Raw genomic sequence first — 71,897 nt, forward strand, 5'->3', positions numbered from 1 at the left:
CTAATCCTATCCAAAGTAAAATGTAGAAAATAAACCGAAATCTTCGGTGCATCCGGCACCCTAACTAAACTATCTAATAAAACAGAAATACAAGGAGTGGCGCTCACTTCTTACCTGGTGTGTCTAACAATTATCTGCTACATTATACAATGTATATCGCAATATACTTGCCTATGTTCTTTCCCCAGAAAAGCAAACAAAAGGTAGACAACACAAATTAATCTCACCCATCCAAAAGGAAAACATGTCCAGTACAAAGCACATAGCACAACACTCATTCAGGCAAAAGCATACACAAACTCATTCCGCTACTAAGAGCACAGATCACTACAAAGAGCACAGAGTTTGCTACCAAAAGCTACAGAGAGAGAGTCCATCAATAAACACAACATTCTTTTAACCAGCTAGGACGGCCTCCAATTAATCATCAAGCCCTGCCTTAAAGATGAATGACGTCCGACTCGGCCAATCACAGCAACCTATAAGCAGAGATAGGGTGATAGAGACAGAGAGAGGATAATGAGCATAACGACCAACACGTGATAAACACACCAACGTGTACAGAATAATAAAAACATAACACACACGCGTGAAACGTAACAGATGCAATAGATGCACTATTCAAATTTGCATTTCTACTCTTAAAAAACTGAATGCACTACCTCATTTCACATAATAATGCAAGATAAAGATTTAATTTTACATTTTGTTACTGTATTGGTGTATACTGTTTTGGTGCAATATTTTTTTAAGCGTCATTTTGTATGGTTTAATTATTTAAATTCCGTCCCATTTATTATCTGTAAACAAGTTATTAGAAAACTAAAATTATTTTTATTTGTATTCAATATTATCTTTTTTTTATAGGATTACAACTATAGTTGTTAATGTGTACTTGTTTACATGTTTCAAGAGGCTATAATAAATAAAATAAATAAATCTTGAGGTCCTTATCAAGTCTTTTTATTACACTGACCAAATCAGGCTGATACAAACTGCCCTTCAAAATAGGCAGATTTTTTGTACTATTTGTAATACTGACATCTTCATAAACACTGTTCAAACTACATATGTTACACTCTTGGTGAGATCCAAATGTCCTGTACACAAACATCAGTATAACTATGTAACTCCAGTAGTAGAATATAACAGAAAACCTCCACGGATATAAGCTAGAAAGAAAAAGAAAAAAAGTTAGAAAACAAATCAATGATATTACATAATATAAATAAATGTCATATTAGTCATGTTTACCTTGAAAACTTTGTTTTATAATAGGTGATTACAGCTTTGAGTAAATCATGCAAGATCCTGCAAGACATTAACACAGTAAATGTTGTTCATATTCAACATACACATATTGTAAGGAATTTATGTAATTCTGTCTTACTTACATCTCCTCTGTGAAGTTGCCCTCGAACTAACTCTGCAGTTGGTGGTGGAGGAACGGCTGGTAAGTTGCCCAGGGCTCTGGGGTCATCAGGCTTCAATGTCCACTTTCTTGACAATCCTGACGCAGAATCTAGTCTTTTCCTAACAATAGGCCTCTGCAGTTCTAGGATGTACATGTAGTCTTTGTTTGTTTTTAATGCATAAACACACCACCTTTTAGATTTTTTGTTGTACAGCCTCCTGTACCTAAGACATGAAGGCAGAGTTATATCAAAAGATCATATTGACCTGTTATAGACCTTTTACCATTGAAGATTACTCACATTTTGTTGCCCTCTGCAGTTCTGGGATGTACATGTAGTCTTTGTTTGTTTTTAATGCATAAACACACCACCTTTTAGATTTTTTGTTGTACAGCCTCCTGTACCTAAGACATGAAGGCAGAGTTAAATCAAAAGATCATATTGACCTGTTATAGACCACAATACATCTATTATAGACCTTTTACCATTGAAGATTACTCACATTTTTTGCCCTCTGCATTCACCAATACTGGACGTTGATTGTGATGATTTTAGTCCAGCGCAGCAAGTAAGGTTCTGGCCTCATAGACAGGTGGCGAAAATGCAAATCTCTTGCTGGCGTACATCAAATTTGTTTTTGAAATGACTCTAGATCAGCAGTTGTCCTGTAGTTACATATAAAACACAAACATAGATTATCTACTGACCTTTAAGAATAAATAAACGACTGTGAAGAAGATAAAGTTCATAATAGACAAACTTATTGCAAAATGATACATAAGTACATAATTACCTGAATCTAAGATACTTATCAATTCCTTTAAGCCATCTTGCATCAAGTACAATCCTGGACAAGGCCTCATGTGCAACAGAGCCAGGTTTCATCCAATCCTTACTGTGGTAAGAATCGACACTGCCATGTTGACATTGTCCAAATGCCCATGTATGCTTGTTAATCACATGATGAAGCACACCAGTCCAAAGACCCTAAAAAAAATACCGTCATTCATACTAACTAATACTAATACTATTATGAAGAGGGGAAAAAAAATAACATATGTCCTACCATGAAATGTTCTCTATTATCTGCTGCTTTACAACAAAATCAGAAATGGTTTACGATGTCTTTTATCCAGATTAAAATTATGTGCTGGCCAGCTATCATCCCAGCCTACATAAAATAAAATAAAAAGGCACTTTAGTAACCCGTTTTGTGAACAACAATGTGACTAAAGAACATACACAGCACTGCAACAATTACAGCATGTAGTCTTTTTGCAAGGTTCTTCGCTCCATGCCACATGTCCAGAGAATGTACAATCCCATTATCCTTGTATCTGCCTTTCACTGGGTCTGCACACATCACATAATAACAGTATGTAATATTAACAAAATTTGCCTTCAGAACAAGTATCAAAACTCTGTCCTGGAGGTCCATGGTCTTGCAGTGTTTAACTCCAAATAGCTCCAAAACACCTGCCTGGAAGTTTCTAGTGTGCCTAGTTAGATATTTATAAGCTGGTTCAGAAGTGTGGTTAATTGAGGTTGCAGCTAAACTCTGCAGGACATTGGCCCTCCAGGACTGTGTTTGGACACCTCAGATTTAAATAAATTTTATAGCGTTATGTATTACAAATGGTAGACATTGCTTACCCATCAAAGCAGATATCTGCCTGTGTGCATCTGTAACTATCTCCTTCAGATTCAGTTCTGTAGAAAGATGGTCAACAGTCTGAATAAAAGCCTCTTTTTCCATAATAACAGAGTTTCTCTGGGTCTCTCTTTTATCTATTGTTACCACATGAACTTTGTCCTTTGAGTCATTTTCCATAGTGGTATAAGTGCAGTACTGTGCACAGTGTCCAGGAAGCAGACATTTAGGCATGCTACATTCAACCACCACACACATTTTTTGTAAGCAGTATGTGGGCAAAAAACAACAACAACAACACACACACACACACACACACACACATATACATATATATTATATATAATTTTTTTTATTATTATTACCTGGAGAGTCCTTTCTTCCATCAGCTGTAATTTGTACACACACATGATTAAGACAATAAAAAGTAAAATAGTGATTGTAATGTATCAACAATGTAAAAAAAATCAACAAAGGTTAAGACTTACCTAGGATCACAGCCTCATCTTTGGACTGATGGCGCTGAATCACCTCAGCTCTCTTAATGGTCCAGAATTCCTTTACAGCATTTATGCAGTATTCAATACTTTTTTATTGAATTTAACAATAAAAACAATGGCAACAATGCCATTTTTGGCAACAATGCCCATGTTCATGAACTGGAAAAGAAGTTTTATCTTGCCCTAGTTGTTGCCAGAAAGCAAGATGTTGCTTGCCAGCATGAAATCCCCTCCTTGCAAGCCATATTTGAATTTTGGTTGTGAATTCCATGTCCAAACATTGTGACCTCTGGAACAGAACTAAAAAAACATTGAGAACTGTGTTTTAACTTAAAATTGTCAAACATCTATCCTAAATTCTTTAAACTACCTGTACTCTGTGAATTATGAGTTACAAGACAATAACCAGCAGTATTACCCATTGTAAGACTGTAGCAGTTCCTCTTGATGTTAGTTTCAATGTGAAGGGTGGAGGGGCATCACATTTTTTATTTAGGGTGTGTTCTTTGAAAGTACATGCATTCAATGGTAACTGAAGAAAATTTGCAAGCAGTTTCAAATTGTCATCATAGACAATGGAAGCATGCTTCCCCACAAGGTCATCTTAGCAAATAATTTGTTCATGCTCGGTGAAGGGCTCATCAACAGACTCGGTACAATCCACTTCGTCATGCACAGTTTCATCAAGCCCAATCACAGGGAACTCATCAATGTTGAAAGGAATACTTTGTGAACCTTTCAATCTGGAAAAAAACAAAAATAAAATAAAATTAACACAATCACAACTTTGAGCATTTCCTATATCAAACTGAAATAAATATATCACATTTTTGTTTTAAATTAATAAATAATAAAAAAAAACATACCGCACACATAAAGGTGGCACATATTCCTCATCTGAACTGGCATCAACATCATAGTCATCCCCATGTTTTGGTGGCATATCCATTTCATTATCCCAATCTATACTTTGTAAAAGATTAATTGACAGGACTGACTGTGAGTATTGGTAAATAACTATCTGCTAAATATATAGTACCATAAACTATGGTTTTACTTACACAGTGTTCATCAGGACATTTGCTTGATTGTCATCCATTTGCAACGACTTCTCGCTAATTAGCATAGATGTAAAGCTGTAATGAAACAATTAAATTACACTTGTTAGATTTTTTGGAATTTAGCGGAGCACTCATGGAGTGGATCATCAGAATTTAAAAAAACAAAAACAAATTCTAGCTTCTAATAGCCTACATAACAATCATGTGTTGGACCAAATTTCAGAGGAAGACAGCTTATTGAAGATAGTCATGTAACATAGCCTTCAGTTCAGTATAGTTTTTAAGTCATGAGTAAAAAGACTATACATTTGGTAATAATAGTAATATAATAAAATAAAAAACAGGACTCCGATTGGAGAACATACAATGGAAAGAATAGATGGACTGTGTATTGACTGTTTGGGACATTCATTTTACAGACAAATGTTGATTACATCAGGGGCACAGGCTGAATGCATCACATCAGAATATACACTAAAGACAAACACACTTAGCCTATACATACTGTGGATAATCAGCAAATAAAATAAAAATAAAATACTAGTGATAATGTACACACCTTGCTTGCAATGCCTCTTCTTCATCATGTTCTTTTTGCAAAAAATCAATTCCAGGGTCAGAGAAAACACTTTCTCTGTATGAGTAATACAAAAGTTGTCAATTACACAGTAGCAAAAATGTCATTTGATGGAAACAGCTGATTACATGCTAGAGCAGTTAACATGTACAAACAATTAACAATGATTGTGCTATGAAATAAAAGGTTTATGAACTGAATCACTGTTATGCATAAATGTGTTTTACATAATATAACTCTTCCGACATCTTACGACAATTAAATTTTCACTTTACCGATCTGATTCAGCTCCAATGCTTGACAACGGAGGAGGCGGATTTTGTTTTCTTGGAGTAGACGTGAATTACTCCCTCTCATAGCTAGCACAAAATAATTCATAATTCACAAAAAGCAACAACAAAGGAAACTCCGTAACTGCGTGAATTAAGAGAACAAGTGTGCTGCCGTTACACGAACTATTGAAATGTCTTACCTGTCCAGCAGAAAAAAGCCGTTTCTGCGTCCATTTTGAACCCCTTCAAGTCACAGAGTTCACGCCACCTTTCTAAAGCCCTGCCGATGTTTATTCTTGTTTTCGCGAGGGCACGGTTGCAGTCTCTTTTTTTCTCTACCCACTCAGAAGTCCGAATTCCTTTTGGTTTTACAACTGTTGAATCTACAGTTGTCACTGGTGATTGTCGATTCCTTTCTAGATCCGCCATAATTTTTATTATTGTGCTATGAGAAAAGGCTAAAATGTCCACCTCCAACATGATCACACGCAATATAGCCTGCTTGCCGGGACTCCTTCTTCATGTGCACGCATGTGACGTAAAGACATGCTCGAATTTCCCGTGGAAACCCACCAGTACCACTGGAATTAAAAGCATTATTACAAGCTAACCGTTTTGAATCAAGAAAAGGTAAGCAGATATTTTTGAACACTGGATGATTATGTTTTTTATTATTATTATTTTGGATATCTTTAACTCAAAAAAGTTACGGACTGCAGCTTTAAGCTTTTGTCGTTTCCCCCTGTGGCTCAGTGGTGAAACCCAAAGCCTTTGCACGGGAGACCCGTGTTCAATCCCAGGTCTCGCAGCAGATAAAATTTAGTCTCGCCGCGGCCAGACTCCACGGAAACTTCTCGCTCGTTCAGTTCCAAACAATGTGACTGTTCCAGTGTATTTCGCAGTAAACAAGCCGGCACCACAGCCCGCTTGCCTGCACACAAATGCCATTTTTACGGCGACCCAGATAAATCCCAAAAGAGTGTATTTTCTGGTATTCCGGCCACGGCCGATGGTGTTATGAGTGTTGTAAGAATGCCCACGTCTCAGTGCCCATTCCTTCACACAGACGCAGCCCGCCACAGTTCAGGGCTAGCACAAATAAAATCGACTCATGTCGATTGTGCAAAGATGTAGTGAATGTGCCCACGACACAGTGCCCAATAACACTACACGATGCATGTCCCTCGTTTTCTGTAAAAACGAAACAGACACACATTCGGTCAGAACAAGCCGAATGTGTTCTCAGTGCAGTGAATGTGCCCGCCGTCCCGCGCCCACATTCCTTCACAGACATGCTCAACCTCATGGGGTTTGTCCCGCTCGCTCTCTCTCCACAACCTGTCATAGAGAATTTGAGCGCGACCAGGTTGCCCGCCGTGATCGGCGCGCCTCCCGCCTCGCACACTATAAACACAGTGTTTATGTCTCAGCACACCGAAGCTCTGCAGCCGCAGGCCAGAGCCCGGATTTCATTCTACCCCTAGCTATTCACGCAGATGCGTGGGCAAAGCTTCCCGGGGTATCAGAATGGGTGTTGAACACTATAGAAAGAGGCTATTCGCTACAGTTAGCTCGACGTCCCTGCCGTTACACGGTGCGAGTCGAAACCACTGTAAACAACATTTACCTCATCTCATCTACTTCGAGCCGAAATAGCGAAACTGCTGAGCAAAGGGGCCATAGAACCTTTATCTCAGGCTCAGAGCGAAGGGGGCTATACAGCAGATATTTTCTGGTACCGAAAAAGACGGGGGTCTCAGACCCATTCTAGATCTGCGACAGCTGAACAGAGTGCTTATGAAGCGCCAGTTCAGAATGCTGACAACCAGGAAAATCCTCACGCAAGTGCGCCAGGGAGACTGGTTTATGTCAATAGATCTGAAAAACGCCTATTTCCAAATACAAATAGCATCACGTCACAGGCGATTATTGAGATTCGCCTTCGAGGGCCAGGCATATCAATACACAGTCCTACCGTTTAGCCTATTCCTAGCACCCCGTACATTTACGAAGTGCATGGACGCGGCCCTCTTACCCCTGAGACTTCAGGGCATGCGAGTTTTGAACTACTTGGACGATTGGCTGATTCTAGCTCGATCACATTCAGAGCTCATAGAACACAGAACCACATTACTCGAGCATCTCGAGAATCTGGGTCTCACAGTCAATTGGGCGAAGAGTTCGCTGTTTCCCAGCCAGATAATCTCTTTTCTGGGAACAGTGCGGGACTCGCTGTCTATGACAGCACGTCTGTCGCCAGAGTGAGAACTGGACCTTCAGCGCGCAGCGAAATCCTTTCGCCGCGGGTCTATAGTCCCGCTCAAAAGGTTTCAGAAAATGCTGGGCCTCATTGCCTCGGCATCTTCAGTACTCCAGCTGGGCCTGCTTCGCATACGCCCACTGCAGTTATGGCTGAAAGTGCGAGTTCCACCCCGGGCATGGACCTCTCGTCTGTTTCGCCTCAGGGTCGACATGAAATGCGTTTCGGCTCTGGAACCTTGGAAAATAGCCGACTGGTATCAGTCAGGCATGAGTCTGGGGACTCCCTCGAGTGTGACGGTGGTGTCCACGGACGCCTCCACCTCGGGATGGGGAGCGCTGCTCGAGGGCAGACTGTTCTTCGGCCAGTGGTCAGAACGGGAAAAGCTCCTACGCATAAACTGTCTAGAAATGCTGGCAGTCGACAACGCGCTATGGTGCTTTTGTCCCCTGATAAAAGGCCGCCACGTCTTAGTCCGGTCGGACATCATGTCAGTGGTGGCATACATAAATCACCAGGGTGGCGTCAGGTCCCGAAACCTTTACAGGCTGACGGAACGCCTCCTGGTCTGGGCTCAGCACAACCTGCTTTCACTGAAAGCAGCGCAAGTGCCTGGTCACCTGAATCTGGGACCAGACCGTCTGTCCAGAAACAATGTCCCAGCAGGGGAATGGTCGCTGCACCTGCAGACGATCCAACTGCTGTGGGAGACATACGGCAGAGCGCAGGTGGACCTGTTCGCGTCCCAAGAAAGCGCTCACTGTCCGAACTTTTTCTCCAAGAGAAGGGATGCGCTGGCCCACGTATGGCCCCGCTGCCCCCTATATGCTTTTCCCCCCGTCTCACTCCAGCCTCAAGTGCTGGAACGAATCAGGGAAAACGGATGCCCAGTGGTACTCGTGGGTCCGCTCTGGACAAACCAGAATTGGTTCCCAGTCCTAATGCGGCGGATCAGCACTGCCCCGTGGCCGATACCGGTGAGGAGAGACCTCCTCTCTCAGGCAAAGGGCTCGATTTGGTATCGTCACCCTGAATTATGGTCCCTACATGCATGGGCCATCAATGGGTACCCGCTAACCTCCCAGAGGGAGTGTTAAATACAATCACGCAGGCTAGAGCCCCGTCTACTAGACGGCTCTATTCCTCAAAGTGGTCAGTGTTCTCTGCCTGGTGTCAAGCTCAGGGCTTTTCACCCGCAGACTGCGGGGTTACGGAAGTGCTCTCCTTCATTCAGGAGCTGCTGGATAAGGGCAGAACCCCATCCACGCTCAAAGTATACGTGGCCGCCATAGCAGCGTTTGCAAAACCGACGTCTGGCCAGTCACTGGCGAAACTGGAGCATTTAAAAGGAGAGTCTTATCTTTCTCCTTCATAGAGGTCTGACTCAACCACAAGTGTCTCTCTGTGGCCATGCCATAGACCGGCCGATAGATTTAGCGGTCTCCTTGGTGGCCCGGAGAGTGAGATCAGTAATCTGCCTGAGCTCATTAATCAGATCCACAGAAATTTCACCCCCCCACAAGCATCTTTAAGCAGGTCAGCCTGATAAGCCTGCATAATGGCCATAGTGTGTAGACATGCAGCCGCCTAACCCGCCGCCGAGAAAGCCTTCCCCACTAACACAGAAGTATTTTTTAGTGGCTTAGAGGGCAGAGCCGGTGCTTTAAGTGAAGATGACGAAGCAGGAGAGAGATAGCTGGAGAGCATCTCCGCTGCCTTCGGCATGGTCAGGTACCCTGAAGCTTTTGCACCAAAAAAGTTTCCATAAGCATTAGACTGGTTAGTATAAATTCTATTTGAAACAGGTCTAACCCAGGTCTTAGAAACCTCAGAGTGAAGATCTGGGAAGAATGGTAAGCACCGGCGAGAAGGCAGAGGACGTGCAGACAGAAGTCTATCATCTAATTTGCTTTCATTTCTAGACTCCTGCCTATCAGTTGGCCACTTTTTTTTTTCTCGATTTTTTTTTTTTTTTACAGCCCGAGATAACACATCTATCAGCCCCTCTTCAGCAGTATGCTGGAGTGACGAGTCAGTTTCTTCTGATGCAAAACTTTTGAAATCGAGCTCCTCAGAACTGGATAATCTAAGTTCGACATCATGTGCCTCGACCCGGGCAGAAGTAACCGCCGCAGCGCGTGCTTCCAGAGCCGGGTGAGAGGCACTAGATCTCGCTGGAGATAGCTGAGATAGGGCGGAGCCAGTGAGATCCATCTGCGTCGCCAGTGAGATCCATCTGCGAGCCCCAAGACAAGCGCCGCCGCTCTGCCTCAACAGAAGCGGGACCCGAGCCTCGGGGAGCTCGCAGCAAACCACTCTCCTCGAAGAGCGATCGCCGCGAGCGCAGAGTTCTCAAGGGAAAACGCTCGCAATGCTCACAATCGACCCCCTCGAGAGCCGACTGGGCATGCTGCAATCCCAAACAAGCAACACACAGCTGATGTGTATCCCCACCCGTGATGTATCGTGTATAGGGGGAAACACACTTTCTATATTGCTCGCTCGTCACTTTGACACTCATATTGGTTTTTTTATATATATATATATATATATATATATATATAGTGAGAAACTCCTGTCTAAACAGACAAACACAATCGCTAGATTTCATACACACACAGAGCTTGCTGAAGTAACAAAAAGCTGGCGTATTGTGGGCTCAGGGGATAGTTATAGCTTCCTGGTCGATGACGTCACTCGCTATGACGCTCCATCTCTCCTTTGACTGATTTCATTCATGCTTCAGACGCGTTACGCTGGAGGGCTTTCCCACTGCGATTACACGCAGCGGTAGTCCCTGAAGGGGAACAGCTTTTTTTTAAATAGAAATATATTTTGTAAAGTTGTAATGTCTTTTAACTAATCATTGGTGCTAGTTTATATAAATTATTCTTGGTGATTTTCAAATCTATTCTTCTTTATGCTGATTTTTATTTGATTATAATTTCATGCTGATTGTAGAAGTGCACTTTCCTGTGTCACTGTGACATTAGATTTGTTTTTTATCCACCCACAGTCTCTACAGTCTAAGAGCAAAGCTAGTTATTCTCAAGTGATTCAGCAGCTGTTCTCGATCATTCCTGGAGGGGAACACTACAGAGACGCTGGTCCGTCTCGCTGCCGAACCTGTGCTGTGGTGGGGAACTCTGGGAACCTTGTAGGATCATTCTATGGTCCTCTTATAGACAATCATGATTTTGTAATGAGGTAAACTCTCTTTTTTTAAAAGGTGTCCTGTTATGCTTTTTTTTTAATCTCAACTTTCTTTGGTGTGTATTGTTGCTGTTTGAACATGAAAAAGGATGCAAAGTTACAAAGCACAAAGTCTCTCCAAAGGGCGCACTGTTTCTGAAATCCCTGAAATTCCTCCATTGTAGTTTTGAGTTTTCTTCTGGGAACTTACACACAGCAAAATTCCTTATTTAAATAATTCCCGCCAAAGGCATACCAAAAAAGGGGGGAAACAAGGCCTGATTGAGTTGCAAGGGGTGTGTTTTCACCTACAGCAATTGACCAATCACAACACACTGGTTCAGCTGACGCACATTGTGGTTTTCAGAAAGGAGAGGCTTCATAGTGACAGGAATTAAACAGAGCATTTCAGACAGACTGGGAAGAGAGCTGCTGCAGCTGCGAAATATGGAAATAAAGCATGAAAACCTCTAGTAGAGAAAAAAAAAACTGAATCAAAATTTTAAAATGGACATAGGCCCACTTACTTTAATATTATAGTTCTATCTCCCTCAGAATGAATAAGGCACCAGTTGAAGGTTATGAGAAAGATGTGGGATCCAAGACCACCCACCGCATCATGTACCCAGAAACTGCCACTCATCTGGACAACACCACCCACCTGGTGTTGTTGCCCTTCAAAACACTGGATATGCAGTGGGTCACTAGTGCTCTTACTGATAGAACTATTAAACGGTGAGATAATGGTCAAACATATATATTTTTTATAGTGGTGGGCTGTTATCAGCGTTAACGTGCTGCGTTAACGTGAGACTCTTATCGGGCGATAAAAAAATATCGCCGTTAATCTATTCTCAAAGTTGGGTTAGGATCATAAAATAGCTTTTTCGAATATCGTTATATTTTGATGAGCCACGTGATTCCTCGGAGGGCGCCAATGCCGCATGCGTCAGTCAGCGCCCCACCCGGGACCGGATGCCCGTAAGGGCTGAAGCAGACAGTGGCATGGAGCCGGAAACAAGAGGCCGGCTCAGAGGAGCCCGCGCAGGAAGCCCACCACGTCCCCGGCGAGACCCAAGCAGTCGTCCTGACCGCTCCGGCAAGAGGAGAGGAGAGCGGCAGGATGGCCCCGCGTCCAAGCGACGCCCTCGAGAGCATGTGGTCCCTCAACGTTCTGCAAGCGACACGTGCAGTTATGTTGTGAATATTGTATGTTGTTCAAAAATAAAGCAAATTACTTCTTCACAAACAGAGCTTTTTTCTCCTCTTGCACCACACACTGTGTTACCCGCCCTGCCTTCAAGAAGCGCAGAGTCACGGTCATTAACTATAAAGGCACCTCGCGGGAAGCGCGAGGTGTCCATTCCCAGCCCTCACATAGCGGCGATGACCGCAGGTTTAATTCGGCCCACACTCAGTCATTCCCTGACAGCGTGGGAAGCTATTCCGGGCATTTCGCCGTGGGTGTTGAATGTAATTCGGCACGGGTACACACTTCAGTTCAAACGCAGGCCACCCCGCTTTCGCGGCGTAATTCAGTCATTAACTTTGCCCCAAAGCGCTCACGTACTGAGGCAGGAAGTGTGCAGCCTGCTCGAGAGAGAAGCGATAGAACCGGTTCCCCCGAGCGAGCGGGAGAGCGGGTTCTACAGCCGCTACTTCGTAGTGCCGAAGAAAGGAGGGGGTCTCCGTCCTATACTGGATCTGAGACCCGTCAACAGAGCGTTTACAAGCGCGCCTTCAGGATGACTACTCTGAAGCAAATCCTGGTGCAAATTCGCCCAGGGGATCGGTTCGCTTCGGTGGATTTAAAGGACGCTTACTTTCATATCCAGATAGTAAAGCGTCACAGGCGATTCCTGAGGTTTGCGTTCGAGAATTCGGTGTACCAATACACGGGGCTTCCGTTTGGGCTAGCCCTCGCTCCTCGAACGTTTTCAAAATGCATAGATGCGTCACTTTCACCCCTCAGATCGAGCGAGATGCGCGTTTTGAATTATCTGGACGACTGGCTGGTTCTCGCGCAGTCGAAAGAAACGCTGGTCAGCCATGTGGAAGTCCTCCTTCGTCACTTGGAGACGCTCGGTTTGAGGGTGAACTTCCAGAAAAGTGTGCTCACACCGAGGCAGACTTCCACTTTCAGACTTCCACTTGCTTGGATTCGGTGAGAATGAGAGCGCGCCTCTCCCCTGAGCGAGCGGAGGCTCTGAGCTCTTCTCTCAGTCTCTTCAGACCTGGCAAGCTCGTCCCACTGAAGGAATTTCAGAGGCTTTTGGGACGGATGGCAGCGGCTTCTTCAGTGTGTCATCTGGGGCTGCTGCATATGAGACCGCTTCAACACTGGCTGAAAACGCGCATTCCCCCGAGTGCGGTCTCTCTAGCTCTCAAACTTTCCGGTCTCGGCTGGAGCAGCAACATGTGTTGATTTGGACCGACAACACTTCCGTGGTCTCGTACATAAATCGTCAAGGCGGTGTACATTCCAGAGCCCTATTCAAGCAGGCGGTATCCCTTCTGCTGTGGGCGGACCGGTTTTTCCTCTCGGTGAGAGCGGCGCACATCCCCGGTGTTCTAAATTGCGGGGCGGATATGCTCTCACCTCGCTCTCGCGAGGCTTCACCCCGGGACGGTTCAGCTGATATGGAATCGTTTCGGCAGGGCGGAGGTTGACCTCTTTGCGACGAGCGAGAACACGCATTGTCAGATGTTCTTTTCGCTGTCCCGTTCCCCTCGGGAGATGGACGCGCTAACTGCGCGGTGGCCGAAAGGACCTCTCTATGCTTTTCCTCCGGTAAAAATCTTGCCCATGGTGTTGTGCAAAATCAGGGAGGAGAAGGCGTTGGTGACTCTGGTAGCCCCGAACTGGCCGAATCAGCCTTGGTTCGCAGATTTGGTGGAGTTACTGGCAGGGCAGCCATGGGAGATTCCGCTCAGGAAGGACCTGCTGTCTCAGGCGAGCGGAACGATCTGGCATCACAGCCGGATTGTGGAGCCTTCATGTGTGGCCGCTGCAGGGTCGCTGAGCGTGCGGGATGCGCTTTCTTCAGCACAGGATGGATGAAGGGAGCCTTCCATCCACTCTGAAGGTATATGTTGCCGCTATCGCAGCGTTTCACCCCTATGTTGACGGACAGTCTATCGGCAGACATGCGTCAGTGACATGGTTCCTCAAGGGAGCTTGGAGATTACGCCCTGCGCGGCCGCCTTCGGTGCCGCCGTGGGATTTAGCTTTGGTCTTGGACGCATTGTCACGACCGCCTTTTGAGCCCTTAGCTTCTATTGCCATTAAGGAGCTTTCGGTTAAAACGGCGCTGCTTCTCGCTCTCGCTTCAGCATAAATGCAGTACAACAAATTGTTTTATACACTAATGTGTAAGTAATTTACAATTTAAACATTATTGCAATACATTATTTTGTACTATGGTAATACTAATTGCGTTACTTACATTTTTAGAAAAGTAATGCGTCACGTTACTTTTGCGTTACTTTTTTTCACAAGGGGTAGGCTTGTTTTTAACAAAAAAGTTATATTTTTGGGCAAATGTAAAGGCCCTTTCACACCAAAAGTTAAATAAAAAGCATCATGCTGAAGGAAATGCAAATTCACGCGTGTAGAGTAGAGAAAAGCAAACAAACAAACAAACAAACCTTTCAGCTGCTGCTGTTCTGGATAAGGGAAGAATAGGAGAAAAAAAGTTCAACACTAAAACACTAAAAATCTATATTCATTTTTGCTTATGGTTTAACTGAATCATTGAAGGACAGAAGCAAGTACATTGGTCAATAAAGTGAGATTAAATGCATAAAAATGTATGTTTTATTTAACATATTTAGTTATTAGAGGTCTGCATAGTATTCTGATTCTGCATAATGAATATTGAATCTTTTTTTGTGCAAGTAAGATGAATTTTTATTCATCTCACTTGCACAAAATATTTGTTTATTTAGTCTAAAACTACAATAACCATCATGTTTACACACACTCACACACACAGACACACACACACACACACACACACACACAACCACACGCACACTTCTTCTTATGCTGTCCATCGATTTCGAAGATGACGTCACTTCTAGGATGCATTATTGGAGCGTTGGTGCAACTGCTGCTGACGGCGGTGCCATTGAAGGTGACTGTGAAGCCCAATCAGAGAGCCACATGTCCTACTGCAGTAAGGACAAGTGAATGCTGAGTCTGGGTGTGGATATAGTTGTGGCTGTGCGCGTTTAAGTCTGCGCTGATGTAGCTCGGTACTATGTTGAGCACGCTTTAATTCGATCTGTTGGGCCCCCACATCACATGCAGAACTCCATGCCTGACGGTTGTCAGCTTTTGTTTCCAGAACTCCAGGGCTGATGCCACAGCTTTTCAGGGTCTCCTTGAGATGATCCTTGTATCGACGCTTCTGACCCCCAGGTCTCCTGTTGGCTGCATGTATCTGTCCATAAAGGACTTGCCGGGGAAAGTGGTGAGAGGGCATGCGGATAACGTGTCCGATCCATCGCAGTTGCCGCTTAGCAAGGATTGCCTCCATGCAGCTGGAGTTGGTGCGCTGGAGGATGTCCGTGTGGGAGATTTTGTCTTTCCATGTGACACCTAGTATATGTTGCAAACATCTGATATGAAAACCCTCAAGACACCGAATATGCCTGCGGTAGGGAGTCCATGCTTCTGCACCAAACAGCAGGGTGGAAACGCAGACTGCCTGGTAAACGGCCGCTTTGGTGAAAGTACGGAGATCTTTATTACCAAAGACTCAAGCTCGAAGTCTGCCAAAGGCAGAGGAGGCGAGATTAATGCGTCCCTGGATCTCCCTGTCTATGAGGCAGGTGGGTGTTAAAATGCTTCCAAGGTAGCTGAAGTGCTGAACAACCTTTACTGGTGAACCATGAATATAGAATTCAGACGGTGTGGGGGAGGGACCATGGTCTGAACAATGATCTTTGTCTTTTGAATGTTAACTTGTAGGCCACAAGCTTGACAGATTGCGCATACAACATCCAGTGTGTGCTGCATTGCGGTAGGGCTGTGGGCTAGGAGGGCACAGTCATCGGCATATTGCAGTTCATGAATTGTGAGAGTAGTGCACTTGGTAATGGCTTGCAGGCGGCGAAGGTCAAAGAGGTTCCTGTCCAGACGAAACTGCAGGCAAACACCTTCATCGGGGCTGAGGGAATTGTGGGAGTGGAGGGCGACTGCTGCCAGGAAGAGGTTGAAGATCACTGGCGCCAGTACACACCCCTGTTTTACTCCTACCTGCACAGGAAAGGAGGGAGATTGAGATGTACCCACAGTCACACAAGCCTGCATGCCAAATTGAAACTGTTGTAGATTGTACAGAAATCTTGGTGGCACCCCAAACTTCTCCAGAATGACCCAAAGGACTTGACGGTCAATGGTGTCAAAAGCCTTTGCCAGGTCGATGAAGGCAATGAACAGGCCTTTGTTCTGTTCTCTGGCCTTCTCTTGCATTTGGCACAGGACAAAGATCATGTCGGAGGTGGAGCGATTCTTCCTGAAGCCGCACTGTGACTCAGGAAGGATCCTTTCTGTGATGTTCTTGGTAAGACGGGACAGCATGACCCTCGTTAATACTTTCCCTGCCACAGAGAGCAGGGATATGCCACGACTGTTACCACAGATGGACTTGTCACCTTTTTTCTTGTGAATGGTAACAATGTGTGAGTCTTTCCAGCCTTGAGGAACAGTTTTTTGTGCCCATACTATCTGGATAAGTTGGTGGAGGGTTTTGGTGAGCAGGTACCCGCCTTTCTTTAGAGCTTCTGCAGGGATTCCATTAGGACCAGCAGACTTAATGTCCTTGAGGCTTCGTACTGCTGTGAGGACTTCTGAGAACTCGGGTGAGTCATCAAGCTCATGTACAAGTGGAAGCATTGGGAGGCGCTGCAGAACAGTGGGGTCGGTCGGATTATTTTGATTGAGAAGGGTGTTAAAATGCTCAGCCCAACGCACAAAAATTTCTTGTTTGTCCTTATGCAGAATTCTACCATCTGCAGATCTGATAGGGGTGATTCTACGTTTTTGGGGTCCATACAGTGATTTTATTGCATCGTAGAAGGCTTGAGAGTTGTTGGTGTCCGCATAGCCTTGGATTTCATGGGCTTTCCTAAGCCACCAATCATTCTCCATTATGCGAAGCCGGTGTTGCACCTCAGCACGGATATTACTCCAGTGTGAGCGCAAAGAGGGAGATTGTGGATTGGAGAGGTGAGCAGTGAAGGCTTTACGCTTCTCCTCCAGAAGAACCAATATTTGGGGGCAGCTATCTTCAAACCAGTCCTGGTGACGCTTAGAAGTGAAACCAATTGTGTGAGTAGCGGCTTGTTGTATGGCTGAGCTAAAATTACCCCTATACGCTTTCCGCTGTATTGTGTAGGGGATGAATGAAAACAGAGGAAAGGTTATTAGCCAAGCAGCGACGGTATGTAGCAGTGCCATCAGGGGATTTAAGGGCTCGGAAGTTGAGCCGCCTTGAGGGTTGATGCCTAGTGTGTTGGGGTCGGACCTTTAGGTGTATCTTGGATCTGATCAGCCGATGATCTGTCCAGTACTCCGCACCACGCATTGCTCGGGTAATGGAGATTTCATGTAGATCTTGTTGCCTGTGTAGGATTCCAAATTTTATTTAAATGTTTAATTTAGATTTCCAATACAATAGTAAAGTTTATAAATGATGAGGCCAGCAAACGGTAGAGGTTCCCAGCATCATATTCCTGACTGTCCCATCTCAGTACGAGAAGGCTAGGCCTTTCCTGTTCTCGTGTCTCACCGGGTGGAACTCATGCTGAGCAAGTTTGAACATCTGCTATTTTATTACTGAGACTGTTTGTCTTGGAGTTCTCATCTCAGTACGAGAAGTCTATGCCTTTCCTGTACTCGTGTCTCATGCTGAGCAGGTTCCACAATCTGTATACCTTATTTACATTTGCTTTGTTTCAGAGAAGTCTACACCTATATGTAATCCCTCCCCCTTGAAATGTATATAAACTATAATGTAAAGTTCCCTTAGTTAGACGATGTTGGAATGACTGCAGCTACCGACAAGCAATAAAGAACTTCTGCTTGGAAAACCTCCACCGTCTCCTGGTCTGAGCTTCTAACTTTTCTACAAGGAAAAAGATCACTACACCTGGTAATTATGTAGTCGAGTAGGTGCCAGTGTTTGGATCTGGGGTGCATCCATGATGCTTTATAATTGTTTTTCATTTGGAAAATTGTGTTCGTTATGACCAGTTTGTGCTCAGAGCAGAGGGAAAGGAGTCGCAGACCATTCCTGTTTATGTTGCCTAATCCATGTTTCCCAATTACCCCAGACCAGAGCATGTTGTTGGAGCCTACTCTGGCATTGAAGTCTCCCATAAGCACAAGTTTATCAGTGTGAGGAACTTTAAGGAGAGCTGCGTCGAGAGACTCGTAGAAAACGTCTTTGATGCTTTCTTCAGCATCCAGAGTTGGCGCATAAGCACTTAGCAATTTTGCATTGCGACCCTTTGCACAAGGAATGCGCCAAGTCATCAGCCGCTCACTGATTCCCACAGGAAACTCTGGAATGTTCAGGAGCAGTCTGCTCTTGATAGCAAAACCTACTCCATTTAGACGGCAGGTATCTTCTGGAAGACCCTTCCAGAAGAAGGTGTATCCTTGCCCGACTTCTATTAGGGAGTCCTCTCCTGCGAGCCGGGTCTCACTCAAAGCTGCAATGTCAATATTGTACTTTTTAAGGTCGCTCGCAACCAGGGCAGTGCGTCTGCGGGGTCTGTCAGTTCCATTCTGTTTAGAACTATATTCATATTTTCGACCGCGTAATGGGATGCCTTGGCGACTGCGGTGGGCCGCCCAGGAGTGTAGGGAACAGGCAATGTTTGGGTCACCTTTTCTAGACCCTCCCCCCGGCAGGGGGTGAGCAGTGCGGACCCTAAAGAGGGCTGCTCAGTCGCACAAGAAGCTGCCGAAGGTGGACGCTGTTCCAACCCGTCCACACAGCGACCATCACGTTTGTGCCGCCTCCGTGCAGGGCTCAGGCTAGAGGCTGCCAGTCTGATCCAAGACCTGCCCCCGTCGCATTTGCCCTGTCGCCGAAGGACTTGTACGGTGAAGTGACAGCATGCGCAAAGAATGGATTTAATGTGAAGAGAGGGGTGCGCAGACCCTATCTCCACAGCTTCACTCCAAAATCCATTTTCCAGTGGCAGGAGGTGAACTCTAGACAACCGGATGGACGGTGGAATTGCAGGGGGCTTCCAGGTCTCTGTCCTTTGTTGAGCCTGCCTCTCGCGTGTCCCCAACGCGGCCTTGTCTTGAGGAGATGAAATGCTCACGGAAGACAACCCTCAGGGCAGTGGGGGCAGCAGTCTTAGATAATGGCGGACTGAACTCGCCATGTCGAGGTGTATCATTGGCATAAATGGAGTTTTAACAGCGGATCTAGTGATGCCAATCAACTAGTCCCTCCATACCTGATAGACCTCCGCTGTTGGTCCACGGCTACTTATTCGACTGGGGACCACCACACGGAGCCCCCAGCTTATTTCGTAGCGTACCTTCATATCTGAAGGGTTGTCCATTATCCGCCACCTATGGACGTGGTTGGTAGCAGTCAGCTCTGCCCCAACAAACACACACACACACACACACACACAAAACTTGTTTAAATACATCTATGTTGTTAATAAATAACAATAAATTGTTGTTGTACCAGCAATATCTCCAAGTTTTGTTTTTCACTGTAAAAACGCCTCTGCGCTTCGATTATTTGTCTCAACATGAGGACATGAGAGCTGTCAGTCAATGAATGGGAAAACAAAGTAACTTGCTTTACTTGTTTGAAAAAGTAACTCAGATATTTTGTTGAACATTTTAAAAGTAATGCGTTATTGTACTAGTTACTTGAAAAAGTATTCTGATTAAGATACTCAAGTTAACTACACTGGACTTATGTACATTTATTTTGTCATCAATTATTTCTTGGATTGTTTTGACTTTGACCCTTTTTTCTATTTCTGTATTACTCAACAGAACACGATTTAAGGTTATAGACAAGCTACAAGCCAACAAGGACAAAGTAAGATCACACAGTATCTATATTTTATGCTTACAATAAACCAACGAAAACGGTAAACCATTCAACAGAAAATAGTTAATTTAAAGAAATTTGAATTGATATAATTGCTCATTATAGTTGTACGCTTTGTCTCAAACTCCACCTGAGAGGCATATTTGCTCTTGACTACTAGACTACTTTAGGCTTGAGAAAATTGTACAATGCATGCCATGGAGTTTCGCTCCAACCCTATGTCAACACTTCTGAACTAGCTCAAGCTTTTCAGGATCTGCAGGTTTACTATAAACTAGGTTGCAGGGCAGTGGGCCTCTAGGAAGAGGGTTGAGGACTTCTGCTATAAACACTTCATTTGACATTAGCTATGTTTCCATGCCCTACTGTATTTTTTTTGCGCATTTTGTGATATCCCTTGAAAGAATGCTGGATGGAAACGCCAAGATACGCATAAATTCTACAAATGTGCATAAAAAATGTATGCGCTCAATTGAGGCAGATACATTTTTATTCTGTAAGAAGACATAAACTACGATGGAAACAAATAAATACCTTGATTTGCAACAAAAAGCTCAGGTGACTTTGCCTCAACAGAGGATGTGATTGCATAACTGGACTAACCAGTAGACCAAATTCATTGCCGAGTATATTAATGTTGGTTTAGTAATTCCGAAATGCCAAAAGTTTGTCATCAGAAGGACTTGGTTTAATTCCCTCCCAGAAGATTGAATTCCCAAACACCAGGTGTCTGAACGCAAGATAACATGACAGCATGTATTGCGTTTCGACTGCATGCTCTGAGACACAACACATTTATGATGTAATGGGAAAAAGTCACAGATTGCTGCAACTTCCATTTTTATTAGATATTTTGCACCAATTTGCCAGGAAGGGAAAATTTTGTTCTTTTGAACACATGAGATGGATACACTGTTTTATGCACAAATGTTTTATGCAATTAATTAGTTCAGTTAAATTTGCAACTTTGGAAGAAGACACAACTATTGTAACATTTCTTTGTTTAAAATCGGTTTGAATCATAAAATGATTTGTTCATTATCTGGTTTTGAGTCCCAGATCTTGTCAGACTTTTAGTGCATTGTAGATTCTGAAGTAGCTTGTAAAGGCTACAACATCAAAGTTCATTTTTGTTCTTCGCTAACGTTCCTCTCGTACTTCCAGGTGATGGTTGTACACCCTGCTTTCATGCATTATGTGCACACTGCGTGGCTCCACATTAAGTCTCGAGGATCTTATCCATCCACGGGTTTCCTTGTGCTGATGTTCGCCCTGCACATCTGTGATGAGGTAAAGTTTTAGCATTCACAAAGCTTGTGTGGCTTACTGTCTGCGGTTTGTGTGCTGTGTACTAATGTCAGGTACTTCTGCTGATGTGTTTCTCTGTGCTTAGGTCAGTGTGTTTGGCTTTGGCACAAAAAGTAAAGGCACTTGGCACCACTATTTCGAAAACATGCCCAAGAGTTTCTGACGCACTGGTAGACACAGTGGAGGGATTGAGCACCAGACCATCTTAGAACTTCAGGAAAGGGAGCTGATCAGTCTATACAGAGGGTGGTGAGAAGGAAAAGGACTCTGAGTTTCAGTTACATGATTATTTAATGACATTCATCTGTATTGATGATATACACAGTGCTCGAAGTAGGCCGCTACGCCCTCCAGCGAAAACAGAACTTGAAGACACTTTAGAAAATGTAAAAAAAAAAACACTGAATGCAGAAAGGAAGAAATAATGCTGTCCAAGTCCTAACTGTGATATTCTCAAGGATACATGTTTAATGCACGGGCAGAAATATATATATTTTTTCAGTAGCCTACATTGTGGTGTTTTGCATGCATATAATCTTCAGTTTTCTGTTAAACTCTGAAGCTGAGCTGTTAGAGACCATCCATGCAATCTCAGGCTGCGTTTTAGACACGACAGGTTGAAATGTACACTTTATTTCATTATTTTAAATTGCAAAATTTCAGTACACAATACATTTCAAAAGAAGAAAAAAGATAAAAACACAGTCAATGACTTGACAATTCAGGTCTTTCCACATTATTTTAGTTTTTGGAGGAGCATCAACACAGTCACGCATGCTATTGTTTATCATATTGTTTCAAAAGCTACCCTTGGTCATTTGTTTGTATGTAATGGAATGAGGTGTGGAACTTTGGTGCAGAAATACAGGAATGCAGCAGGTGTGTTTGGTTTAATTGCTGCCATTTTACTGATAAATAAAATATTAATATCCACTTGAAAGTGCAATTCAAACAGGTGTCATCAAAGTTCATGTGCTAGTCAATCTAGGTCTATTATTGCCAATCACAGGCGCCCTCCTTGCTCATGCTGTGAGGCTTCTGCCCCGTCTAGCCCTTATGTTAATTTGGCCCTGAGGTCTATCTATTCATTTGCGCATAGCTCTCATTGTCTCTTCTTCGCCATGTAGTTCTCTCCCACTCAGCTGCTTTTACTGTAACTGGCTTTAGTTTTGTAAACCTAAAAGTTTTTTAACTTCCCTCAAGTTGTTTCAAACCTGTATGAATTTCTTTCTTCTGCTGAACACAAAAGAAGGTATTTTGAAGAATGTCGGTAACCAGACAGTTGATGGACCCTAAATACTATGGAAGTAAATGGGGTACACTCGTCTACTCGATCTCTCTCACAATACTCTACTCTATTTTAGCTTTAATAAACAATATCAATGAGTGGTTTAATGCATTTTTACGTTGCTGAGAGTGGTTGCTAGGGGTGTTGTGTACATAGAACGTTGGGTGAGCGGTCAGGTTTTATCGTAAATAAAACACTATCCACCTTACTCATACGCCCCATGACGCTTTGCGCGAATTTTGGGTGTGACTTCCGTTAAGCTGTAAACAATTAGCGAAAGGCTCACTCGCTCTATGAACGCAATAGGTTAAAAAAGTGTCACAATGAGATGACATTAATCTACTCACACTTCAACTATCGAATATTAAAAGGAAATTTAAAAGTATAAAAGCATCAACAAGGTGCTTTCAACAGACCAAATAACCCCAAAAGTGCGAGTCTTTCGTTAAATTTCACTGTAGTAGGCTAATATATATCTGTATTATGTAACTTATGTTGCCTTAATCAAAAATGCTTCATTATCTTTAGAATTACGTGATACTAATTCAAAGTGATTTCAGTCATTTTGACAGATTATAAATTGCATTTACCTGTGAAAACAAACCTGGAAAGAGACGTGAGGATTTGTGAAGAATAACGATAGATTCTTTGTGCATTCCAGTGAATTATTAATGGAATATATTGTAAATTAAATTGGGGAAAACAGACCACAAATGTGCAGTATATGTTGTTCTTTTTCATACTTTTACAGCGGATTTCAAAGGGGGGGGGGAAAGAAAGTAATCAGATATTGTCAGACTTTTAGGGCATTGTAGATTCTGAAGTAGCTTGTAAAGGCTACAACATCAAAGTTTCTTTTTGTTCTTCACTAACGTTCCTCTCGTACTTCCAGGTGATGGTTGTACACCCTGCTTTCATGCATTATGTGCACACTGCGTGGCTCCACATTAAGTCTCGAAGATCTTATCCATCCACGGGTTTCCTTGTGCTGATGTTCGCCCTGCACATCTGTGATGAGGTAAAGTTTTAGCATTCACAAAGCTCGTGTGGCTTACTGTCTGCGGTTTGTGTGCTGTGTACTAATGTCAGGTACTTCTGCTGATGGGTTTTTCTGTGCTTAGTTCAGTGTGTTTGGCTTTGGCGCAAACGGTAAAGGCACTTGGCACCACTATTTCAAAAACATGCCCAAGAGTTTCAGACGCACTGGTAGACACAGTGAAGGGATTGAGCACCAGACCATCTTAGAACTTCAGGAAAGGGAGCTGATCAGTCTATACAGAGGGTGGTGAGAAGGACGAGGACTCTGAGTTTCAGTTACATGATTATTTAATGACATTCATCTGTATTGATGATATACACAGTGCTCGAAGTAGGCCGCTACGCCCTCCAGCGAAAACAGAACTTGAAGACACTTTAGAAAATGTTTAAAAAAAAAAAACACTGAATGCAGAAAGGAAGAAATAATGCTGTCCAAGTCCTAACTGTGATATTCTCAAGGATACATGTTTAATGCACGGGCAGAAATATATTTTTTCAGTAGCCTACATTGTGGTGTTTTGCATGCATATAATCTTCAGTTTTCTGTTAAACTCTGAAGCTGAGCTGTTAGAGACCATCCGTGCAATCTTAGGCTGCGTTTTAGACACGACAGGTTGAAATGTACACTTTATTTCATTATTTTAAATTGCAAAATTTCAGTACACAATACATTTCAAAAGAAGAAAAAAGATAAAAACACAGTCAATGACTTGACAATTCAGGTCTTTCCACATTATTTTAGTTTTTGGAGGAGCATCAACACAGTCACGCATGCTATTGTTTATCATATTTTTTCAAAAGCTACCCTTGGTCATTTGTTTGTATGTAATGGAATGAGGTGTGGAGCTTTGGTGCAGAAATACAGGAATGCAGCGGGTGTGTTTGGTTTAATTGCTGCCATTTTACTGATAAATAAACTATTAATATCCACTTGAAAGTGCAATTCAAACAGGTGTCATCAAAGTTCATGTGCTAGTCAATCTAGGTCTATTATTGCCAATCACAGGCGCCCTCCTTGCTCATGCTGTGAGGCTTCTGCCCCGTCTAGCCCTTATGTTAATTTGGCCCTGAGGTCTATCTATTCATTTGCGCATAGCTCTCATTGTCTCTTCTTCGCCATGTAGTTCTATCCCATTCAGCTGCTTTTACTGTAACTGGCTTTAGTTTTGTAAACCTAAAAGTTTTTTAACTTCCCTCAAGTTGTTTCAAACCTGTATGAATTTCTTTCTTCTGCTGAACACAAAAGAAGGTATTTTGAAGAATGTCGGTAACCAGACAGTTGATGGACCCTAAATACTATGGAAGTAAATGGGGTACACTCGTCTACTCGATCTCTCTCACAATACTCTACTCTATTTTAGCTTTAATAAACAATATCAATGAGTGGTTTAATGCATTTTTACGTTGCTGAGAGTGGTTGCTAGGGGTGTTGTGTACATAGAACGTTGGGTGAGCGGTCAGGTTTTATCGTAACTAAAACACTATCCACCTTACTCATACGCCCCATGACGCTTTGCGCGAATTTTGGGTGTGACTTCCGTTAAGCTGTAAACAATTAGCGAAAGGCTCACTCGCTCTATGAACGCAATAGGTTAAAAAAGTGTCACAATGAGATGACATTAATCTACTCACACTTCAACTATCGAATATTAAAAGGAAATTTAAAAGTATAAAAGCATCAACAAGGTGCTTTCAACAGACCAAATAACCCCAAAAGTGCGAGTCTTTCGTTAAATTTCACTGTAGTAGGCTAATATATATCTGTATTATGTAACTTATGTTGCCTTAATCCAAAATGCTTCATTATCTTTAGAATTACGTGATACTAATTCAAAGTGATTTCAGTCATTTTGACAGATTATAAATTGCATTTACCTGTGAAAACAAACCTGGAAAGAGACGTGAGGATTTGTGAAGAATAACAAGGGATTCTTTGTGCATTCCAGTGAATTATTAATGGAATATATTGTAAATTAAATTAGGGAAAACAGACCACAAATGTGCAGTATATGTTGTTCTTTTTCATACTTTTACAGCGGATTTCAAAGGGGGGGAAAAAAAGAAAGTAATCAGATATTGTCAGACTTTTAGGGCATTGTAGATTCTGAAGTAGCTTGTAAAGGCTACAACATCAAAGTTTCTTTTTGTTCTTCGCTAACGTTCCTCTCGTACTTCCAGGTGATGGTTGTACACCCTGGTTTCATGCATTATGTGCACACTGCGTGGCTCCACATTAAGTCTCGAAGATCTTATCCATCCACGGGTTTCCTTGTGCTGATGTTCGCCCTGCACATCTGTGATGAGGTAAAGTTTTAGCATTCACAAAGCTTGTGTGGCTTACTGTCTGCGGTTTGTGTGCTGTGTACTAATGTCAGGTACTTCTGCTGATGGGTTTTTCTGTGCTTAGTTCAGTGTGTTTGGCTTTGGCGCAAACGGTAAAGGCACTTGGCACCACTATTTCAAAAACATGCCCAAGAGTTTCAGACGCACTGGTAGACACAGTGAAGGGATTGAGCACCAGACCATCTTAGAACTTCAGGAAAGGGAGCTGATCAGTCTATACAGAGGGTGGTGAGAAGGACGAGGACTCTGAGTTTCAGTTACATGATTATTTAATGACATTCATCTGTATTGATGATATACACAGTGCTCGAAGTAGGCCGCTACGCCCTCCAGCGAAAACAGAACTTGAAGACACTTTAGAAAATGTTTAAAAAAAAAAACACTGAATGCAGAAAGGAAGAAATAATGCTGTCCAAGTCCTAACTGTGATATTCTCAAGGATACATGTTTAATGCACGGGCAGAAATATATTTTTTCAGTAGCCTACATTGTGGTGTTTTGCATGCATATAATCTTCAGTTTTCTGTTAAACTCTGAAGCTGAGCTGTTAGAGACCATCCGTGCAATCTTAGGCTGCGTTTTAGACACGACAGGTTGAAATGTACACTTTATTTCATTATTTTAAATTGCAAAATTTCAGTACACAATACATTTCAAAAGAAGAAAAAAGATAAAAACACAGTCAATGACTTGACAATTCAGGTCTTTCCACATTATTTTAGTTTTTGGAGGAGCATCAACACAGTCACGCATGCTATTGTTTATCATATTTTTTCAAAAGCTACCCTTGGTCATTTGTTTGTATGTAATGGAATGAGGTGTGGAGCTTTGGTGCAGAAATACAGGAATGCAGCGGGTGTGTTTGGTTTAATTGCTGCCATTTTACTGATAAATAAACTATTAATATCCACTTGAAAGTGCAATTCAAACAGGTGTCATCAAAGTTCATGGGCTAGTCAATCTAGGTCTATTATTGCCAATCACAGGCGCCCTCCTTGCTCATGCTGTGAGGCTTCTGCCCCGTCTAGCCCTTATGTTAATTTGGCCCTGAGGTCTATCTATTCATTTGCGCATAGCTCTCATTGTCTCTTCTTCGCCATGTAGTTCTCTCCCACTCAGCTGCTTTTACTGTAACTGGCTTTAGTTTTGTAAACCTAAAAGTTTTTTAACTTCCCTCAAGTTGTTTCAAACCTGTATGAATTTCTTTCTTCTGCTGAACACAAAAGAAGGTATTTTGAAGAATGTCGGTAACCAGACAGTTGATGGACCCTAAATACTATGGAAGTAAATGGGGTACACTCGTCTACTCGATCTCTCTCACAATACTCTACTCTATTTTAGCTTTAATAAACAATATCAATGAGTGGTTTAATGCATTTTTACGTTGCTGAGAGTGGTTGCTAGGGGTGTTGTGTACATTGAACGTTGGGTGAGCGGTCAGGTTTTATCGTAAATAAAACACTATCCACCTTACTCATACGCCCCATGACGCTTTGCGCGAATTTTGGGTGTGACTTCCGTTAAGCTGTAAACAATTAGCGAAAGGCTCACTCGCTCTATGAACGCAATAGGTTAAAAAAGTGTCACAATGAGATGACATTAATCTACTCACACTTCAACTATCGAATATTAAAAAGAAATTTAAAAGTATAAAAGCATCAACAAGGTGCTTTCAACAGACCAAATAACCCCAAAACAAACCTGGAAAGAGACGTGAGGATTTGTGAAGAATAACGATAGATTCTTTGTGCATTCCAGTGAATTATTAATGGAATATATCGTAAATTAAATTAGGGAAAACAGACCACAAATGTGCAGTATATGTTGTTCTTTTTCATACTTTTACAGCGGATTTCAAAGGGGGGGGGGAAAGAAAGTAATCAGATATTGTCAGACTTTTAGGGCATTGTAGATTCTGAAGTAGCTTGTAAAGGCTACAACATCAAAGTTTCTTTTTGTTCTTCGCTAACGTTCCTCTCGTACTTCCAGGTGATGGTTGTACACCCTGCTTTCATGCATTATGTGCACACTGCGTGGCTCCACATTAAGTCTCGAAGATCTTATCCATCCACGGGTTTCCTTGTGCTGATGTTCGCCCTGCACATATGTGATGAGGTAAAGTTTTAGCATTCACAAAGCTCGTGTGGCTTACTGTCTGCGGTTTGTGTGCTGTGTACTAATGTCAGGTACTTCTGCTGATGGGTTTTTCTGTGCTTAGTTCAGTGTGTTTGGCTTTGGCGCAAACAGTAAAGGCACTTGGCACCACTATTTCGAAAACATGCCCAAGAGTTTCAGACGCACTGGTAGATACAGTGAAGGGATTGAGCACCAGACCATCTTAGAACTTCAGGAAAGGGAGCTAATCAGTCTATAGAGAGGGTGGTGAGAAGGACGAGGACTCTGAGTTTCAGTTACATGATTATTTAATGACATTCATCTGTATTGATGATATACACAGTGCTCGAAGTAGGCCGCTAAGCCCCTCCAGCGAAAACAGAACTTGAAGTCGGTGACACGGTTCCTCAAGGGAGCTAGTAGATTACGCCCTGCACGGCCGCCGTGGGATTTAGCTTTGGTCTTGGAGGCATTGTCACGACCGCCTTTTGAGCCCTTAGCTTCTATTGCCATTAAGGAGCTTTCGGTTAAAACGGCCTGCTTCTCGCTTTCGCTACGGCGAAGCGGGTTGGGGATATACAGGCTTTCTCTGTAAGTGAAGATTGAATTCGCTTTGGGCCGGGAAACTGTAATGTAACTCTCAGACCGAGGCCGGGCTATGTCCCTAAGTTGCTCAATACCCCGTTCAGAGCGCAGATAGTTTCTCTGCCGGCACTGTCTGCTGAGCCATCAACCTCTCAGGGTTCGGATGCTCAGAGTGCTATTTGCCCAGTCAGAGCACTTCGGGAATACATTTCTCGCTCGGCTACTTTTCGGGATTCGGACCAGCTGTTTGTGTCAAATCCAGTGTTGAATATAAGTGAGCCGAACCTAACCGATCAAGCAGCTTTTTGTACAGTGTTCACCTTTCTGTAATCGAAACAGAAGCTGTCCATTTTGACCAAAACTATCGGGGTCACCCAATCGCTGTACGAGTCCTCTATAACGCCCAACCGCAGCATGGCCTTTAATTCTTCCTGTACCACCTGTAGCGCCACTACCCTGTGGACCATTTCGATATGGTGTTGTACGAAGTTTGTGCGACCGGGCAGGGGTGAGAACACATCTTTAAAGTCTGTCTGCAGTTTGGTTACATCGGCGAGAGGTGAAGTCCCCCCAGGACCAGAGCGAGCGGATTGAATAGGACAGCCGCTTCTGGTCCGAGATCATCCTCCCCTGAAACCACTGACGCTAACTTGACCGAAGTCCCCATATTCCAGCGTTTTAGGAGGTTGAGGTGATAAATCTTACATGTCCCGCCCCTGTCCGTTCGCTGCACCTCGTAATCGAGATCCCCAACTCACTGTGTGACCAAAAAGGGTCCTTGCCACTTAGCTAGTCATTTAGAGCTGAATGTTGGAAGCAATACAAGCACTTTCTCTCCCGGCGTAAATTGACGCTCTCGCATACCCCTTTTGTACTGCCGACATTGTTTGTCCTGTGGCTGGAGAAAATTCTTCATTGAGAGCCGCCCCAACGTGTGGAGTTTTGCTCAGAGGTCCAGGACATACTGAATTTTATTACGGCTGTTTGAAGGCCCCTCCTCCCAAGCCTCTCTAATGACGGGCTGACAACCATAGAGAAGATTGAATGGGGAAAACCCTGTGGAGATTTGTGGGACCTCCCGCACTGGAAACAGCAGGGGCTCAAGTCATCTATCCCAGTTTTTGCCATCTTGCCTTACGAATTTACGTACCATGGATTTTAACGTGCAATTAAACCGTTCCACCAGTCTGTCTGTTTGGGGTTGATAGACGCTGGTGCGAATCAATTTAATGCCCAAAAGTCTGTATAATTTGCTTAAAGTTCGTGACATGAACACTGTAATCTGACAAATGAGAATCTCTTTGGGGATTCCCACTCGGGAAATAATACGAAACAGTGCGTCCACCCCACTCTTTGCCGAGATAGTGTGTAACGGCACCGCTTCAGGGTATCGTGTTGCATAATCCACCAGAACTAATGCAAAATTATGCCAGCGTGCTGAACGTTCTAATGGCCTTATGAGGTCCATGGCATGTTTGAGCGTTTCGTCACAAGACTGCTCCTGGGAAAGTCTAGATGAGGCTAGATGAGGAAAGTCATCTAACTCAAGCGGCGTTAACTTCAACCTCATCCTTGTTTCCTCTGAGACTGTCTGTGAGGGTCCAGTAACAATGTCTTCTGCCTGATCAATGCCTTCTCTTCTCCCTAGCCCTGTCTCCCAAGAGGCATCCGCACATAGAATCCCTAATAATTGTGTAAAAGCAGGCCAAATGGGAATTAACCGCCACCTTCAATCTATGCGTTTTCCCCCTGAATTGGATATTAGCAGGCACTAGAGGGTAATCCACCACAATCCCGTGCACACACCTCAACTTAACCTTGCGGCTCATTTCCAATGCCCCTTGTTGCAATAGGCTTTGATGAATGGAGATTGGGTTACAGCCTGATTCCACTAAAGCCTAATATGTACCCTCCTTATTACTCACTGGGATTAGGTATTCATAGGCGTCGATTTCGGTGGGGACAGTGGGTACGCGACCCCACCAGATTTCGTCATGAGTCATTTTGTACCCACCACTTTTTGAAACATTGAGGCGCAACGGATGTACCTAATACAAATAAATAAAACATATCCAGTTAACTAGCAGAGCATTCATTTAATTCGCTATGAAATAAAGAGATCTTGCGCTAAAAAATTTTGTTTTTGAACTCAAGCTGAGCGCTCGTTGCCGCGGCAATCAGTGTCATGGATACAGGCTCGCGCAGTCTTCACTCGGACGCGCTCTTCAATCTATCGCCGTTGTGGAGACTCTCTATTCATTCCGTTGAAATCTCAAAATAAAATGCACACAAATGTGTCCCTGCTTGATATAGACTGTAACCACTGATGAACAAATTCAGTTTTGATGAGAGAAAAAAGAACTATACAAGTGCGGATTAGAACCTGTAACCACTGACACGCTTGGCAAAAGAGCTTCCTCTAGACCATTTAAGAACTCAAACAAACTTTGCAGATCGACGGATTTATTTACGGGTTGAGCAGAGAGAGGCTGCACAGTTTGACAAGTTTCAGTGACGTGCGGTCTGGGTAGGCAAACTAGGCACTACCCTGCCAAAATTGTCTTTTACTGTTTATTCTTGTTTTTTACATATGCAATATGCGTGTTATTCCAATTGTTTAGACGTTATGATGACAAATGAAGCAGTTACGCATAATCAAATAAAAAACAAATGGTAGAATAAAAGCCTAAAGATCGCTCGTCGCCATCTTGGAAGCGTGTCACAGTGCGTCACTCCCGGATAAACGAAAATGGGCAAAAAGGCGGGACGTGGGTGGAGTTGAGGTGCCTGGATGCTGAAAATACGCCCGCCTAGCTCGACGTGATCGAGTTTGCTCAGGCTAAGGAGCTAATGTGCTACTGGCCTGGACAGCTGACTTGAAGAAGTAAAGTTAAAGTTCATGTTTTTGCCCTTTGAAATACTATAATAGTTAAAAGACATAACTAACCGTGAGACTATGTGTATTGTGATGCATTATTATTCTCTTGCAGTAACTTACAATATTTGCTCTGAGAATGTGTGTGACAGTGATTCATGCGCATACATGTCAGTCAGCGCGGCATCGCACATCAAGTTCATAGAGAGCTTTATTCAGTCCATTTTAAATATTTATAGATATTACCTAAGAAGTCAAAGTAATATACTAGAAATCCGCGCTCATTTAAGGGACCAAGAGAAAGCACTGCCCCCTTCAGGATTTAATCTGACGGTACTTTTTATTGAACACTAAAAAGTTAAATATGCATATTATAGTCTATCTGCTCCGTAAGATCAACGGTGCAGCAGAACGAGTGTGGCCTCTATATCTTAGATGTTTTTAAATCTGAACTCCAAAGAGCAACGATATTGTCAGACATCCATGAGTGCATGTTCACAGAGGAAAACAACTGAAGAACAGCGCTGGTTGTTCTCTCGACACTCGACAAAGACGGAATCCAACGGTGTGGGCGAAAGTAAGGGCGGCGTGTAATAAACTGTATGAAATAATCCCGAAAAAAGTACAAACACGGCAGAGATGACAAGTTCAGCAGCTGGAATCAGCTGAGGTGACATGATGGCTAACAGAGAGCAGACAAAGGCTAGTAACAGCAGCGGCAATCCACCTGTCACTCAAGTGGCCACGCCCTTGATTATGCAGCGTTTTAAAGCTTAATATAATTTAAACGGATGAGTTCTAAAAAATATTCACACCCCTCACAGTTGTCATGAAGGGCAAAATTAGCTGTATAGACCAAAACAACTTAAGACACCAGGCTGTAAACATATTTTTTCCTGCAGTAAAGTTGGGCATTTTAACATGGAGATACAGATTTGTGTAACGGGCTATTTAGCCCGCCTTGTAGGGGAAATTTGTTAGCGCTGCCCTGGAAAACTGAATAACGAAGGGATCTTAGTCCCCGCTTCCAGTGCTTTTAGTCTCGTTACACACTCAATGTATGTATGTTGTTTCCTACTTTATTGAGATGCACACTACAGACCGACAAGGGTAGGCTTCAGTTTAAGTAATGTCACAAGATGGCCTCCTGAAGTAAAAGTATATGTGAGAGACAGTCTAATATACTCCTCCCTCCCCTGGTCTAATAAAGTAGCTGAGACGCCCCTACTCCTGGACAGCTCTAAACAAAAAGGTACACTGCAGGTAAGTACAAAAATTAAACAATATTTATTTTTTGTATGTAGCGTATTTTTTTCTTCCTTGTAAACAAGTGTTAGCTACCTCAGTGTCAATGATCACTAAATAAAATAAAAGAAATAAAATGTATGGTCTTTGTGTTTTCTTTTAAACTCACTATATCATTACCACCTTTAGTGTAAAAGTTATAAACCTCTCATTTCTTGTAAACACCACTTAGGATGAGTTCTCAGTTTTCAAATGATCAACTTCAAATTATCAAACAATAACATTTGAAAAATGTCACATTAGGAAGAGCACTTACGTGAAATGTCCCTTTATGTGTTCACTCTCAGTTCACTTTAAGTTCAGTAGTTCAACTGAACACTCACAGTTCACTGTTCAAAATATCAAAAAGGAATAAGTTGGGGAGTTGAGATGTGTTATCTCGCCGTAGCGAGCGTTGAAATCAACTTGAGATTGCATAGTTGAATCACTCAAGCTAAATGAAATGTCCCAAAAATTAAATGTATCAAAAATGAGTCAAAAAGCAAATGAATCAAACTAAGATGAATCAAAATGAAATTCACTGAGATGTATCAAACTGAGATGTCGTTGGATGGCAGGGTAACGTTAATACAAAATAGTCTAAAACTCAAATCTTCTCGAAACTAAGGCTATGTTTACACGGAAACGATCTGAAGAGAAAACGCAAAAGTGGAGTTGCGTTATCACTTTTTATTCTGCGTTTAGACGAGCGTTATCGGGGGAAATCCGCGTGCATATGATGACGCAAAAGTGTGTGAAATTCGATGTAGTATGCACTCCAGGCGGCTAGGTGTCAATGTGAAGCACTGCGACAAAACAACACCAATATCTGAGAATATTTTGTACAACTGCTGAAAAGACTCTTATACGTTTATCAGAGCTGCTATGGCAATTTGAAGGTCCAACGTATGGAAATAATCCGGAATATTGGGGTTATTTTCCTGTAATGGCGCATGCCTGTGACGTAAACACGTACGCGATGAGAGCCACACTGAGCAGATTTGAGTTTTTACTGTTTAGATGGGAACGCGACGGTGGATCGTTTTTAAGATTTCCACTCTGGAGGTCGGTTTCACTTTTTTGCGTGTTTAAGCCTCCAAAACGCCGTCGCCGTGTAAATGAAAGGCACATCCGATAAAATATTTTTACGTTTTCACCCAGAATCGTTCTCGTGTAAACAGGGCCTAACTTATGTTCAGCACCAACGACGACACGTGCAGATCACTCAAATACACGTGACCAGTCTGTTTGACTCGTTAGGCTGCTTCTCAATCGAGATGTAAGGAGTGTAAAACTCAGCAAAAATGTGGAAAATTTCTTCAATCGCCACTAATCAAGCAAAACTTTTACTTTATATGCACTCACAGTTCTCGTAGCCTTCACCAAACATTGCGTCACTCGAGCAGTCCAACGCAATGCGATCCACGGATCAAAACTACATAAAACAAACTGCGAAACACGGGACACAGTTCACAAAAAATCACTTGCTCTCGTCCTTTATTCGACCAAAGCCCTGATCAACTTCTGTTCAAGTCGCTTTATCGAACGAGCTTCTCGAACAAGACACAACACTCACTTTTTGTCTGTGCGACACTTTCATACTCCGCGCTCTTCTTCTCTCGCAGCACACACTGAACGCCGAAAACCAGTCAACCCGTCAAAATAAAAGTCCGCCAAAAATAATAATAATTATTAGATAATATATAGCCGTTACATTTGACTCACTTTTGCTGCCAACCTCAAGCGGCCAGGCGATGAATTGCAGTTTAATTCACTTCCGTGTTGGTTTCAAGAGAGAGATGGGGAGGTTGCCGCTTGGATAGACTACATGCCTAGAGTTAATCCCCGCCAAATTCAAAGTCAAAATGACAGCACCGGCCGTGATCACAGAGTTAAGAAATTTTTCCAAGCTCGATTTTTATTCAACATCTGAGTTAATAGCAAGAGGGAGGTCTACGTCAGCCTTCGATGGACTAGTGCAGCAAAAGGGACCAAAAATTGTCTGATCGTTTCAAACAGACTGGTATGAAAAAGATGTGATCGACGTCTTCAAGAGAGCGGCGGATGGATTTTATGTAAAAATAATCTACCAATTGGTGACTCAAAAACTATTTTGGCCTGAATATTGAATTGATAAATGTGGTTGCATTAATGCAAGCCATTTGCCTTTATATTCAATTGAGCAGTGTGTGATTTTATTTGGTATTTGGATATTTGGACAAACTCTCCGTGATAAACAAAGTTGATATAGTTTTGGTGTTCGTTGCCTATGCTAAGTTGATTAGCATTGTACATAATGTTCTAGCTATTTGACCTGAGAAGCAGCTCTCATAGTTAATGTTAGGTTGCTATTTTCAGCTTAATTTTCATAGGTTGTGCAAGAAAAAAATGGTTGTAGGCCTACATTACTTTATAATGCCACAAGAGGGGGTAACTTGTTAAATACAACTGTGCCTTATTGTCATCAGTTAATGTTGACACATGTAAAAATGAGGGTATTTGGTAGTTTATTTTAAAATAGTTTGGTGTATCTTTGTCCATCCGAGTTTATGTGTACTTAAAGGGTCTTTGTGGATGCAATCAGTACAGAAACAGATAAGTCACTTAATGTATTTATTAAGCGGTTATATAAAAACTTGATTCACAAACATTTTAAAAAGGCATCTAAAAAGAGGTATAGAATATCAAAGTAAATTGTTAATTGAAAACAAAATAAATATAATTTGATTCATGTAATGTGGCCTGGCTTTATGATCTGCTAACATGAACCACAAATTGGACATCATTCATCAACTATCCTCCTAACTGTTAGTCATCGAGGAATATACAATACACAACCTCTTGTTTTGTACAACTTTTAACAAACGTAGTATGCAGTGGAGGACAGTCTAAGTAAAGTTTTTCCTCGTGATTGCGGCAGCCCACGCGATCCGGTGAAGCAGTCGATTCTGTTCCCTACCGGGATTCCTGTTCCCCCTGACAACACATGCGTAGCAGTTACAACAAACCTCAGCTGGATGTATGGATAGCGAAAAAGGCCAAAAGCATTTGCACAACAAGTAAATGTCTTGCTACACTGCAGCATAACAACATGGTTCTCACACTCCAGTAATATTTCTGGGAATTGATTGAATTAATCTTGCAGACTTGTTCCTAGGTTTTGTATTATGTCTTAATATACTCAGTTGAATTTTGTCCATACAAATTGTCTTATCTGTCCGGGCTTGACGGCCAAACTCAATGCCTCATATTATTGTCTTATTATTATTTATAAATAATAATTTATGATAAATAAATAAAGATTGCAAAACGTCAGAGATAACAGGTTTATGATGTACAACTTTGTAAACACTACAGTATACAAAATGTATTAACAATATGTTCAATGTCACCAAAACACACATGAGAAAATAGTCCCTCGTATTATTGTCACAAGAGAAACACATTTTCAGGTTTAGAAATGAATAAATACCTGTGCCACTTTAGTGGAGAGGCAGAGACTTTTGATGACTCTGCAAATATTCTTTGGGTAACTATGGCTGAGCATTTTTGGTAGGTCTAACATACACAAAGTAATAGCCTAATGAATTGACCATTGCTTTAAAACCCTTTTTTAATTGTTAGCCTACTCCTATTTATTTTTTATAGATTGCCTGTGATGACTGTGGGTGATGGTTCCACGAAAAGTGTGTGGGCAAACCGGTTTTCCTGTTTGTTCATGTGACGTTCGCCATAATGACATAATGCAGTGACACACACAGTGAGAGACTGAATGTTCCAGGTTTGAGCAATCTTGGATCTGTCTGCTTTTATTTTTTTATTTTTTCCAAGAAGAGTTCTTAGAAGAAAAAAGAAAAAAAAGAAAACCTCAAGACAAAAGAGTCTGATTGTTCCACCCCAGGTTTGAGCAATATTACGTCAATGCACATTGTCAGCTTTTTTTTTTGTTTTTTGTTCATGTATCCTTTATTTCAAATGCTGCCTTTTGTTACTCTTGATAATTTTGTATTACCATCTAATAGTTATCATAGGTCAATGTAAAATCTTTATTGTGAACGGTTACTTCAATTTTATTAAGTTAATCCAATGTTTCACATATTTTGGGGGTCATTTTTCTTGTGTCAAGTTCCATCAACACTTTCTGAAAAAACTCAAAGGGAATTTCAGTTATTTTGGATACTTGAGGTTTAGCACTTATTTTAGTCCAAATAACATTGCTACAGCAGCTGCGGTTGAGGACATGTTACAGGGGACCTCTGTGCCCTCAATGAGAACCCTGTCTGTGTCTGTCTCACTGTCTGTCTCACTGATTAAGTGTCTGTCTCACTGATTAAGACGGCCATTGGTTGCTCCAGTCCATCACCTGGCATATCCTGGCGAGACAATACATAGTAATGTATAAAGACCATACTTTTTATGTAATTTATGTAATAAATTAAACCTTATTGTAAAGTGTTAACGATTAGTTATACACCGATTCAGACGTCTCGTGAGTTCAGTGTTGGAAAGATCACTTGTTTTAACCATTAATTAAAACGAATCGTTCAATTGAGTCATTAGTTCGCGAATTGGACGTGTGCACGTTGTGTGATTATCCCGGCGGTTAGGACAATCCCACAAGATTTGTGTCATCACAGAAAACATTTAATCACTGGATATTTTTTTCGTTTATTTAAAGTGTGCTTTATGTCAGCTGAATGTTTGGAACGCTTTTCAGAGAAGATAAGGCAAGGTATTTCAGCAAAATTCACACCCAGCGGGAAAAAATTCTCAGAATGCTCCACATGAAACTTAGTCTTCCGCAGAGGTGTCAAGTAACGAAGTACAAATACTCTGTTGCCTTACTTAAGTAGAAATTTTGGGTATCTATACTTTACTTGAGTAATTATTTTTCAGCCGACTTTTTACTTCTACTCCTTACATTTTCACGCAATTATCTGTACTTTCTACTCCTTACATTTTAAAAATAGCCTCGTTACACCCATTTCATTTCGGCTTGTTTTCATTCTGGCTTGTCATCGTTCAAAAAATGGCCAATTACACGAACCTTAAATAGATCTGAGTCCCGCCTCCTGAAGATCGCTAAACTGATTGGCTTTGTGTTTTCTTTCCAACTTGTTTTGATTTGGGGACAGCCGTTTTTACAATAGCTACTGTAAGACAATCGTGGGATAAGTGCATGGCAAACATAATCGAGAGTAGGCTATGTGTGTGTGTGAGAGAGAGAGAGAGAGAGAGAGAGAGAGAGAGAGAGAGAGAGAGAGAGAGAGCAGGGGCGGAGCCAGACGATGTAAACATTCGGGGCTTAGCCCAAACCTAGGGGCGGTCCAGGCAGGGGCATACTCCCTTGGAGATTTTTTCCCCATTTACGTCAGCTAAATGCACTATTTTTCAGGCTGTTTGAGATATTAGAAAGCCTAAAAATCTATACACTACCTGGGAAAATTATGATAGTTAGGCCTACTCAGTAAAAAAAAAAAAAAATCACAGAGTAGAGCCTACAACCTATTTTGTATGTAATTGTTCTCCAGCTGTAGTGAATCCAAAACACCAAAAATGTTAAGGATGACTCATTTTCACCCCTGGCAACTAAAAAGAGGCAACCATTATCTGACTATTTTTAAGTTTGCCTAAATAGGTAAAACACAGTGGTATCTGGTGGCGTGTAAAACTTATATAGCAGCCCTTTTAGACTGGGGCCAAAACGCCACCATAACTCGCTGAGAATAATTTAAGTCTCATGTGTGCAATAAAAGTTCCAAAGACCTGTGTCTTATTATTAAATATGTATACTTTTTGTTCAGAATTGCTGCATTAAATATTGATGATATTGTGCAATATGTTACAGTAAATTAATGATGCGTTGCCCAAAAAGCTTACATATAAAATTGTGGACAGTGATATTCATTTAATTAGCAATACTCTGCTGCTACCATTTATTCATTATCACTGTTCACCATAACAATTCCTTTAATTATGTAAATACTAATATGTTTATTACATTATTACAGGCGCATCTCAAAAAAATGTAATATTGTGGATAAGGTCATTGTGCTGCACCACCAGAACAAAACTGACAGATTGAATTCTCAGGAAACCTTTGCAGGTGTTTTGAGTTGATTAGCTGATTAGAGATCTTGTCAGGTCGTATAAAAAATTCTTTGTTCTAAAATTCTAATACATTTTGAGATAGGCGTACTGGAGTTTTGATTTCCATGAGCTGTAAGCCCATCATCATGATTAAAACAATAAAAGGCTTGAAATATTTAACTTTTTATGTAATGAATCTAGAATATATTAAAGATTTACTTTTTAAATTAAAGTATGGGGGGAAAAATAACTTATTTATTGTTTACTGTTAGTGTTCCGTATAAAAAAACTTTATGATGTCCATAATAACTTCAGCCGGTTAGCCAGTAAGCTCGCTACGACGCCGGTTTAAACATACAACAGCCCGCAAGCGGCCAACCCCTGATGACAACGGCGAAGAAGATTAATTTATATTCTTCTTCGTTAGTTTTTATTGGCAGTTGGCAAACAAGCTGAGTGATGCGCGATGCATTACCGTCCGCCACCACGCACATTGTTTAACAAACCATTCGGGGCTAAAGCCCAATTAGCCACCCCCCCCGCTCCGCCCCTGAGAGAGAGAGAGAGAAAGAGTGTGTGTGTGTGTGTGTGTGTGTGTGTGTGTGTGTGTGTGTGTGTGTGTGTGTGTGTGTGTGTGTGTGTGTGTGTGTGTATTATAGGATCAAAATATCCCCATAAAGATGGCAATATCCGAAATCCTTGTCGGGATTTTTTTTTTTTAAACCGGCTTATAAATCAGACTAAGTGATGTTTTTTGAAAATGCAGAAAGTTATCTGTGATAGGGTTAGTGTAGGGGGGTAGAATACACAGTTTGTACAGTATAAAAATCATTATGTCTATGGAAAGTCCCCATAAAACATGAAAAAATAACATTGCTTGGTCTGTTGAAATGAGAGGCATGTTTGATCAAGTTAACTAGAACTAACAATGATAATGGGGAACAGCCGAGTGCAATGATGATGGGGAACAGCTGAGTGCAATGATACAGTGATGGGTACAGACAAGGATTGTGGGGAATGCAGTTCATAATGTGGATGACACCGTGTGGAAGAGGACCTCTAGTGGACACCCGGAGACACAAACCCAACACTGTGACATAACCCTCCCTCTACGGAGCGGCTACCAGACGCTCCAAGACCCACAAAAACCAAACAAAACAAGAGTCCAGGAGGGAGGTGGAACGGTGGAAGATCAGGGGGAGGGATGGGGGGCCAGGTCCATGGAAGGGAACAGAAACAGGAGGTGATGGTTTAGCCGGTGGCCAGGGCGAAGCAGATAGTCCATCGGGCGGCTAGGGCGAAGCAGACAACCCATCGGGCGGCCAGGGCGAATCAGACGACCCATTGGGCGGCCAGGGCGAAGCAGACGACCCATCGGGCGGCCAGGGCAAAGCATACGACCCATCGGGCGGCCAGGGCGACGCAGACAGTCCATCGGGCGGCCAGGGCGAAGCAGACAGTCCATCCGGCGGCCCGGGCGAAGCAGAAGACCCATCGGGCGGCCAGGGTGAAGCAGAAGACCCCTCGGGCGGCCAGGGCGGTGAAGACCCCTCGGGCGGCCAGGGTGGTGAAGACCCTGGCTCCGGCTCAGGAACAGACACCGGCTCCGGCTCAGGAACAGACACCAGAACAGTAACAGCCACAAGGACAGACACAAACCCAGAAAGAAACATTGGCTCAGGAACAGCAGACACTGGCTCCGGCTCAGGAACAGCAGACTCCGGCTCAGGAACAGCAGTTTTGAAACCAGTAGTTTTGAAACCAGTACTTTTACACTTTTACTTGAGTAAAAAGCTTGAGTTGATACTTCAACTTCTTCAGAAGTCTTTCTAAACCCTTGTATCTATACTTCTACTTGAGTAACGAATGTGAATACTTTTGACACCTCTGCTGAGTAGATTGGTATTCAATAAGAGCGGTTGTGAGTCAGTGTTTTTGGTAGTTTTTGTATTTTAATTTATCACCGTCATTGTAAATTATTGTGTTTGTGGAGGTTGCAAAAACTCCTGCCTGTCAGGACATCGAGTCCACAGGTTTCCGTAACAAAAAAAGGACAATTGATGCTATCTATCTTTCGTGACTGGGTGCGGTTTGTGCAGGTGAAGAGACGGGATTTCTCTTCCGCATCGGCTTCGAAAAACGTGGTCGTGTGTAGCGTTCACTTTAGATCGGAGGATTATCATCCCGGCGATATGATGGAGTTCAACATGGGATGCCGAAGCAAGAACTGCCTCACATTTCCCACACATCCACCTATGGAACAAAAACGTGTATCAGGAATAATAATATCCGCTAAACTGCTAAATTTAACGTTAGTCTGGACGGATATTAATTTGCATGACATATGTCTGATCAGCTACACATTTCCATGTTATACAATTTAAATAAGAAAACATCTCTATTGCAAATGCAAACCCCTACATCAATGCAACGTCATTGCCAAAGAGCTCGTACACAATAATCAGATCTGAACAGTTGCTATTAACTGAAATAGGATGGTAATAATCTGTACAATACTGTGAGCACAGTGTATATCGTTAGCGAACGTGTATATATCTATAAGCTAACACTGGTCTCTCACCAAGACAACTGCCCTGTTCTCCACTGGGTCTCCTCACACACACCCCAGTGTTTCTCCTCTGACCGTTGTTCTGTCTAACATTAATCCTGGCCTGTCTCTGCTCTCTCGACTGCATAGCAGGCTTGTAATTGTATGGCTGTGGTCCGTCATACGAGTAAGTATGAACAATTTCCTCAGAGTCCGAAATGTCATTGCGATCCATTGTCTATTCATGTTATTTGAATAGACCGCTCTCCCGCCCGTTACGTCACGCCCGTCACGCCCATTTGCAGATGCGGAAAACATTATTTTTCTATACTTTGACACGTTAGGTCCTCTAACCTGCTAGATGCCCTTTAATAAATTGAACTTTATTGTAAAGTTTTACCGATTTGTTATACACCGATTCAGACGTCTCGTGAGTTCAGTGTTGGACAGATCAGTTGTTTTAACCATTCATTAAATGGAATCAGTTCAACGCATTGTTGTGTGATTATCCCAGCAGTTTAGGACATGACACAAGATTTGTGTCAACACAGAAAACATTTCATCACTGGATAGTTTGTTTTGTTTATTGAAATTGTGGTTTATGTCAGCTGAATGTGCTTTTTAGAGAAGATAAGATTTTTTTTTTTCTCAATTCACACCCTGCGGTAATTCAGGAGGAAAAATCTCTGAATGCTCCACGTGCGACTTCGGTCTTCTTACCTTTTACCATTGTGTCAATTCTCAATTGATTTTAATTAATATGCGCGAGGGAGGGAGAGCAAAGACAGTTTGAAGATGGTGAGAGTGCGCGCGTGTGACCGGCTCTCTCTCTCTATGCTCGTTCTTTCAGTAACATTAGCCCTGTCACACGCGAAGCAGTCAGTCATCACTCACCGATCAAATAAGGCTTTGGCGGTCGCCAAACAAAATTCAATGCAGGAAAAACCTAGTTCCCTTTCGTTGTCACTCCGAGTTATGTCGGATGACGACGAATGGGTTTTCGCTTAGAAAGCCTATCAACTTCGAGTATTACAAAACGAGCCAATGGCAAAGAAATGCGATGGGTCTGCGGAATTTGCATGGCGTAACTCCGCCCCACCTCGTGGGTATAAAAGGAGGAAGCCGGCAACATGCAGATATGTTTTCGCTTCGAAGCCAAGTGTATTCTTCTCTCCACAAGCCATCTCTGAATTGTCAGCTTCACAAACGAGTACCTTGAGTGTTGGTGTGACGGCGATCTACGGCGAGAGCGTGCTTCCTGCTTATCTGTTGCAGTGGTCTGCCAGTCGGTGCGTTTCTCCCCGGGTGCTTCAACACTTGAGTTTTCCCTCACTAAAAGAGCTTACACGTGGCACGTCTTTTAAAAGATGTCTCACCCGTGTACTTCTGGTTGCGGCAGATTGGTATCGGACTCTGATGGGCACGAGCGTTGCATAGTATGTTTGGGCATTGATCATGCTAGAGCAGCACTCGTGGATACTCATGTTCTACCCTCTGGTGGCCCGCGTGTTTCAGTTGAAGCTACAGAGGAAGATGCCATGTCTGTTGCAGCACCACTAGGTGGGTTTGAGTCTTCTGGAAGTGAGGACTCGTCGTCGAGTGGACCCGTCTGCTTAACGCCCCCTTGTCCCAGGCCGGCCTCTTCGGCGGTGCAGTTGAAGACTTTGCCCAACAGTTTTCAACTGCCCAGAAACAGACCGAGGCCATCAGACACATCCTGCCCCGCCGGCCCGCTGCTGCCTCCACCCAGCCTGCCGGGCAGACACCTCGACCTGTTTCCCGCCGAGGGCGCCCTCCTGCGGCTCCCGCCCGGACCACGCAGCAGCTTCCACCCAGGGCCGGTCGTGGAGGAAGCCGCAAGAAGGCGCCACAGCCCTCTCCTGCCCCGCCCCCCTCTAAACGCCGGGCCAAGCGGCGCTCCTGAGACGGGTTGCTCAGGGATGATGGTTGTTTCTCAGGAGGTGGTAGCAGGACCACTCCTTCCCCCGGTGGAGGGGCGGGGGAGAATCTTTTGTTCTCCACTCCCCGCTGCTCACCCACGGGTGGGCAGCACCCTAATGTGGTTAAAATCAGGAACAATCCCCTTTTCCCTGTGCTCACAGAGTTCTCGGGCGACACAGAGCGCCGCCCACAAGCCGTGCTCTCCTCGCCCCCCTCTGTCCCAGAGGCGGTTGACACCGCGTGCCGTCCACGGACCGCTTCGCCCCTGTCCCCCTCTGTCGCCAGACCCCTGGCAGAGCAGGCCCCCGCGGGACGACCAACCTGGTCTTCCCCTGGCCCCTTCTGCCAGGGCGCGGTTGCTAACTGTGCCCCCACACCGGGCCGCTATGCCGTCCACGTCTGGGCCAGTTACTCCGCTCCGCTGCCCCTCCGGGGGGACGCCTGTGGTTCGCATGATCCCGCTGGTTCAGTTCCTGGGAGCCTGGCTAGAGCTTCCCCGTCTGTCCCGCTGGATCGCGTAACAACATGGTTCTCACACTCCAGTAATATTTCTGGGAATTGATTGAATTAATCTTGCAGACTTGTTCCTAGGTTTTGTATTATGTCTTAATATACTCAGTTGTATTTTGTCCATACAAATTGCCTTATCTGTCCGGGCTTGACGGCCAAACTCAATGCCTCATATTATTGTCTTATTATTATTTATAAATAATAATTTATGATAAATAAATAAAGATTGCAAAACGTCAGAGATAACAGGTTTATGATGTACAACTTTGTAAACAGTATACAAAATGTATTAACAATATGTTCAATGTCACCAAAACACACATGAGAAAATAGTCCCTCGTATTATTGTCACAAGAGAAACACATTTTCAGGTTTAGAAATGAATAAATACCTGTGCAACTTTAGTGGAGAGGCAGAGACTTTTGATGACTCTGCAAATATTCTTTGGGTAACTATGGCTGAGCATTTTTGGTAGGTCTAACATACACAAAGTAATAGCCTAATGAATTGACCATTGCTTTAAAACCCCTTTTTTAATTGTTAGCCTACTCCTATTTATTTTTTATAGATTGCCTGTGATGACTGTGGGTGATGGTTCCACGAAAAGTGTGTGGGCAAACCGGTTTTCCTGTTTGTTCATGTGACGTTCGCCATAATGCCATACTGCAGTGACACACACAGTGAGAGACTGAATGTTCCAGGCTTGAGCAATCTTGGATCTGTCTGCTTTTATTTTTTTATTTTTTCCAAGAAGAGTTCTTAGAAGAAAAAAGAAAAAAAAAAGAAAACCTCAAGACAAAAGAGACTGATTGTTCCACCCCAGGTTTGAGCAATATTACGTCAATGCACATTGTCAGCTTTTTTTTTGTTTTTTGTTCATGTATCCTTTATTTCCATTGCTGCCTTTTGTTACTCTTGGTAATTTTGTATTACCATCTAATAGTTATCATAGGTCAATGTAAAATCTTTATTGTGAATGGTTACTTCTATTTTATTAAGTTAATCCAATGTTTCACATATTTTGGGGGTCATTTTTCTTGTGTCAAGTTCCATCAACACTTTCTGAAAAAACTCAAAGGGAATTTCAGTTATTTTGGATACTTGAGGTTTAGCACTTATGTCAGTCCAAATAACATTGCTACAGCAGCTGCGGTTGAGGACATGTTACAGGGGACCTCTGTGCCCTCAATGAGAACCCTGTCTGTGTCTGTCTCACTTTCTGTCTCACTGATTAAGTGTCTGTCTCACTGATTAAGACGGCCATTGGTTGCTCCAGTCCATCACCTGGCATATCCTGGCGAGACAATACATAGTAGTGTATAAAGACCATACTTTTTATGTAATAAATTAAACCTTATTGTAAAGTGTTAACGATTAGTTATACACCGATTCAGACGTCTCGTGAGTTCAGTGTTGGAAAGATCACTTGTTTTAACCATTAATTAAAACGAATCGTTCAATTGAGTCATTAGTTCGCGAATTGGACGTGTGCACGTTGTGTGATTATCCCGGCGGTTAGGACAATCCCACAAGATTTGTGTCATCACAGAAAACATTTAATCACTGGATATTTTTTTCGTTTATTTAAAGTGTGCTTTATGTCAGCTGAATGTGTGGAACGCTTTTCAGAGAAGATAAGGCAAGGTATTTCAGCAAAATTCACATCCAGCAGGAAAAAATTCTCAGAATGCTCCACATGAAACTTTAGTCTTCCGCAGAGGTGTCAAGTAACGAAGTACAAATACTCTGTTACCTTACTTAAGTAGAAATTTTGGGTATCTATACTTTACTTGAGTAATTATTTTTCAGCCGACTTTTTACTTCTACTCCTTACATTTTCACGCAATTATCTGTACTTTCTACTCCTTACATTTTAAAAATAGCCTCGTTACACCCATTTCATTTCGGCTTGTTTTCATTCTGTCTTGTCATCGTTCAAAAAATGGCCAATTACACAAACGTTAAATAGATCTGAGTCCCGCCTCCTGAAGATCGCTAAACTGATTGGCTTTGTGTTTTCTTTCCAACTTGTTTTGATTTGGGGACAGCCGTTTTTACAATATACTGTAAGACAATCGTGGGATAAGTGCATGGCAAACATAATCGAGAGTAGGCTATGTGTGTGTGTGTGAGAGAGAGAGAGAGAGAGAGAGAGAGAGAGAGAGAGAGAGAGAGAGAGAGAGAGAGAGAGAGTGTGTGTGTGTGTGTGTGTGTGTGTGTGTGTGTGTGTGTGTGTGTGTGTGTGTGTGTGTGTGTGTGTGTGTGTGTGTGTGTGTGTGTGTTATAGGATCAAAATATCCCCATAAAGATGGCAATATCCGAAATCCTTGTCGGGATTTTTTTTTTTTAAACCGGCTTATAAATCAGACTAAGTGATGTTTTTTGAAAATGCAGAAAGTTATCTGTGATAGGGTTAGTGTAGGGGGGTAGAATACACAGTTTGTACAATGGTCTGTTGAAATGAGAGGCATGTTTGATCAAGTTAACTAGAACTAACAATGATAATGGGGAACAGCCGAGTGCAATGATGATGGGGAACAGCTGAGTGCAATGATACAGTGATGGGTACAGACAAGGATTGTGGGGAATGCAGTTCATAATGTGGATGACACCGTGTGGAAGAGGACCTCTAGTGGACACCCGGAGACACAAACCCAACACTGTGACATTACCCCCCCTCTACGGAGCGGCTACCAGACGCTCCAAGACCCACAAAAACCAAACAAAACAAGAGTCCAGGAGGGAGGTGGAACGGTGGAGGATCAGGGGGAGGGATGGGCGGCCAGGTCCATGGAAGGGAACAGAAACAGGGGGTGATGGTTTAGCCGGTGGCCAGGGCGAAGCAGATAGTCCATCGGGCGGCTAGGGCGAAGCAGACAACCCATCGGGCGGCCAGGGCGAAGCAGACGACCCATTGGGCGGCCAGGGCGAAGCAGACGACCCATCGGGCGGCCAGGGCAAAGCATACGACCCATCGGGCGGCCAGGGCGACGCAGACAGTCCATCGGGCGGCCAGGGCGAAGCAGACAGTCCATCCGGCGGCCCGGGCGAAGCAGAAGACCCATCGGGCGGCCAGGGTGAAGCAGAAGACCCCTCAGGCGGCCAGGGCGGTGAAGACCCCTCGGGCGGCCAGGGTGGTGAAGACACCGGCTCCGGCTCAGGAACAGACACCGGCTCCGGAACAGACACCAGAAAAGTAACAGCCACAAGGACAGACACAAACCCAGAAAGAAACATTGGCTCAGGAACAGCAGACACTGGCTCCGGCTCAGGAACAGCAGACTCCGGCTCAGGAACAGCAGTTTTGAAACCAGTAGTTTTGAAACCAGTACTTTTACACTTTTACTTGAGTAAAAAGCTTGAGTTGATACTTCAACTTCTTCAGAAGTCTTTCTAAACCCTTGTATCTATACTTCTACTTGAGTAACGAATGTGAATACTTTTGACACCTCTGCTGAGTAGATTGGTATTCAATAAGAGCGGTTGTGAGTCAGTGTTTTTGGTAGTTTTTGTATTTTAATTTATCACTGTCATTGTAAATTATTGTGTTTGTGGAGGTTGCAAAAACTCCTGCCTGTCAGGACATCGAGTCCACAGGTTTCCGTAACAAAAAAAGGACGATTGATGCTATCTATCTTTCGTGACTGGGTGCGGTTTGTGCAGGTGAAGAGACGGGATTTCTCTTCCGCATCGGCTTCGAAAAACGTGGTCGTGTGTAGCGTTCACTTTAGATCGGAGGATTATCATCCCGGCGATATGATGGAGTTCAACATGGGATGCCGAAGCAAGAACTGCCTCACATTTCCCACACATGCACCTATGGAACAAAAACGTGTATCAGGAATAAAAATATCCGCTAAACTGCTAAATTTAACGTTAGTCTGGACGGATATTAATGAGCATGACATATGTCTGATCAGCTACACATTTCCATGTTATACAATTTAAATAAGAAAACATCTCTATTGCAAATGCAAACCCCTACATCAATGCAACGTCATTGCCAAAGAGCTCGTACACAATAATCAGATCTGAACAGTTGCTATTAACTGAAATAGGATGGTAATAATCTGTACAATACTGTGAGCACAGTGTATATCGTTAGCGAACGTGTATATATCTGTAAGCTAACACTGGTCTCTCACCAAGACACCTGCCCTGTTCTCCACTGGGTCTCCTCACACACACCCCAGTGTTTCTCCTCTGACCGTTGTTCTGTCTAACATTAATCCTGGCCTGTCTCTGCTCTCTCGACTGCATAGCAGGCTCGTAATTGTATGGCTGTGGTCCGTCATACGAGTAAGTATGAACAATTTCCTCAGCGTCCGAAATGTCATTGCGATCCATTGTCTATTCATGTTATTTGAATAGACCGCTCTCCCGCCCGTTACGTCACGCCCGTCACGCCCATTTTCAGATGCGGAAAACATTATTTTTCTATACTTTGACTCGTTAGGTCCTCTAACCTGCTAGATGCCCTTTAATAAATTGAACTTTATTGTAAAGTTTTACCGATTTGTTATACACCGATTCAGACGTCTCGTGAGTTCAGTGTTGGACAGATCAGTTGTTTTAACCATTCATTAAATGGAATCAGTTCAACGCATTGTTGTGTGATTATCCCAGCAGTTTAGGACATCACACAAGATTTGTGTCAACACAGAAAACATTTCATCACTGGATAGTTTGTTTTGTTTATTGAAATTGTGGTTTATGTCAGCTGAATGTGCTTTTTAGAGAAGAGAAGATTTTTTTTTTTCTCAATTCACACCCTGCGGTAATTCAGGAGGAAAAATCTCTGAATGCTCCACGTGCGACTTCGGTCTTCTTACCTTTTACCATTGTGTCAATTCTCAATTGATTTTAATTGATATGCGCGAGGGAGGGAGAGCAAAGACAGTTTGAAGATGGTGAGAGTGCGCGCGTGTGACCGGCTCTCTCTCTCTATGCTCGTTCTTTCAGTAACATTAGCCCTGTCACACGCGAAGCAGTCAGTCATCACTCACCGATCAAATAAGGCTTTGGCGGTCGCCAAACAAAATTCAATGCAGGAAAAACCTAGTTCCCTTTCGTTGTCACTCCGAGTTATGTCGGATGACGACGAATGGGGTTTCGCTTAGAAAGCCTATCAACTTCGAGTATTACAAAACGAGCCAATGGCAAAGAAATGCCATGGGCCTGCGGAATTTGCATGGCGTAACTCCGCCCCACCTCGTGGGTATAAAAGGAGGAAGCCGGCAACATGCAGATATGTTTTTGCTTCGAAGCCAAGTGTATTCTTCTCTCCACAAGCCATCTCTGAATTGTCAGCTTCACAAACGAGTACCTTGAGTGTTGGTGTGACGGCGATCTACGGCGAGAGCGTGCTTCCTGCTTATCTGTTGCAGTGGTCTGCCAGTCGGTGCGTTTCTCCCCGGCTGCTTCAACACTTGAGTTTTCCCTCTCTAAAAGAGCTTACACGTGGCACGTCTTTTAAAAGATGTCTCACCCGTGTACTTCTGGTTGCGGCAGATTGGTATCGGACTCTGATGGGCACGAGCGTTGCATAGTATGTTTGGGCATTGATCATGCTAGAGCAGCACTCGTGGATACTCATGTTCTACCCTCTGGTGGCCCGCGTGTTTCAGTTGAAGCTACAGAGGAAGATGCCATGTCTGTTGCAGCACCACTAGGTGGGTTTGAGTCTTCTGGAAGTGAGGACTCGTCGTCGAGTGGACCCGTCTGCTTAACGCCCCCTTGTCCCAGGCCGGCCTCTTCGGCGGTGCAGTTGAAGACTTTGCCCAACAGTTTTCAACTGCCCAGAAACAGACCGAGGCCATCAGACACATCCTGCCCCGCCGGCCCGCTGCTGCCTCCACCCAGCCTGCCGGGCAGACACCTCGACCTGTTTCCCGCCGAGGGCGCCCTCCTGCGGCTCCCGCCCCTCCCGCCCGGACCACGCAGCAGCTTCCACCCAGGGCCGGTCGCGGAGGAAGCCGCAAGAAGGCGCCACAGCCCTCTCCTGCCCCGCCCCCCTCTAAACGCCGGGCCAAGCGGCGCTCCTGAGACGGGTTGCTCAGGGATGATGGTTGTTTCTCAGGAGGTGGTAGCAGGACCACTCCTTCCCCCGGTGGAGGGCCGGGGGAGAATCTTTTGTTCTCCACTCCCCGCTGCTCACCCACGGGTGGGCAGCACCCTAATGTGGTTAAAATCAGGAACAATCCCCTTTTCCCTGCGCTCACAGAGTTCTCGGGCGACACAGAGCGCCGCCCACAAGCCGTGCTCTCCTCGCCCCCCTCTGTCCCAGAGGCGGTTGACACGGCGTGCCGTCCACGGACCGCTTCGCCCCTGTCCCCCTCTGTCGCCAGACCCCTGGCAGAGCAGGCCCCCGCGGGACGACCAACCTGGTCTTCCCCTGGCCCCCTCTGCCAGGGCACGGTTGCTAACTGTGCCCCCACACCGGGCCGCTATGCCGTCCATGTCTGGGCCAGTTACTCCGCTCCGCTGCCCCTCCGGGGGGACGCCTGTGGTTCGCATGATCCCGCTGGTTCAGTTCCTGGGAGCCTGGCTAGAGCTTCCCCGTCTGTCCCGCTGGATCGCGCAGACCGTCAGGCTCGGCTATGCGATTCTGTTCGCACGGCCTCCTCCCCGCTTCAGGGGAGTCCGCTCCCCTTTAGTCGGTGGAAGTGCCCCTATCATGAGAGCAGAGATGGCCACCCTGCTGGCGAAGGGTGCAATCGAGACTGTCCCTCCAGCCGAGATGAGGTCTGGCTTCTACAGCCCCTACCTCATTGTCCCCAAGAAAACTGGTGGGTTACGGCCAATCCTGGACTTGCGCGTGCTCGGATTGCTTCATATGAGACCGCTTCAGCTTTGGCTTCACGACCAAGTCCCGAGGTGGGCATGGCAACACAGCACGCTCCGAGTACCAGTTACTCCGACCTGCCGTCAGATCTTCACCCCGTGGTCGAACCTCAGTTTTCTCAGGGCGGGTGTCCCCCTGGAACGAGCTTCCCAGCATGTTGTTGTCTCAACAGATGCCTCCACCACGAGCTGGGGCGCCATGTGCAATGGACATGCTGCTGCGGGCTCCTGGACAGGACCCCAGTGGCTATGGCATGTCGATTGCCTCGAGTTGTTGGCAGTACGCCTTGCCCTGCACCGCTTCCGGGCGTTGCTCAGGGGTCAACACGTACTAGTCCGTTCAGACAATACCGCCACTGTAGCGTACATCAACCATCAAGGTGGTCTACGCTCCCGCCGTATGTCACAACTCGCTCGCCACCTCCTCCTATGGAGTCAGAAGCATCTGAGGTCGCTTCGAGCCATTTTCGTTCCCGGAGCGCTGAACTGTGCAGCCGACGAGCTCTCACGGCTTCAGCCACTCCCTGGAGAATGGCGACTCCATCCCCAGTCAGTTCAGCTGATTTGGGACCAGTTCGGGGACGCACAGATAGATCTGTTTGCCGATCACGATTCGACCCATTGCTCCCAGTTTTATTCCCTGACCGAGGGTACGCTCGGCACGGATGCTGTGGCGCACAGCTGGCCGCAGGGCCGCAAGTATGCGTTTCCCCCAGTGAGCCTTCTTGCGCAGACCTTGCGCAAGGTCAGGGAGGACGAGGAGCAGGTCATTCTGGTTGCCCCTTATTGGGCCAACCGGACCTGGTTCCCCGAACTAGTACTCCTCGCGACAGCACCTCCCTGGCCGATCCCTCTGAGGAAGAACCTTCTTTCTCAGGGACGGGGCACCCTATGGCACCCTCGTCCCGATCTCTGGAACCTCCACGTGTGGCTCCTGGATGGGACGAGGCAGGTTTGAGTACCCTTCCACCAGCGGTGGTGGCTACCATCACTTCCGCTAGGGCGTCGTCCACGAGACACGTCTATGAGTTAAAGTGGAACCTCTTCGTCAACTGGTGCTCTTCTCACCGAGAAGACCCCCGGAGATGCTCAATCAGCGTTGTGCTTTCCTTCCTTCAACAGGGGTTGGAGCGAAGGCTGTCTCCCTCCACCCTGAAGGTCTATGTTGCCGCCATTGCTGCACACCATGACCTCATCGAAGGTAAGTCGGTGGGGAAGCACGAACTGGTCATCAGGCTCCTGAGAGGAGCGAGGAGACTAAATCCGCCTCGCCCTCCTCTCGTTCCCTCTCGGGACCTCTCAGTGGTTCTAACTGCCCTGAAGAGTGCTCCATTTGAGCCCCTGCAATCAGTCGAGCTTAAATTCCTGTCTATGAAGACAGCGCTCCTGGTTGCACTGGCCCCCATCAAGAGGGTAGGGGACCTGCACGCATTCTCCGTTGACGAAGCATGCTTGGAATTCGGTCCGGCTTACTCTCACGTGATCCTGAGACCCCGGCCTGATTATGTGCCCAAGGTTCCTACCATTCCCTTCCGGGACCAGGTGGTGAACCTGCAAGCGCTGCCCCTGGAGGAGGCAGACCCAGCCTTGGCACTGTTCTGTCCAGTACGCGCTCTCCGCGCCTATGTAGACAGAACGCAGTGTTTCAGGACCTCAGACTGGCTCTTTGTCTGTTATGGTGGGAACCTTAAGGGAAAGGCTCTCTCCAAGCAAAGGTTGTCTCACTGGATAGTGGACGCCATTGCTTTGGCATACCAGCAGCAAGGTCGACCGTGCCCCCTTGGTGTGACTGCCCACACCACCTGGAGTGTGGCGTCCTCTTGGGCTCTAGCGCATGGTGACTCGCTATCAGACATCTGCAGAGCTGCAGGCTAGGCGACACCTAACACATTCGCCAGATTCTATAATCTCTGAGTGGAGCCTGTGTCCTCTCATGTACTCGCTTCAACCAGCTAGTACCGGACCCGCTCAGGTGTCTTCGCTTGCTCGCCATTCCACTCCACGGACTGGATACGTGCGATATTCTCCTCAGGTGAGCTTCCCCGAAAGCCCTGAGCTCCCAGCACTCCTGACGTCGGCGCCAGTGTCTATTGCCTGTGCGTCGGCTAGGTGCCTCCCGTGTGCATGGTCCCTCCTCTGAGCGACCCCCACATGTGTATTTCCACTGTAAGCCTCTCTGAGCATGTATCTTTCCCTTGGCAAGCCACCTTGCCACCCCTGGGGTTGAAATATTTCACCTGCGGCTGGAAACCCCAGTGTTTTACATATGCCTCCTTCGGGTCACATGCGTATTCTCTAAGTCCCCCCCCCCCCCCCCCCCCCTGGTTGGCATTAATTGCATTCTTCCCCTAAGCTTGGGATATGCTTCCCAGTGTACCTTGGTATTCTTGTGATAAATGGAGTCCTTCGTCCAGTCTTGACAGGGATCTCGATTTACGCAGGGCACTGGAAGACAGCTGAGAAGGTGGCGTGATTAGACTGGTAACCCCATTCGTCGTCATCCGACGTAACTCGGAGTGACAACGAAAGGGAACGTCTATGGTTACGAATGTAACCCTGGTTCCATGAGTAGGGAACGGAGACGTTACGTCTGCCTGCCACTTTCCGCTGTACGGGGGGATCGCCTGAGCTCAGTCTTGGCTCCTCAGCGAAGAAACATATCTGCATGTTGCCGGCTTCCTCCTTTTATACCCACGAGGTGGGGCTGAGTTACGCCATGCAAATTCCGCAGACCCATGGCATTTCTTTGCCATTGGCTCGTTTTGTAATACTCAAAGTTGATAGGCTTTCTAAGCGAAACCCCATTCGTCGTCATCCGACGTAACGTCTCCGTTCCCTACTCAGGGAACGAGGGTTACATACGTCAACGTTTCATCTTCTCTCTTATGAAATTCCCTTTAAATTTCGCGCGGTAGACCGCTCCCTGTCACGTGACAATGGAGCGCAGCGTAAGTGAGTGGGAGTGACTGACAGCTTATATTAACCAATCTAAAATCTGCTTTAAAGTTAAGAACGTAGAGGATGAAGTTTGATTGGATGTAATCGTTGGATAGAATGATGGTCCGGCCACCGCGTATCAGCGCACATAAGGTACACACTGTGCAGTAATTTGATAACGTTTCGTAGAGAAATAAAAACAGGTCGCAACACAACCATTATTTGCACTCGCACAAATGCTCCCAAATATATTTTTAGGTTGCACAGATTAAATTTCAGGAGCATGTGCGACCAAAATGGTCGCAATTTCGAGCACTGCTTTGGTAATAGACTGTTGGCAGAGCTCCGACCACTGGAACGGATCTGGGGCTTCCTTTTTAGTAAGATCAGTCAGAGGAGTGGCGAGCTCTGAATAATTAGGCACAAACCTCCTATAATATCCTGCCAGCCCCAGGAACTGTGTGACGATCTTAAAAGTATTGTAATTGTACTTTAAGTATACTGAAAATTATTGGTTTCATTTTGAATGTGTTATTGTGTTATTTTGGAAAAAGAAACATTGAGAGGGTTTTATTCTAATGTGATTCCTTTTAAAAGAAAAAGAGAGTGTCCAGTGCTATTCCTGACCGGTAGGGGCAGAGTCGAGCGATGGTTATTAAGCTGTGCGAGTCGTGAGTTTTTCATTACTCCAGAGAGCTTGAATGTGATACACTGTCTCCTCGTTTCTCTCCTGTGTTACAGGTGGGTAAATGTGTAAAAACACTTTAAATTTGAATTTAACCATGCTGAAATGTGTTTAGAATATAAGTGAATTGTTTTAGAGAAGTGATGTTCGTCAGAGGTTGTTTTTGAGTTTGATTTAAGCGAGAGAGAAAAGCTCGACTGATTAGCGGCCTACTGAAAACGCACATGTAACGTTTGTGAGCGCGTCAGTTAAAAATATACATTTTTCCTTATACAAATGCACATTAAGGTATTTTATAAGATTTAATGGTTAATAGGTATTGTTTAACGTACTATATATTAGGAGTGTAAATATTAATCGATTCGTATCGATGCATCGATTATACAGCCGACGATTCGATGCATCGATGCGTCCGCAAGAGTATCGATTAATGTGTTTGTTTTGCCGCCTGTCTATTTTCAGCATCCGCTCATATGCGTACAAAAGATTGTTGTTATGCACTGGGCTAACGTTAGTTAGTCACCGAACTAAACTGCCAGTGTGAATGCACCCTCAGTCATTCTAATTCCAAGCTAGCAGTTACTAGCGTAAACAAACAGGCGCTAACGTGTACAAAAGGCTACTTCAACAGCTGACTTGAAAAGTCTAGGGTGCTTTCACACCAACTCGGAACGGAACGGGCACGGTTCGCATGAAAAATCGCTAATTATGTAAACGCTGTCTGTCATGCGGACTCGGGTGCGCACTGGGGTACCAAACCCGAGAGACTGCCTGGAGGAGGTGCGCTGAGTTTGGTTGCACTCGAACCGTGTCGCGGCTCGCGTGAATGTGAAAGCATCATGGACTCGGGTGCGCACTTGTTCAGGAAGTAAGTGACCTGCGCATGCTTTTTAGCTGGTTTTTAGTTAAATAAAACACATGTAAGGGATGATGGTGTTGATAATTTACCTTGGATAAGAGCGAGAGTGAGTCTGCAGTGTATTCGCACACACATAGCGCGTGGACTCAGGGCAACAAATTAATGGAAATCCACTGTCTCTTGCGTTTGCAATCAGCAAAAAGCCAAATGCGACACACAGTAAACCGGTGTTGTACACTCTGTGTACGCTGTGCATAATAGCACCAAATAAAATAAAATAAACACAATATATTGACCCGCGTTGTGTTTTCTATCATGCGTCGTGCACGTTTGCGATGACGTAAGATGCACGGAAACGCACCAGGATTCGATAGAATCAAGTTTTAAACTGTATGCAGTAACTGTTATATTTGCTGTTATATTTGCAGTGCATTGAGCACAACATACACATTATGTGAATAGAATACTGTTCCTGTATTCTCAATAAAAGCAAATTATAAACGTTTTTGTTGATTTATTTGAAACTTAATAGATATCATGTAAAAATATCGATTATTGAATCGTATCGAATCGTATCGCGGGGAATTCGGAAGTATCGAAAATAATCGAATCGTTGGCTTAAGAAATCGGTATCGTATCGCATCGTCATGTAGGCTCCGATTAGGCTCCCCTACTATATATGTGTTTCGAAGATCCATTGATAATGGTTAATGTGTTAAATAAGGTTTAAAATTATATTTGAAGTATATTAATAATTCTGAGAGTGATTTGTAGCATCGTATTAATGTGATACTGGTAAGATATTGTGAATAGAAATTATTAATCATTTAAGAAGTAATTGAGGTATATTACTATGGTTTTTGTATTTCTTTTTTGATGAATAGTGTGAAATATAAAAACACAGAGTCAGTGAACATGAATGTGAAATGGAGAAGTTTATTTTATTGCAGATTGTGAATTGACATGAACATTGAAAGTCATTATAATGTTAAGAAGACATTGAAAATGTGATATGTGAAGCATAATGTGACTCTGAGAAACAGAGATTTGTTTAATGGACATATTGTGAATGAATTACTCCAGAGAGCTTGAACGTGATACACTGTCTCCTCGTTTCTATCCTGTATTACAGGAGAATAATCTTTTCCTCACGGGTGCCGACGCCACGGTTCCCGTTACAGATTTTTGGTGGCCCGTACGGGGAATGACAGTAGATGCGCAAGCTACAAGCACGACCAGAATCAGCAGTTGACATGTTCCAGGAACTGACGTCTCTTCAGGCTTGAAGTGAGAGGAAGATTGGGCGATGTGTGGATCCTGCTTTCACCAGAACGAGTGCCGGTGAGGTGACGATTGTGCTGCACACGTGGAACCAGACCAGCAGAGGCGAGTGAAAGCGAGGACAAGCAACCGACCAGGTCAAGCAGACCCAAGCAACCGACGGAAGGGAAGAGAGAAAAGCAGTCATGGCGGATGGTGAGAGAAAAGGCTTGGTGTGGAGCATCAAGAAAAGTCTACTCATGCTGACGGCCGATGAACTTTTCCAACTAGCCCAGAGAGTTCGTCCGGTGCCAGGGAAGGACTCATCCACACTCCAGGTCGGCGAAGAAGAGAGTTGCTTTGAGTACATTCTAACTTTTATGAACACTCAAACAAAAGATCCTGTTCGCTTCAAAATACGATGACACAGAAGTGAGGTATAATGCAAACACAGTTCAGGACGTTTTCCTTCACGCTGTGTATCAGGGTCTCAGCCAGAAGCATAACGACATGCGCCGAGAACTGAAACCATTTCTATCGGATAGCAGCGTGTCTGACGAGACGATCTTAAAACAAATGATGAAGATAACAAACATTGAGAATGAGAGACAGAGACGCTTGGGATCAGTTGTGAAGCAGAAACAAATAAGTGTGAATAGCACAGAGCTTGAAGCGGCAGCAGTACAGGGCAGTAGTACAAAGAAAGAGGTTACAGACAAACAGATATAGGCCGATGTACTCCAGCAGTTAACTGAGAAAGTAGAGGGGTTAATGAATAAAGTTGAACTACTGCAAAGACCTCAGCAGATTCAAAACCCAGAATGTTGTCATCATTGCCAAATAGCTGTGCTAATTGCCTCAAACAGAACCGCCCAGGTTGCACTCATTGTTTCTACTGTGGTGAGAATGGTAACAGAGCAGTAGGCTGTTTGAAAAAAACCAAGCGTAGGGAATACTTGTGCCGGTTTCTGCCACGGGACGAGCAGTGACCGGGCTTCATGTTAAGTCCCACAGTGTTGAGGGTAACATATGGAGTTCTGAGAGTCGTACAGGGCCAAGGTCAGTTAATCAGAGACTAAAAGAAAACAATGAACCAATGTTCATTCAGTCAATAACCAACGTTCTCTCTCTTTACCCACTCAAACTAGTAGACGTCTGGCCAAGTTCATAGGAGCTAAAGCCCTTGCACGATGTGACCTCAATGGGTTGACAGTCGGTGCATTACTGTACACTGGTGCCCAGGTGAGCATGATAGATAAAAGATGGAAAGAGAAGTATTTACCAAACACACCCATTAGGCCGCGTAGTGAAATCTTCGATGAGAGAAAAGAGCTGGAAGTGCACGCAGTGAATGGGGAAATCCTCCCTTTTGATGGCTGGGTCCTTATTGCAGTCAGTTTCAGTGGAAATGGTGCGCTTAGCCAGTCTATCATGGTGACATTTCTCATCTGTAGCATTCCGCTTGCACAGCCACTACTTGGATTTAATGTCCTAGAGGAAGTGATTCAGAATCGAACAAAATAACTTGTCCCAGCACTTACCACGCTTCTATCTGACGCAATATCGGCTCCTGCTGAGAAAGTTGAGCTGCTGATGAACTTCATTCAGACTTACAAACCCTCCATGCATCAGAGATTGGTAAGAACTGGTAATTATGTAACTACAGTCCCAGCCGGACAAGTAGCCTGGGTGAAGTGTCAGGTCCCATCCGCTGTAGACCAGGCAGACCCTCTTCTCTTGTTTGAACCTAATGAGAACAGTGGCCATCTCACCGAGCTTGAGATTGAGGAGGGCTTACTAGAATTACAGACCGCAAAGAGACCTTGTGTCATAATACCCGTGAGAAATAGCACGAAGCATCCTGTTACAATACCAAGGAAGACAGCCCTTGGTAGCATCCAGACGGTGGCTAGAGTGATTCAGGACAATCCATTAGAGAGCCCCAGGCCCAGAGTACCAGTCGTTAAAGCAGCAACAGCCCCAGTGAAACAGAGTGTTCCATCGTTATGGCAGCCTCGTGTGCACCTCAGCCACCTTAGTGATGAGGAACAAGAGAAAGTCAAGAAAATGCTGTGGGAAGAATCGGCTGCTTTTGCAGAAGACAGTCATGATATTGGATGTATTCCTAGTCTACAGATGTCTATCTCACTCAAAGACGAGATTCCAGTGCAGAGAGCTTACTCTTCGGTGCCCAAACCACTGTTCAAAGAGGTGAAGGAGGATGTACAAGATCTGCTCATGAGAGGTTGGATTGTGAAGTCAAAGTCCTCTTATGCTGCTCCAGTGGTCTGCGTCCGAAAGAAAGACGGTACACTCCGCCTCTGTATCGATTATCGTCTCTTGAATCAGAAGACCATCCCTGAACTACATCCCCTACCTAGGATACAAGACCTGACTTATAGCCTCGTGGTTATTCCTGGTTCAGCATCCTCGACCAAGGAAAGGCTTATCATCAGGGCTTTATCGCCAAGGACTCCCAGCACCTCACTGCTTTCATTACCCCCTGGAGGCTATAGGAATGGGTGCACATCCCTTTTGGTCTCTCCAACGCCCCAGCAGCTTTCCAGAGGAGTATGGAGGAGATGTTGAGTTCCTTGAGAGATGATTGCTGTCTTCCGTACCTTGACGACGTGCTCTGCTACGCAAAAACCTTTGACGAGCACGTGGAAGGGGTCCGTAAAGTACTCCAAGCTCTTCAGCGACATGGAGTGAAACTGAGACCTGAAAAATGTGAGTTTTGGGAATGACGATAAGTAAGATATGTGGGTCGTCTTGTGTCAGCTCAGGGAGTGAGAATTGATCCCAAAGACCTGGATGCAGTGTGGTCGTTAGCCAGCAGGACACCACAGACAGTGGGAGATGTAAGAAAGCTCATCGGGTTCCTGGGCTATTACCGTTCCTACATTCAGGACTTCTCAAGGATAGCAAAGCCCATCTATGAGCTGCTACAAGTCAAGCCAGGGCAAGCCGCTGTAGCACATGGAAAAAGTAAAGGTCCACAACTACCATCCAGAACCCCTGTGGAGTGGGCCACGGAGCATCAGGAAGCCCTCGACCGACTTGTATCTCTCCTTGTTAGCCCCCCCGTGCTAGCATACCCCAACTTCGACTCACCCTTTGTATTACATACTGATACTTCAGACCAGGGGCTCGGTGCGATTCTTTATCAACATCAGAATGGCAAGTTAAGAGTCATTGGGACTGCGGCTGAGCAAAACTACCACTTGCATAGTGGAAAGCTAGAGTTCTTCACCTTGAAATGGGCCGTGTGTGAAAATTTTAGGGATTATTTATTATACGCATCCCATTTCACAATATTCACCGACAACAATCCCCTGACCTACGTCATGACTACAGCCAAGCTAAATGCAGTAGGCCATCGGTGGATAGGAGAACTCTCCGATTTCAGATTTGACATAAAGTACAGACCAGGAAAGGCTAACATCGATGCCGATACGCTGTTGCGTCTTCCTTTAAATATTGAGGCATATGCTGAGTCCTGTACCAAAGAGTGTACCGAAAACGTGGTTCGTGCGATATGGGATGGAAGTAAAGTAGCCAAACTGAAAGATGTACCGTGGGTGGCGGCTCTCAACATCTCTTCCCAAGCCAAGTCATCCCCCTCATTTGATCACTTGACCGCAATCAGTCACGATGAGCTTGTGGAGGCACAACAGGCAGATTAAGCCATCGGTGAAATGATCAAGTTAAAAGAGGCGGGTACACCTTTAAATGACGAGATACGGAAAACGGCTAGTGGAGCCACTAGGAGACTATTTCATGAATGGGGAAAGTTAGTTTTGGAGAATGGTCCTTTGTAGGGGTGTCCCCAACAAAGGATTTTCATAGTCGAATCAGAATCGTCAAGTCTTCCCTATGGTCGACTAATAGTTTAACATTTTAAAGCCGCGATGTACAGAACATCACACAAAGATATAGAAAAAAATGTAGAAAAACATTTTGGACCAATACAACTAAGAAATAACATAACTGCAGAAAGGCCACACTGCAGACAGGATTTGCATTTCACATGCAAATCAAATTGAATCGGCTAAATTGCCTGTGCGAGCAGGCTCTATGTACCTACAGAGCGCAACATCTATGCACCGAAAAATAATCAACAATTCATTTACAGAATTAAATTAGAACAGAATATACCTTTCTAAATAAAAAAAAAAACGAAATAAGTCACAAGAATCAAGTCACAAGATTCAGAACAAATGTGTGCAAAGTGCCTAAAGTGCAGGGGAACATATATTCAAAACACGAGCCACAAATAGTTAAATTAGATTACCCTGAGTGATCAATAAATAAAAATAAAAAGATATTATTAAAATATCGAAAGTATAGCCAGAATGGTCAACTTTGTCTTTTTAACTGCAGAAACAACAATAAACGCTGAACTCGAGTGACAGTTTATCTAAACATGTTCACGGCATCCAAAAATCAAATTAGAACCGGCTGAAATTTTTTGAAATCACTTGTACCCTACCTGATCGAGAGAGAAAAAAATCTAGTCTTTCTTTCATTGTCTGTGTCGTTGTGTCCGTTTGAGTCTTTTCAAATTGTGTGCGCGGATAAAATACATTCTAAAACGCTTAACATGAAAAACGTTTAACGGCTTAATGTCCTAAGACAGTTATATTAAAAGATCAAATTCTATACACACCTTATTAATAAAGCATACTGTATAGCCTACAGAAAAGCAGATGAGCCCAGAATATGAACGCAACGCGTTTAATTAAACGCTAATTTTCCTCCCATTGAAAACCGTTATTATAAAGAAAACGCTTTACGTGACTTTCTATTGGAGGAACACGTTGCGTTAAAGGAAAACCAACTTGTTAACGTTGGCCTGCAGAAGTGCGATCATGGTTTTCCTGATGCTAAATCCAGTCTGGGAATATATCCTTCCTGATGGTGTGCATCCACTCTTTAGATTTTCTTATCCCAGACATTTTTAAAGATTTAAATCCCTGCCGCCAAAACGCTCTTCTATCGGTCACGTATCAAAAAGTGAAACTTAAATCTGTCACGGGGTGTTTTATTCATGCACGTTAAAAATATTTATTTAAAGCTTCTTCCTTTGCACATTTGTATTTACAGCATTATCATAATAGGCTCCTATTAACATATTGACAGAAAACTAGTAGTTCGATGTGAAATCAGACATTGAGCACCCTTATAACCTCTGCAAAGATTCGACTGTGAGATTGGTAGTCGAATCAGGCTCCTCCTATCGATGCATCGAATCTTTGACTGTTTGGGGTCACCCCTAGTCCTTTGTACAGGCGTGCTAATGAAAGAAGGCAGTTGGTGCTCCCTGCTAAGTACAAAGACATTGTCTTGAAGAAACTCCATAATGAAATGGCCCATGTCGGTACGGAAAGAGTCCTCAATCTTGCCAGAGAGAGATTTTATTGGCCCTTCATGGCTAGAGAGATCGAAGAACATATCACGAGGAATTGTCCATGCATACAATCGAAGAAGCCAGTTACTCATGTTCGCGCGCCAATGGGTAGTATCACATCAAGCTCGCCACTGGAGTTGGTGTGTATCGACTATCTACACCTAGAGACCAGTCGTGGGGGTTACGAATATATCCTTGTGGTCGTCGATCACTTTACGAGATTCGCCCAAGCTTATCCGACAAAGAACAAGAGTGGGAAAACAGCAGCTGAGCGTATCTTTAATGATTTCGTCCTCCGCTTCGGATATCCATCAAAGTTACACCACGACCAAGGCCGTGAATTTAGTATTCGTCATTTAGTATTCGTCAGGTATTCGTCATTCGAGAACATCACCATACCATCCCCAGGGGAACCCGGCGGGACGGTTTAATCGGACGATACTCCAGATGCTAAGAACGTTGCCAGAGAAAGAAAAGGAACGATGGAAAGATCAAATCCCAAAAGTCATTAATGCGTACAATTATACTCGGCACGAGTCGACAGGCTACTCACCTTTCTTCCTTCTTTATGCTCGTCATCCTCGCCTTCCAGTTGACTTACTGTTTGGGTTGGTTGAAGAAACAGAGCCTGACTCGCCAAAGGGATATGCGAAGAAGTGGGCAAAGCAGATGTCGGAGGCTTATCGAATTGCTAACGAGAGTAGTAAACAGGCCAGTGACAAAGGCAAAGTGCTTTAGGATAAGAAAACAAGGGGAGTGGTACTACAGCCTGGCGATAGAGTCTTGGTCAGGAACCTTGGTAGGGGTGGTGGACCAGGAAAACTGCGGTCATATTGGGAGAAATCGATCTACGTTGTGAAAGAACAGTTCGCGGATAACCCAGTATACGTAGGCTACCCTGAGTTTGGAGACAAGAGAAAGACAAGGATATTACACCGTAATCTGTTGTTATTAGCAAATGACCTTCCGGTGGAAGCTCTTCCATGCCAAGATGCTCCTGAAAAGAGAGAACAGAAAAGGAAACATCAGACTCGACGCACCAATGTCTCAGAACGTGCAAGTCTACAGGAAGTATCAGTTTCAGACTCAGATTCTGGAGAAGACTCAGATGGTCCTCGTTATTGGTTGAGGGTACCAGTAGAAAAGATAAAGGAGATACCCGTAGTAGCCTCACCACAACGACCAGTAACCACTCTGAGCCAACCAACTCCATTACCTGCTGAAGAAGAGGAGGAATTTAGGATGCACCATTTACCTGAAATGGATTTGTTACCTGAGGAAAATGTAGAAATAGAGGAACCCCGGAGAAGATGAAGATCAGTTTGTTGTTGCGGGACCTGAGGAACAAGATGGATATGATGAGGATCCAGAGTTCAGTCAAGAGGAACAGTTTCCAGTCAGTGCAGTGCCAGATAACCAGACCCAGGTCAGAAGGTCAAGTCGGGAGCGACGACCTAAACAGATTTTCACATATGAGAACCTTGGCCAGCCTACACAGACAACGCAGGCTACAGTTAATGTGACAAACACACACTTGCAATAACCTGTTTACCCTGTACCTCAGACTACTCAACCTTTGCACCCATTTATGCCTTATTTAACCCCAACATATCCACTTAACCCTTATTCTACACCTTACTTACATACATGCCTTATACGGTACCAGTAACACCATATCTATGGGCAGGTCCGGTTGCTTGTTAAAAGAGACTTTGAGTTAGATAGGTAGAGAAGAAAATGGTGGGACCCATTTCTTTTTGCTGGGAAGTGTGTGACGATCACAAAAGTATTGTAATTGTACTTTAAGTATACTGAAAATTATTGGTTTCATTTTGAATATGTTATTGTGTTATTTTGGAAAAAGAAACATTCAGAAGGGTTTTATTCTAATGTGATTCCTTTTAAAAGAAAAAGAGAGAAGTGTGCCGTGCTACTCCTGACCGTAAGGGGCAGAGTTGAGCGATGGGTGTTAAGCTGTGCGAGTCGTGAGTTTTTCATTACTCCAGAGAGCTTGAACGTGATACACTGTCTCCTCGTTTCTCTCCTGTGTTACAGGTGGGTAAATGTGTAAAAACACTTTAAAGTTGAATTTAACCATGCTAAAATGTGTTTAGAATATAAGTGAATTGTTTTAGAGAAGTGATGTTCGTCAGAGGTTGTTTTTGAGTTTGATTTAAGCGAGAGAGAAAAGCTCGACCGATTAGCGGCCTACTGAAAATGCACATGTAACGTTTGTGAGCGCGTCAGTTAAAAATATACATTTTTCCTTATACAAATGCACATGAAGGTATTTTATAAGATTTAATGGTTAATAGGTATTGTTTAACGTACTATATATGCGTTTTGAAGATCGATTGATAATGGTTAATGTGTTAAATAAGGTTTAAAATTATATTTAAAGTATATTAATAATTCTGAGAGTGATTTGCAGCATCGTATTAATGTGATACTGGTAAAATATTGTGAATAGAAATGATTAATCATTTAAGAAGTAATTGAGGTATATTACTATGGTTTTTGTATTTCTTTTTTGATGAATAGTGTGAAATATAAAAACACAGAGTCCGTGAACATGAATGTGAAATGGAGAAGTTTATTTTATTGCAGACTGTGAATTGACATGAACATTGAAAGTCATTATAATGTTAAGAAGACATTGAAAATGTGATATGTGAAGCATAATGTGACTGAGAAACAGAGATTTGTTTAATGGAAATATTGTGAATAAATTACTCCAGAGAGCCTAAACGTGATACACTGTCTCCTCGTTTCTCTCCTGTGTTATAGGCGAATAATCTGTCCCTCACGGGTGCCAATGCCACGGTACCCGTTACAAATGTCTCACCTCATTTTTGGTCTTGGGACTTGGGCAGGCTGCAATCGCGGCGATCTTATCAGTTTTGGAGGTGTCCCAAGTGAAAACCCAGATCCAGTACCTCCACACGCTGTTTGGGTTTGCTGTGAGTCCAGCCACCCTTAGCAATCTCAGGACAGTGCACAGGTGTTCCAGATGCCACTGCCAATTATTACTATAGATCATGATACCGTCCAGGTAGGCAACGGCATACGCAGTATGTGGCCGGATGATTTTGTTCACGAGACACTGAAAGGTGGCGGGAGCCCTAAACAACACGAATGGAAGCGTAACAAATTGGTGTAATCCAAACACCGTTGTGGAATGTGTTTTTCCCTTGGACAAAGCCGATAAAGGGATCTACCAACACCCTTTTGTCAATTCCAGTGTTGAATATAAGTGAGCCGAACCTAACCGATCAAGCAGCTTTCGATACAGTGTTCACCTTTCTGTATTCGAGACAGAAGCTGCCCATTTTGACCAAAAACTATTGGGGTCACCCAATCGCTGTACCAGTCCTCTATTACGCCCAACCACAGCATGGCCTTTAATTCTTCCTGTACCACCGGTAGCGCCACTACCCTGGGGACCGTTTCGATAAGGTGTTGTACGAGGTTTGTGCGACCGGGCAGGGGTGAGAACACATCTGCAAACTCTGTCTCCAGTTTGGTTACATCGGCGAGAGGTGATCTCCCCCCAGGACCAGAGCGAGCGGATTTAATAGGACAGCCGCTTCTGGTCCGAGATCATCCTCCCCTGAAACCACCGACGCTAGCTTGACCGAATTCCAGCGTTTTAGGAAGTTGAGGTGATAAATCTTACATGTCCCGCCCCTGTCCGTTCGCTGCACCTCGTAATCGAGATCCCCAACTCACTGTGTGACCAAAAAGGGTCCTTGCCACTTGGCTAGTCATTTAGAGCTGAATGTTGGAAGCAATACAAGCACTTTCTCTCCCGGAGTAAATTGACGCTCTCGCGTACCCCTGTTGTACTGCCGACATTGTTTGTCCTGTGGCTGGAGAAAATTCTTCATTTAGAGCCGCCCCAACTTGTGGAGATTTGCTCAGAGGTCCAGGACATACTGAATTTTATTACGGCTGTTTGAGGCCCCTCCTCCCAAGCCACTCTAATGACGGGCTGACAACCATAGAGAAGCTTGAATGGGGAAAACCCTGCAGAGATTTCTGGGACCTCCCGCACTGCAAACAGCAGGGGCTCAAGCCATCTATCCCAGTTTTTGCCATCTTCCCTTACGAATTTACATACCATGGATTTTAACGTGCAATTAAACCGTTCCACCAGTCTGTCTGTTTGGGGTTGATAGACGCTGGTGCGAATCGATTTAAATACCCAAAAGTCTGTATAAATCGCTTAAAGTTCGTGACATGAACACTGTGTCCTGATCAGTGAGAATCTCTTTGGGGATTCCCACTCGGGAAATAATACGAAACAGTGCGTCCACCCCACTCTTTGCCGAGATAGTGTGTAACGGCACCGCTTCAGGGTATCGTGTTGCATAATCCACCAGAACTAATGCAAAATTATGTCAGCGTGCTGAACGTTCTAATGGCCTTATGAGGTCCATGCCATGTTTTAGCGTTTCGTCACAAGACTGCTCCTGGGAAAGTCTAGATGAGGCTAGATGAGGAAAGTCATCTAACTCAGGCGGCGTTAGCTTCAACCTCATCCTTGTTTCCTTTGAGACTGTCTGTGAGGGTCCAGTAACAGTAGCTGCGTTTACATGGTTCAATCGGAATGAAATCAATCCGATTGATGAATCCGAACACGGTGTTTACATGAACTATAAATAAAGTAATCGGGTTGATGTGCGCGTTTATATGTGACAAGATTCAAATCGGAATTGATTTTTTGACATGCGCATACTGCACGAATATGCCGCTGTTCGCGCATAACTATTCTCCTTTATTGTTCTTTATTTTTTTTAAACAGCAGACTTAATATTTATCCGTCTCTGGTCATGATTTGGAGACGATGAGCATGAACCGTTTTGCCGTGCTGCTATTGATCACGCAGTAAAACCACGCGCCCAAAACCAGTCGTCCATGGATGATAATCTGAAACAAGCACTGGTGGGACGTTGTCCTGCTCCACTTCACAGACGCTGAGTGAAATGATAATTTTTTAATGACGGAACACTCATTTATATTCACTTTATACAACAGGAAGAACAGCTTGTTCCGCACGTCATACGTCATTACGCTATTTCAACGTCATTGCACATGCGCAGTCCTTTTAGTTTCGGTTTTCAATCCGATCAAGTGTGTGGCGGGGGAGGCATGGTTCAGCGAGGTCTGCGACGAGAGAGAGAGTGGAGAGACGAGCGGCGGTAAGTAGGTCAAGTGTATAATGACTGACACCTGTGTCTCGTTGCAGTAATTGGCGTGGGGAGACCGTATAAAGCAGACGGGAACCAGCGATCGTGGAGAGAGAAGGGCTGAGGACTCGTGGGAAGTGGGAAGAGGTCTCCGTGACAAACTGGAACGAGTATTGTGAAACTGCGAATAAGATTTATGTTCGACGTGCGCATGTGGCGCCAAAGCTTTAAGTTATTTAATAAAATACCCACGAGTCTCAGCCAGCTGACCCCGGTCTCCTTCCTTCACACCCACACGACAAGGGCTTGTATTACACTGGTGCCGAAACCCGGGAAGGAAGGAGAACGCCGCCGCCAAGATGCAAACTCCGTCAGCAACATCGGGGACGCCATTTGCGGACATCATTACATCGCTCGCGGGACTGCATCAAGAGAACCACCAAGCCCTGCTGGACTTGCGGGCGGATCAGGAAGGTCGGTTCCAAGCCCTGATGCAAGCCCAGCAGGCGGACCGCGAGCTGTTCCGGAGCTTGCTGGACCGGGAGGTTCGGACGGAGCGGGCTTTCCCCAGCCCCAACCCAGCCGCTCACATGTCTCTGACGAAGATGGGAACCTCCGACGATCCCGAGGCCTTCTTGGACTTGTTCGAGGAAACGGCCGAGGCATGTGAGTGGCCAGCAATCAGCTGGCCGGTTCGGCTCATTCCGCTGCTGTCGGGGGAAGCCCAGAAGGCTGCTCAACAACTGCCCGTCCAGAACCTCCTGGTATACGCCGACTTGAAACAAGCCATCCTCCAAAGGGTCGGCCTCAACCCTGAGCAACATCGTCAATGCTTCCGTTCGCTGGAACTGGCGGAAGCAGGCCGACCCTTTGTCTTGGCGCAGCAGCTCCGGGACTCGTGCCGCAAATGGCTGTTGGCTGGAGGAAGCGACGCCGAGGCCATCATCGACCAGGTGGTGCTGGAACAGTTCGTCTCCAGGTTGCCGAAGAGGACTGCCCAGTGGGTCCAGTGCCACCGGCCGGCGTCGCTGGATCTGGCCATCCAACTGGCGGAGGATCAACTGGCGGCGTGCTCCGGGGTCGGCGAACCCCTGCCATCTGTCTCTCTCTCTCCCCCTGTCTCTCTCTCTCTCCATTCCCCTAAACCTGTTACTTTCCCCAGGACCCGCTCCAATGGACCTCCGAGGGCACCTCCCCGCTGGAAGGGTGGAGCCGAGGGCCCAGCTGGGTCGCGAGGATCCGTCAGGGGAGGGGGGCCGGGGCACCCTGAAGGGCACGACGCGGTTCCTGCGCTCTCCCCACGCCAATTCCTTGACCCGCTGCCTGACACTAGAGCGGCGGGGGAGCCTGGGCCGGCCTGTTGGCGTTGCGGGGATCCGGGCCATTTCGTGGACCGCTGCCCGGTCATGTGGGTTGGGACACTGGTCCGGATCCCGGACGTTCCGCAGGCCGCCCCCGATCAAGCCGGGTTATACCAGTAACCTGTGAGTATTAAGGGGGGTACCTATCAGGCCTTGGTGGATTCAGGTTGTAACCAGACCTCCATCCATCAAAGCCTGATACAGTCCGGGGCATTGGATACGGGCCGCATGGTTAAGGTGAGGTGTGTGCACGGGGATATAGTGGAGTACCCCTTAAAAACCATCACTATTAAATTCAGGGGACAAAATCATTGTGTGGAGGTCGCAGTTAGCCCGCACCTCCGGCATCCGTTAATTTTGGAAACAAATTGGCCAGCTTTTAAACAATTGTTGGGATGTGTAACAACGAATGCCTCTGGGAAAAAGAAAAGGCGGGGAAGGGGGGCGAGCGCTCAGGTTGGAGAGGCTGTTCCTGGACCCAGCGGAACTGTTTCAGAGGAGCCGAGCGGCTTGGCGAGGTTAAACCTCTCCAGTCGCGATGACTTTCCCCTGGAACAGTCCCAAGATGAGACGCTCAAACATGCGTTTGAACAGGTCCGTTCCATCGATGGGCAGATCCTCCAACCTGACCGCGCGCTCTCATATCCTTATTTTGCCGTTATTAAAGACAGGTTGTATCGGGTGACCCAAGACACTCAGACAAAAGAAGATATAACCCAATTGTTAGTACCACAGGGCCGTCGGGAAATGCTTTTCCAGACGGCACATTGTAATCCGATGGCGGGGCATCTAGGGATGACAGCGACACTAAATCGTTTAATGACCCGATTCTTCTGTCCGGGCATTCACGAGAACGTGCGCAGGTGGTGTGCGTTGTGTCGGGAATGTCAGTTGGTAAATCCACCGGCCGCCCCAAAAGCGCCATTGCGCCCTCTACCTCTAGTGCAGGTCCCCTTCGAGAGAATTGGTATGGACCTCATCGGGCCATTAGAACGATCGGCACGGGGACATCGCTTTGCGTTAGTTATCGTATACTACGCAACGCGATATCCCGAAGCAGTGGCGCTGCGCACTATATCAGCTAAGAGTGTGGCAGACGCCCTGTTTCGTTTAATCTCCCGCGTGGGAATCCCGAAAGAGATTCTCACGGATCAAGGCACCGCGTTTATGTCACGCACGTTAAGCGAATTGTATGAATTATTGGGCATTAAATCGGTGCGTACCAGTGTCTATCACCCACAAACGGACGGACTGGTCGAACGATTTAATCGCACGTTGAAAACAATGATTCATAAATTCGTACAAGAAGACGCGAAAAATTGGGACAGGTGGCTAGAACCCCTCTTATTTGCCGTGCGAGAGGTCCCGCAAGCCTCCACAGGGTTTTCCCCCTTCGAGCTTCTTTTTGGACGTCAGCCCCGTGGGGTGTTAGACGTCCTAAAGGAAACTTGGGAGGACGGACGCTCAGATAGCAAAAATGAAATTCAGTATGTCATGGACCTGAGAGCAAAACTCCATACACTGGGGCGGCTCTCTATGGAGAATTTGCTTCAGGCTCAGGACAGACAAAGCCGGCTGTATAACAGGGGAACTAAGCTTCGAGAGTTCGCACCGGGAGATAAAGTGCTCATTTTACTACCAACCTCCAGCTCTAAATTGTTTGCGAAGTGGCAAGGACCCTTCGAGGTCACACAGCGGATAGGGGATCTCAATTAGGAGGTTGTACGGACAGACAGGGGTGATTCACGGCAAATTTACCACCTCAACCTCCTAAAAAAATGGAGTGAGGAGGAGTCAGTGTTGCTTGCGATGGCAGTGAGTGGAGAGGAGGATCTCGGGCCAGAAGCGAACATCAAAGGGAAATCTCTCGCCCTGGCCCCGGGGGGAGATCACCTCTCGCCCTCGCAGCTCGCTGACATCAAGGTTACAAAAAGAATTTGCAGATGTGTTTTCACCCCTGCCTGGTTGTACTAATCTGATCCAGCACAATATTGAGACAGAGCCGGGAGTGGTGGTTCGCGGCCGGCCATACAGATTGCCTGAACACAAAAAAAAAGTGGTTCAGACGGAATTAGAGGCAATGCTGGAGATGGGAGTAATTGAGGAGTCCCACAGTGACTGGGCAAGCCCGATAGTTTTAGTTCCTAAAACGGGTACAAGAAAAACGGGTCCAGTGGACGGAGCAGTGCCAACAGGCTTTTACCCAAGTTAAGGCTGCTCTGTGTGGCGGTCCGCTCCTGCACTTTCCTAATTTCTCTCTCCCTTTTCTTTTGCAGACTGACGCGTCGGACAGGGGGCTGGGCGCGGTCCTGTCCCAGGAGGTGGAGGGGGAGGACCGCCCGGTGCTGTACATTAGTCGTAAGCTCTCAAAAAGAGAAACTAAGTACACCACAGCACCATAGAGAAGGAGTGTTTGGCCATCAGATGGGCGGTCCTCACTCTTCGTTATTACCTCCTGGGGCGGGAGTTCACCCTCTGTTCGGACCACGCGCCCCTGCAGTGGCTCCACCGCATGAAGGACACCAACGCGCGGATCACCCGTTGGTATCTAGCTTTATAGCCTTTTAAGTTCAAGGTGATCCACAGGCCGGGGGTGCAGATGGCTGTGGCTGACTTCCTCTCTAGGAATGGGGGGGGGGCTACAGGCCGGATGGCTCCCCGGCCTGAGTCGGGCGGTGGGGGTATGTGGCGGGGGAGGCGTGGTTCAGCGAGGTCTGCGACGAGAGAGAGAGTGGAGAGACGAGTGGCGGTAAGTAGGTCAAGTGTAAAATGACTGACACCTGTGTCTCGTTGCAGTAATTGGCGTGGGGAGACCGTATAAAGCAGACGGGAACCAGCGATCGTGGAGAGAGAAGGGCTGAGGACTCGTGGGAAGTGGGAAGAGGTCTCCGTGACAAACTGGAACGAGTATTGTGGAACTGTGAATAAGATTTATGTTCGACGTGCGCATGTGGCGCCAAAGCTTTAAGTTATTTAATAAAATACCCACGAGTCTCAGCCAGCTGACCCCGGTCTCCTTCCTTCACACCCAAACGACAAGGGCTTGTATTACAAAGTGTTTACATGTTCTCTCGATCGGCTTACAAAAGGCGTAAACCACCCCTTTCAATCGGATCGAAATTTCAATCGGATCGAGGTCAATCGGATCGATTAAGGTGTTAATATGAAGGTTTTTTAGTCCGATTGAGCCGTCAATCCGATTATAAGTGTCCATGTAAACGCAGCTAGTGTCTTCTGCCTGATCAATGCCTTCTCTTCTCCCTAGCCCTGTCTCCCAAGAGGCATCCGCAAATAGAATCCCTAATAATTGTGTAAAAGCAGGCCAAATGGGAATTAACCGCCACCTTCAATATATGCGTTTTCCCCCTGAATTGGATATTAGCAGGCACTACAGGGTAA

General features: G+C 44.7%; 2 protein-coding genes and 3 long non-coding RNA genes across 5 annotated transcripts; 2 read left to right on the forward strand and 3 right to left on the reverse strand.

The window, feature by feature from the left end:
• Positions 1–1,121: 1,121 nt before the first annotated feature.
• Positions 1,122–1,638, reverse strand: LOC143701627 (uncharacterized). Its single transcript, XR_013190145.1, has 3 exons — positions 1,395–1,638; positions 1,255–1,311; positions 1,122–1,172 (listed from the first exon to the last, which is right to left on the reverse strand). It is a non-coding gene; the product is annotated as an uncharacterized LOC143701627 (long non-coding RNA).
• Positions 1,639–2,304: 666 nt separating this feature from the next.
• On the reverse strand, positions 2,305–3,204 carry LOC143701624 (uncharacterized). Its single transcript, XR_013190142.1, has 4 exons — positions 3,069–3,204; positions 2,677–2,768; positions 2,482–2,586; positions 2,305–2,402 (listed from the first exon to the last, which is right to left on the reverse strand). It is a non-coding gene; the product is annotated as an uncharacterized LOC143701624 (long non-coding RNA).
• Positions 3,205–3,554: 350 nt separating this feature from the next.
• Positions 3,555–4,535, reverse strand: LOC143701626 (uncharacterized). Its single transcript, XR_013190144.1, has 3 exons — positions 4,433–4,535; positions 3,985–4,309; positions 3,555–3,866 (listed from the first exon to the last, which is right to left on the reverse strand). It is a non-coding gene; the product is annotated as an uncharacterized LOC143701626 (long non-coding RNA).
• Positions 4,536–9,586: 5,051 nt separating this feature from the next.
• LOC143701470 (CMP-N-acetylneuraminate-beta-galactosamide-alpha-2,3-sialyltransferase 2-like) lies at positions 9,587–21,590 on the forward strand. Its single transcript, XM_077194803.1, has 6 exons — positions 9,587–9,616; positions 10,753–10,943; positions 11,484–11,663; positions 19,972–20,017; positions 21,194–21,319; positions 21,423–21,590. The coding sequence occupies exons 1-6, from the start codon at positions 9,587–9,589 to the stop codon at positions 21,498–21,500; spliced, it is 651 nt and encodes a 216-aa protein (XP_077050918.1). The 3' UTR covers positions 21,501–21,590.
• Positions 21,591–44,633: 23,043 nt separating this feature from the next.
• On the forward strand, positions 44,634–60,711 carry LOC143701613 (uncharacterized). Its single transcript, XM_077195043.1, has 2 exons — positions 44,634–44,777; positions 56,411–60,711. Exon 2 carries the CDS (start codon positions 58,132–58,134, stop codon positions 59,125–59,127), a length of 996 nt encoding a protein of 331 aa, XP_077051158.1. The 5' UTR covers positions 44,634–44,777; positions 56,411–58,131; the 3' UTR covers positions 59,128–60,711.
• Positions 60,712–71,897: the final 11,186 nt, after the last annotated feature.

This window comes from Siphateles boraxobius, unplaced genomic scaffold, assembly GCF_051911475.1.
Source record: "Siphateles boraxobius isolate OS27281-9 unplaced genomic scaffold, OSU_SipBor_1 33, whole genome shotgun sequence".
Lineage (NCBI taxonomy): Eukaryota > Metazoa > Chordata > Actinopteri > Cypriniformes > Leuciscidae > Siphateles > Siphateles boraxobius.

Bases quoted from the DNA above. Each gene is read 5' to 3' on its own strand.
- LOC143701613 (XM_077195043.1), top strand. From the start codon at position 58,132: ATGAACTTCATTCAGACTTACAAACCCTCCATGCATCAGAGATTGGTA.
- LOC143701470 (XM_077194803.1), top strand. From the start codon at position 9,587: ATGGTAAGCACCGGCGAGAAGGCAGAGGAC. The intron at 11,664-19,971 runs GTGAGATAATGG...ATTACTCAACAG, and splicing joins ACTGATAGAACTATTAAACG to AACACGATTTAAGGTTATAG. The intron at 21,320-21,422 runs GTAAAGTTTTAG...CTCTGTGCTTAG, and splicing joins CCCTGCACATCTGTGATGAG to GTCAGTGTGTTTGGCTTTGG.